At 43.7% G+C, this 72,089-nt stretch overlaps 4 protein-coding genes and 2 long non-coding RNA genes across 8 annotated transcripts in view; 3 read left to right on the forward strand and 3 right to left on the reverse strand.

Moving 5' to 3' along the window:
- Window positions 1-6,736: 6,736 nt before the first annotated feature.
- gpr176 (G protein-coupled receptor 176) lies at window positions 6,737-20,353 on the reverse strand. Its single transcript, XM_063222279.1, has 4 exons — window positions 20,282-20,353; window positions 19,310-19,887; window positions 12,991-13,255; window positions 6,737-10,385 (listed from the first exon to the last, which is right to left on the reverse strand). The coding sequence occupies exons 2-4, from the start codon at window positions 19,554-19,556 to the stop codon at window positions 8,930-8,932; spliced, it is 1,968 nt and encodes a 655-aa protein (XP_063078349.1). The 5' UTR covers window positions 19,557-19,887; window positions 20,282-20,353; the 3' UTR covers window positions 6,737-8,929.
- Window positions 20,354-23,214: 2,861 nt separating this feature from the next.
- LOC134468740 (acyl-coenzyme A thioesterase 1-like) lies at window positions 23,215-38,004 on the reverse strand. The gene is made up of 5 exons (XM_063222615.1): window positions 37,269-38,004; window positions 34,656-34,858; window positions 33,150-33,718; window positions 24,859-24,934; window positions 23,215-23,823 (listed from the first exon to the last, which is right to left on the reverse strand). The coding sequence occupies exons 1-5, from the start codon at window positions 37,780-37,782 to the stop codon at window positions 23,215-23,217; spliced, it is 1,971 nt and encodes a 656-aa protein (XP_063078685.1). The 5' UTR covers window positions 37,783-38,004.
- A 6,894-nt stretch (window positions 38,005-44,898) lies between these two features.
- LOC134468886 (uncharacterized) lies at window positions 44,899-46,212 on the forward strand. Its single transcript, XR_010038912.1, has 3 exons — window positions 44,899-45,200; window positions 45,636-45,819; window positions 46,199-46,212. It is a non-coding gene; the product is annotated as an uncharacterized LOC134468886 (long non-coding RNA).
- Window positions 46,213-46,258: 46 nt separating this feature from the next.
- LOC134468887 (uncharacterized) lies at window positions 46,259-46,750 on the forward strand. Its single transcript, XR_010038913.1, has 2 exons — window positions 46,259-46,293; window positions 46,632-46,750. It is a non-coding gene; the product is annotated as an uncharacterized LOC134468887 (long non-coding RNA).
- Window positions 46,751-48,538: 1,788 nt separating this feature from the next.
- Window positions 48,539-50,091, reverse strand: LOC134468742 (acyl-coenzyme A thioesterase 2, mitochondrial-like; the record flags this gene model as incomplete). The annotated part of the gene is made up of 2 exons (XM_063222616.1): window positions 48,539-48,994; window positions 49,804-50,091. Coding segments are annotated over 2 exons (744 nt in total), but the record flags the coding sequence as incomplete, so codon positions are not given.
- A 13,266-nt stretch (window positions 50,092-63,357) lies between these two features.
- The window catches only part of susd6 (sushi domain containing 6), a 42,754-nt gene continuing 34,022 nt past the window's right edge, over window positions 63,358-72,089 (forward strand). For all 3 annotated transcript variants that reach the window (XM_063222802.1, XM_063222803.1, XM_063222804.1), the window contains exons 1-2: window positions 63,358-63,641; window positions 69,780-70,020. In XM_063222802.1, the coding sequence (XP_063078872.1) occupies window positions 69,825-70,020 (196 nt within the window). In that variant the 5' untranslated portion in view covers window positions 63,358-63,641; window positions 69,780-69,824. The remainder of the gene's footprint in view (window positions 63,642-69,779; window positions 70,021-72,089) is intronic.

Here is a 72,089-nt window from a genome sequence, read left to right on the forward strand (position 1 = left end):
GTGTGTGTGTGTGTGTGTGTGTGTGTGTGTGTGTGCACGTGCGTGCGTGCGTGTATGCATGCGTGCGTGTATGCATGCGTGCATGCATGCATGCGTGCGTGCGTGATAGGTGTGTGCTAAGGATAGCTTGTTATCTAGCATCTAGAGTCTACAAAGACTCATTCATTTACCAGCGCCAATGCTTGAGCCCAGTGAAAAGCGCCTTCAATTAAGCAAACGATTATTCATGGCTTGGGCTTTGAAGCATCTGGGTTATCTGTTGCTAGGCAACGCCTTTAATTAAGTAACCTTCTGCTTCCAGATGTGATGATTAAAGTAACGCAACTGAGCACAGTATGGCAGCCTCAACCGTTTTAACACATTTGTGTAGTTGTTTTTTTAAGGGCCAGGGGTTCTTTTTAAACAGTATCTACATGAGTGTGTCTCCAGGTTTCTGCCTATGCAGCAGCACACACACACACACATACACACATACACACTAATGTGTACCAGAAGTGTCCTTCCACGATGGTGGAAAAGGATTTTGATTGAAAAACCTGCTTTCCGTTCCCTGCTGTGGAGGAATCGGAGAGTGAGCATGACGCATACATAGAACAAAGTCACTCAAGTGGTGTTTTTATGGACTGGTAGGTAAAAATAGCCATGGTAAAAGCAGTGCTGCCTGAACATTACTGTCAGCCTCTAAATAAATTCTGTCCAATCTCCCAAAATTTCACAATCTCACATCAATCTCAATCAATCTGCATGTATCTCATGTGCCTTTGTAGCTACAGTACGTTTGTACAACCAGACAGACCACATCTGCTCATTCAAACTCAAACTTCCTATCAGAGGTGGAATAAGTACAGAAAATCATACTGAAGAAAAACATATCTTTACTTTGTCCTACTCAAGTATTGGTGAATCTAAAAATCTATTTCAGTAAAAGTAAAAAATACTCCTCTTAAAATATAATTTTGGGTAAAAATGCTTCTTTGATTTTAATTAGCTTCTTTTTCTTGAATATTATCCTCAATGACATATTGCTCTTGATTGGAACTAAGTGAAATGGTTAAAATGGCATGCACAATCCTGCGTAAGTTCAGTTCTGGCAGATTGTTTTATTATTGGCATGTCATTTTGCCTCAACATGTAATTAATGTAATTAGTTTTCCATCCCTGGTTCCTGTTGACTATAGCCTGCTGCTGACTCATAACATTGCTCTACACCAAATGCTCGAGCATTGTCTACATGCTGTACATATCCGTCTTAATTGCATCAGAGTGAAAGAAAATGACTGGTCACCTTTCTCAGGGAGCACTGGGCACCGACCACAGAGAGTAGATGAGGCAAACCAAGTCATGAGTTGTAAACAACTATCACGTGTTCCCCAGCTCTTGAAGGAAACAATAAGGAAATAATAGCCTATGTATAACAATGTAAGGACACAATACCTTATGGTCCCTTGATTACACACAAAAAAATGTTGTGTCACCCGCTTCCCTAAATTCTACATGGTCCAGATCAAAACTAAAGTCCGCCCTTGAATATGAATCACCCCACAAAGGTCACAACCAGTGAAGTCGACAGAGGGGGAAAGAGGTCTGTTGTCCCCTGACCAGTGAAAATGGGGGCCCATTACATTGTATGACTTTGTCCAATGCCCGGCCAAAGCTGTCAGCGGCCCTGGTTATGACACACCAAATCCCCCCATAATTCTACAGCCGTCAGCCGGCCTATTTTTCTGTGTTGCTCTGCCTCTGTCTCCAATCCCTTTTTGATGACTTCATCAAATCTCACATAAAGCTTCCAGGGCAGCCAAGAATTGAACTCACAATCTGCTTTCAACATGATCCAGGTACACAACAAAACAAACACTCTTCCTCAAGTAGCAATCATGCTCTAGCCCAATTCCAAGAAAGCCCATTGTTGTTTCTTATTTGTCAGCAGTAAAGCTTAATCTAGTTCTTCAGAAATATAGGACTGATGTCTAGAGCAGTGGTTCTCAACTGGAACAGTCTTGGGACCCACCATTTTTCACTCTCATTCGGTCACGATCCAATTTTTTTAGCAATTCTCAAAATGTAACCAAGACTCGAATGACTGGTTGCACGCTATCTATCTCGCATAAATATTCAGATTGTATCTATGACAACAGATGACACGGAGTTCACTAGCCTATCAAAATAAAAGTTGTAAAAAATTTTTTAGAATTACGTTTTTTTTACACCAAGGCTCCGCGACCCACCCATGACCCCTCCACGACCCACTTTTGGGTCGCGACCCACCAGTTGAGAAACACTGGTCTAGAGCATGACGTATTTAAGGTAATGGTGTGATCAAGCATTGCAATGCAACATTGCTCCTGTAGTTGTTTATGTAAGGGTTAACGTTCGGCGAGAAGGTCGCTACCGTGGAATAGCAGCACGACAGAGAGAATCTTTAGACCCCGACGCGGAGCGGAGGGGTCTTGTTCTCTCTGAAGTGCTGCTATTCCACAAAGCGACCGACTCGCCGAACGTTAACCCGCTTATTATATGGATATACTTAAATGATTCACACATGGCGGGGACATTTCTTTAGGCCTATTTAATGTTAAGTTTATTACAGTTTTTCATGTCAAAAGATTGTTGCTGCGCAAAACAAAACAGTGCCGTTGTGGAACACCGCTAGCTAGGTAGCCAGGACAACAGGTGTTGCCTATCACAGCAGCTGATTAGAGTCTTGTTGAAAAGTCGCTTTAGCAGTGAAAAGTCTTGTTGCCATTGACAGCGGTCTGATATAGACCAACCCGTCCGTTATCGAAAAATAACAGACGTGCGAACGTTGGGGAGCCCCATTGAAATTAATGGAGCATTCGACCGATGACGTCACACCATATAATAAGAAAATATAATGTGATTTTCAATGTCTCACAGCACAACGACATTGAAAGTTTGATATTGGTAATTGTCAACAGTAATTATTGCATGCATGTTAACTCTGAGCACTAATAATGGAAGCCGTTCTATGATCACTTGACACAAGATCCAGGATATAGTGGGAGGTAAAATCAACAGAGTTTACCCACTTCTCCGACTTTAATAATAGCTATTTATGGAGACGCGAAGTCTCAGTGGGCTAAGGAACGCTGGTTTGACCCAAGGTCATTTCCTGACCCATCCCTGTCTCTCCCTCCAACTCCACATTTCTTGTCACCATCTTCAGCTGTCCTCAGTAAAGGCTTAAGAGCACCAGAAACAAATAATAAGAGAAAGTTATTTCAAGGGACACTGTGCAGGAAATGGTCAAAAAAGGTACTGCAACTATGCTGCTCATTGAAACTGGGCTGCCAATTGCCAAATTTGAACTTTACATGAAAGTTTACGAAGTAAGAAACAAATATTTTCTAGTATGGTCCAAGTACAGTCATTTTTGCAGCTAAAAATGGCTATTTTTGGAAATTCAAAATGGCGGACCATGGAGAAGATCCGCCTTTTCATGTATGAAAAGTGCAATTTTTCCAGTCATAATGAATACTTAGAATTTGCTGCCCATTGAAACTGTGCTGTCTACTTACAAATTAGATATTTTCATGAATATGTACTAAATAATGAACTAATATTTATATGACCAAAGTACAGTAAGTTTTTAAAAAATAGTGGACAATGGCGAAGATCCCCCTTCTCATGTATGAAAAGTGCACTTTTCGAAGTCATAATGAATACTTAGAATTTGATGGTGGTGGTAAGTATTCATGAAAAAGGTAACAGTTGTGAAGGGGCAGCACGCCACCATTCACTGATGTCTTTTATGCCTTCCTTTCCTTCATCCTTCTCTCAGCTCCTTCATGACAACACACATAGCGTAAGGAAGAATTTTCTATGCTAAATGTCACCACCAATTAGAGAGCATATGCACACATTGACGAATGGCTCTAGCTCACTCCTGTTGCCATGGGAAACATGGGCTATTACCGCTATTGTTGACATTCTCTAATGGCCAGGGAAGCCGACAGAAAAAAGGGGTCAGTTGTCCCGGGCCCAGAGAGAGAAGGGGCCCAGAATTGGGTCCCCATTACACTGTATGTACTGGGTGGGCGGCCCTTTCAGATGACTTTGTCCGGGGCCTGACCAAAGCTGTCTGCATCCCTGCTAATGGCCAACATGTAACATTCAGCCGCTCTAACAATGAATGGCTTATTATGCGGTTGGGGGGATCACATTGTTCAGCTTAGTGACCAAGTGTCCCACTAACCCTCACTAACCCTGCGGCGCACTCACAATCATGATGTGCAAGACAGGTTTTTTTTTTTTTTGCAAAGAGGTCAGTTGTTCTGGGCCCAGGAAGAAATGAGGGCCCAAAATTGGGCTTTCATGTGACATTGTCCTGGGCTGGGTCAAAACTCTCTGCAGCCCTGCTCTGAACCACTCAATCAATGGGAGCTAGTATGAAAGTTCTGTCACTAAGATTCAAAGGTTTCTACCAACACCTAACGTCCTCTAACCAATTCGTTTCCCCCTCTCCGTAAGATATAGTATCTCCCACATTAGCATCATCTCATGGTTACCTACCGCCCAATCACAGGATGCCGAGCTGAGAACCCCGTCTATGTCACTAACACATCATTTCTCCCTCAGCCAATAGACTGCCTATGCCTCTTCTAAAAAACATATCCGGTCTAACTTTCTTCTATGCTCCCTATACCGGCAGCTGATTTCGATGCCTCCTCCACCCTTCCAGCAACTGTCAGGAGTTGGTTCCCGACTGCTTGAACTAACTTCACATTCTATGTCAATGTTATTAAAAGTCACTAATTTTCATTTCTGCTTCATCAAGAATTTGTGGTAAGTAGGCTGTATGGTCACAGCGTAGAAAGGCACAGTAAAAGAAACCCTGACAACTGTCAGCAAAGTAGAAACACAGACAGTATATGAAGTGTTTGGTTTCAAAATTGTGCATCCACCATTTTTGACTTTTGCATTTTATTATTGGAAATGACAGTTCGGAAGTCCTATCATCTACTGTGTTTGAATTCTTGCCATTCAAATATTTTGAGAACATATTTTTTTAGACCATAAAATGCATTTTGCAATGCAATGCAATGCAAGGGAATGCCCAATACAAAAATGCCAATTTCCCAAAATGTTCCAAAATGGATATACATAGTTTTGACAAGAAACTCTTCATATGCAGTATTCCTCACTTGCAATGCTTTCATCCCCTACCCTCACCTGCCATGTTATCAGACAAAACCTCCCCCATGTCATTTGAGTGACCCAATCCTGGATCTGAACGTTCAGATACAGACATACTGTACGTAGACTGACAAATGGATGTCAGACATAGAGCACATAAAGCAAACCGCACATCCCAAAAAGTCTGTGTGGTGACGGATGAGGCGCACGTGCACACGCAGACACGCACACGCACGCACGCACACGCACATGCACTCACACACACTCCTGACAGCCCCAACCACCTTTGACAGTTACCTTATTGAGTGTTGTTAAACATGGTCATGACAGCACAGGGCTATTACAGTGAAAAAAAGATGATAAACTGATCAAATGTGCCAGATGGCCACTTGCAGAAACCATATGCAAACCTCCTGAAGCAGATTGTTCTTTCAGTGTTTTACTCTAATGATGTTCTGTGGACCCACAATGCATAGTAAATGTATGGGCATTCACGAGTGTTTTTGATTGGTCACAGCAGCCGTACCCATTTGGTGGCCCTAGGCAAAATATAGACTGGAGGCCCTTTTGAATTACTTTCCCTGGTATTTACCACGGTGGGGTGGAATGTTGGGTTCCCCCTACAATAGGCAAATTTGGTGGAGCCCTAGACCAGGGGTTCCCAAACTTTACTATGCCAAGGCCCCCATACACCGGTAGATTCCAGTCAAGGCCCCCCTGATATTGGCCGTGCCACACTATTTCTGTCTGTGCAACCGGCTTCACAACTCGATGAAATTGGTGCATTCCTAAAACCCATTCAAATACTATAGAAAGCAAAATACATATAAACATTGTAAAGAAGAAACTGATTCCATGTGGATTGTTTAGCTTATTTTTGGTTTATTTGAGATATTTAAGTTATTTAATGTATAAAATAATTGAGTTGATTTCACAATATTTTTCCTGGCAACAGCCCCCCTGGCATCACCTCGCGGCCCCCCAGGGGTCCCTGGCCCCCACTTTGGGGCCCTACTGCCCTAGACAACTACATAGTCTGACAATTGGCAACATCGGCTCTGATTGGTCATAGCTGTTCTTTGATATACTGCTGATGATAGTTTCAAAATGAAACCAGTGAAAAGGGTGGCATTGTACAAAGAAAGGTTTGTTTTTCTTTATTACTAGGCACCATCGCTGTAAAACAATGCATATTTGTATGTTGTTTATATCTAAATCGACATGTACAGCAGATGCATAAACCATGAGGATTGATTTATTTGACATGGAGATGAAGACAGGACAGCAGTCTCACAGCTAAACCAATATTTGAATTCAGATATGCAGCTCTTCACGCCTGTATGAACGCAAACATCAGCCTGCTAGCTCTGTAGACCGCACACCGTGTTTTACCCATTTGTAGTCCTAATATCAATTCAGGGTATGACTTATTGTAATAATATGGTGTCTTCAAAGTCTTGAACGGACAAAATGATACATTCTCTGTGACTTTTAATTAAGAATACGAATTCATTAATTAAAAATACACAGGACTTCATTAGCAAATTCCCCAAGGCACACGGATTAAGATTTACACGTACTGTAAGCACCCTGATGCCTCAATAGAAAATGCATATGCATCATGGGGGACTGGGATGTTGTCATCATTAGTACTCTTAACTGTCAGGATAGAGAGCTTGCAATATGTATGTTTGCTACTATGATGGGAATGGCATGTTGGTGTGGTGGAACATATTTAAAAACCCTCTGTGAATTGTGTGTGCGCGCGCGCGTGTGTGTGTGTGTGTGTGTGTGCATGTGCATGCGCCGTGCACATGTATATGTGTTTTTGTATGCGAGATAAAGAACTTAAAGAAATGATGACAATAGAAATATTTATTATCATATTCTTGGTCATGATCACAATGCTTAGGAAGGAAATAAAACTGAGCCATTGAAAAAAAAATACAAATATGGCATATGCTAACAGCCATTTGCTTGCATAGCCAGGTCTGCTTAAGGCTCGAGGTGCTAAACTGTACAATGTCAATAACAGTAGAGATAACATTTTATGGACATTTTCCTCCAGGAAACATTACTGAGAATATTGCACTGTACAATCCAGACATGACTCTGAAAAAACTGAAGATTACAGAATGGTTATGATGCTATTGACCTTTGAACGATAAACAACGACGAGTAGCAAACAACGAGAACTGACGAGTGGCAATCATTGCTTGTTTTGAGATGATAAAAAGTGCTATTGTGTGATTGTGTCCTAAAAAAAACTATTCAGTAAGAATTTGATTCAAAGAGCCACCTGCAACCACTCTCATGCACGTCTCAAGGGGCGGCAAAAACAGCATGTGATATGAACATGAGATGAAACATGTTTCTGTAAAACATCCTCACCGATGTACATTTCAAACTTTGATGATGTTGGCACACAAAACATGAGACTCACTCCACTTGGCTTGTGTCTTGTACAAAGTCTCAGGCAGTGATGTGGTCTTGTGTTTTTCCTTTCTGTGACCAGAGAAAGACATCCTGGGTTCCACAGCAAATGTTTGTTTCAGCCACTGAACTGGAGAAGCTGGTTGTTAATAATCAGAACTTTTCTTCAGTAATAATTAGTGAAATCACCTTAAGTGCAAGCAGAGGGGAAAGTACAGTGTATATACTGTACATGGCAGGTGTCTCATTGGTTTGTTTACCACTCTCTAGAACCCTGTCGGTGCCCGTGCCTTCATCACATCTTGAAGTTGCTGGTGTGTTCATACCGCAAGTCTGAGCTTTTGGGAACCAGAAAGTTGGTTCGCAATGAAAAAAACAAAAAATACCTTTTCTCTGCAAACTGGGGATCAGCAACTTCATCCAGGTAACAAATGATCACATACGGAAAAGGTCAGAGACCGGTAGGAACGTGGGTGGTTCGTAGCGTAGGTAAGCACTTAAGTTCCAAACGTAACTGGTGTGGGCACCGGCACTATTCTGGTTGGCCTGAAAACTGTCTGTCTCTGTATCTGTCTCTCTGGCCTCTTGACCCTCAAGTGTCAACAGAGGTGCTCTAGTGATTAGTACAATCACCCTTGTTATTTTCAGGACCTTGACCCTGTCAAGGGTCAACACAGTTTTTGTTTCGGTGTGTGTGTGTGTGTGTGTGTTGAGGGTGGGGTGGATTGGGGGTGTAGTGACCTTGTTGTTGCTGTTGCTTGGTCAGGGGTCCGTTTCTGGAAAGCGTCTTTGCTAACGACGTCCTTCGTAAGAGCGACTCATCTCTCTCTCGACAGCGACGCTCACCACTAAATCCAAGGGAATGGTGTTACGTCTTAAGACGGTCTTAAGACGGTTAGCAATGACAAGAATCGAGAAACGGACCCCTGGATTAGTTCTGCCAGTGTGTTTCCCAACAGAGCCAGCAGCAGCCTACGATTTAGCTGTTGTGGATGTATATCAAGCAATTCTTTGTGCATCGGTTCGAATAAACGTTTAGGACCACGAAGGACAACGCACAAGTTTTTACTTCCAAGTCTTGTGTGCCACGACTGAACTGTTCAGATATGTCTAATTGGGTAATTAGCAAATGCCTCACTCTGTTCCTTGTCTTTTTCGTGACCCTCGACCCAGTCTAGTGCAACGACTGGTCAAAAGTCTTGTCTCATTAATTCTTCATGTACCACCAAACGTGGCATAAGCATTCATCAGAACTCTTCAGAACAAGAACGTAATTGGGTAATTAGCAAAAGCCTCTCTCCGTTGTGTGTCTTTTGTCGCGACCTTGAACCCTGGGGGGTCAGGGGTCAACGGTGGGGGGGAAAGTGCTGACCTTGTTGTTGCGGCTGATGCGTCGCTCGGTTCGCGGCCGCGGCTGCTTGGTCTGGATCAGCTCCTCCGGGGTGTTGCCTAGCGGCGGCAGCAGCCTGCGCTTGCTGTGCCGCGTCTCCGGCAGCCACTGGGGCGGCAGCTCGAAGGGGCCGAACCCGAACTGGGACGACGCCTCCTCCGGGTCTGTGGGCGTGGCAGGGGCCACCTGGGAGGAGTGGGTGCAGGCCAGACTCGGGGAGGAGGATTTGGGCAGAGGCAGGCCCGATTCCCGTGTCCCTCCCTGGGCGGTGTGCTGATGCGGCTGGTGGTGTTGGTGGTGTGAATGCTGGCTCGACTCAGACCGGCTCACAGACCCCACAGTTCTCGCCGATCCGGCTACCACCGTCAACTCCTGCACCCTGTGGTGATGATGGGAACCCACCGAGCACACGGAGGGAATCTCCTGCCTCACATCCCCCTCCTCCTCCACCTCCTCCTCCTCCTCCTCCTCCTCATCCTCCTCTCTCTGGCTGAAGATCTGCTGTTGTCCAATGTTGAACATCTCCAGCAGCTGGCTGCCAGAGCGCGCAGCCGCCTCGCCTCCCATCCCGCCTCCTCCCCCGCCTCCCGCTCCCCCCACCCCACCGCCATCGGCGCCATCCCCGTCCCCCAGGCCCGCCGAGCCCACCGCATTCCTCCGGCTGCAGCGCCTGTGCGCCCGGGCCAGCAGGTCGACCAGGCAGTGCCGTGCAGAGCGGTTGACGGTGAGAAACAGCAGCGGGTTGGTGAGCAGGGACAGCTTGGGCACCCAGGCGGCCGTCAGCCACAGCACCAGTGGCGGCGCAGCCGACGTCACCGGTGTTAGCCCTGGAGAGCCGCCAAGGCTCCCTGCGGGTGCGATCAGCTGGTATACCACTAGCACAGCGTAGGGGGCGCTGCAGAGCGTGAAGAGCAGCACAGCGGCCAGCAGCGTGGCGTGCAGCTCGGCCTCGCGCTGCGACACGTACGGGATGGAGATGCAGTTCTGCGGTGTGCGCAGCGCCGCGATGATCACCTTCTTCTTCTGGCTGGCGCTCAGCGCTCTGCGGATCAGCACCATGGCCAGGAAGACAGCCGCCAGCGGCAGGATCACCGTGGTGACGTTGTAGACCACCACGTAAACCAGATGCCCCAGCGAAGGGCCTGGGCCTCCGGCTCCATCAGCCATGCCAGGGCCTGGCCCGGCCACCCCTGGTGCCGGTCCTGGGCCAGGACCGGGGCCGGGGGGGCCAGGGGAGCCGGGGGGGCCAGCGGAGCAGGAGGAGGTGGCGTAAATGTCGGTGACATTGGTGACCACCAGCACGGGGACGCTGGCCACTGTGGCATGCACCCAGATGTAGATGACCAGGTCTCGAGACTTGGTGTCCGATATCTTGCGCTCCAGTGGGTACAGGACAGAGTAGTATCTGGATGCAGAGAGAAAGAGAGAGAGAGAGAGAGAGAGAGAGAGAGAGAGAGAGAGAGAGAGAGAGAGAGAGAGAGAGAGAGAGAGAGAGAGAGAATGTAAATAAAAGTAAGATTATTAGAGTAGAGATGAGTTCCCTGTTACAATTATTAGGTAGCTACATTTTAACCAAGTATAACTGCATGTGCGTTTATGTACTTGCATTGTACTTTATGTTTAGGATTAGGACTAGGTATGTACAGTGTAAGTACATAATATTACATGCTGATAGTATGTAGATACGATACAAAGGTCACGCGTTTACACATGAAGAGCTCTTTTCCAAAACGCTATATCCACCATTTTTGACTTTTTGCATTTTAATATTGGAATTGACTGTTAAGAAGTCCTATAATCTATGTGTGAATGCCTGCCATTCAAATGTTTTCAGAACAATGCAATGCAATTCAATGGAAAGCCCAATACAAAAATGTCAATTTCCCAACATTCTATAAAATGGATATATCTCATTTTGGAAAAGAGCTCTTCACATACAGTACCGTAGTCTCTAATGCATACTGTAAATCTAAACGCATTCTCACTCAGCGTATGAGGAGCAGCACAATGGAAAAAGGAAGTAACAAAGGTACAAGGGAAAACCAGCAAAAAAACACCATTCAAAAATAGCAACTAAATTCCCAATGCATTGACTAGAAATAAAACTCTCTCTGTTCCTCTTGGAGAACAAAATGTTCTGGATCAACAAATAACTGCCTGGCTGACTGCAGTGCACTTTCCTGCATGTTCCTCACTGTGTGCAACTGTGCATTTATGTGTGTGTGTGTGTGTGTGTGTGTGTGTGTGTGTGTGTGTGTGTGTGTGTGTGCGTGTGCGTGTGCGTGTGTGTGTGTGTGTGTGATCCCATGAAAATCCTAGAGAATGGAAATTAGCTGAATTAACAAATAATGTACAGGAGCCGACCAACGTAATAAGATGTCAGAGACTTCCTCTGCTAGACAGAGAATAGCATTCGGCGATATCGACCCTTCTTCACAAGTGTGACAGATACAAAACACTTGTGCAAGTACACACACATACACGCACACACACACGCACACGCACACGCACACGCACACACACACACACACACACACACACACAAGTAAACAGATGGAGATGTGTGGAGTGTGGTAGAAGCGGAAATGTGTTTGAGGAAGGTGTGTGTGTGTATGGGGGGGAGGGGGGGAATCTCCTCAGATCCCCAACATAAAATAAATAATTCAAGGAACTGATGAAGGGGATGTAGCAGACACGGTTGCTATGGAAGCAGGGTCCTTCGAGCCGGATGCTGGGGTTGGAAAGGGATCCTGAGTTGAGAAATAGAAGCCAGAGGAAATAAAAGGGGAAGCTGGCAGGAGCTGCAAGTGCTTCGCTCCCAGCGGGCTGCCACTTGGCTGTGCACGGTAATGGAAGACTGGACATGGCTAACTCCACCGGCTGAATCGATCACTACTCACTTCACACCCTGTAGGGAGGGACCCACCGTGGTAGTACGGCATGATTAAAGAGGTGGGTTGGTGAAAGTGTGAGGATGGATATTGGAGATTGCCTCTTTCAAGCTGTTATTATTAAGTAAAGCACACTTTTTATTACTGGTTTTGCACCTGAAAGTGGATTGTTAGTCAATGTGCCTGAGTGGTGTGTTAAGGGGTTGGGGTGATTTCACAGGTATGAATATGGTCGTATGGAGTTTAGACTTTTTTCAGATGTAATGAATTTGTTAAAAAAAACAAATAGGCCTGTACTTGCTGACTGGCGCCGATCTAGCCGTTTTCACACAGCACAATGTGTTTTTTTCTGTCTTTCTTGATTTACTGTATACTGTATTACTAACTATGCAGTTATATTGCTATAGATAGAGTTCATTGGGTCTTTTGTTGCCTAATGTATCCTCTTTCATGCTGCTGTTATTTTTTGCTTTTATTAACTGGCCATGTTGTTTGCCTGTCTGTTTGTATGTCTGCCTGAAGTTTTGGGTTGCCTGAAGGTTGCGTCAAGCACACAACATCACATGCATCAGACATTCACATCACCGTCCCTCTCCACCAGTCCACACTCCACCTCTGTCCACACATTACCCTGGACCACATATGCCACTCACATATCCAGCACAATAGCAACATTGCTGCTGAGCAGAAAACCAACATGCACATACACCACCTAAATGTGTACACACATCATCATCTCTGTCCACACACTTCACCTTGGTCAAAACATTAACCACTTCCAGAGGTGGGCATAGTAAAAGTAGAAGTAAAAAACAAAACCTGCCATAGTTTCCTTCCGATTCAAGCTACTTCACACTGAATAGCTGGTCTACAATTACTATAGAGCGATGTAGCTGATTCTGCGCTGGTTGGATCAAATTTGGGGTTTTTCCTTTTAGGTTTTTACGTTGTTTTTTTTAACAACAACGAATAGCCACCTCATAGGGTACAATGGAGTAACTGGTGTAACGACTATATAATTTCATGTGCTGATGTTGTAATACACCATACATGTATTTATACTTGTACTTTGGCCCCCTCTGGCCACACACTCGACCTCTGTCCACACACTCCACCCACCTGTCCAGTGCGATGGCAGCAAAACTGAGCACGGTGGCAGAGCAGAAGACCTTGTGCAGGAACTTGATGGCCTTGCAGAAGAAGACGGCGCGGAGCCACGCGCAACACCGAGGACTGGCACCGCCGCCGCCACCCAGCGCCACGTCGTAGGGCACGCACACCAACGTGGCACAGATGCCCGCGCACGCCAGGTTCTGGATGAAGCGGCCCGTGGCCGACTTGAAGACATTGGTGTAGCAGGTGCACCAGAGTACCGCTGCGTTGGCTGGCGATGGGTATGGGTGGGGGGCGGGTGAGGTTGTAGAAAGAGGTGGAGAGAGTGGTGAGGGAAGGAATGATGAGGGGAAGAATGGAGCAGAGATGGACATACAAAAAAGGGAGAGGGAGGGGGAGGAGTGGGGAGGGAGAATGGAGGAGAGGGGAATATGCAGAAAGAGGGAGGGAGAAAAGGAGTTGAAAAAGAGAGAGAATGGGGGATGGAGGATGGATGCAGAGGGTGGAGGAAAAGGGAAATAAAGAAAGAGGAGGGAGGGAGATAAGCGAGGATGAAGGATGGAGAGAGGACGGAGGGAAATAAGGGGGAAATAAAGATGGATAGAAGGAGTTGCAAAGGGGAGGAGGGAGAGAGGGGGAAATAAGAGAAGAGAAGCAGGATGGACGGAGAGACATTAAAAACAGTTGTGATAGGGAGGAGAGAGAAGGACAAAAAGAAAGAGGGACAGAGGCAGGCAGATAGAGAGAGATACAGACAAATAATGACAGAGGGAGATATACGGAAAGGGAGATGCAGAGATGAATGAAGAGAAGGGCAAAAGAAAGAAATAAAGAGAGATACAAAGAATAAGACATAATAAGGAGACAGAGTGAGTGATAGACACAGAGAGACAAAGAAGAATGAAAAGAGGAGTTTGAGAGACACCGTTGGAAAAATGGGGAGAGGAAGAGAGGGAGATGATTAGCAAAATCATCAACATTGGACAAATGGTGAAGCTGTATGTATGCAAGGTATCCACTGGCATTGTTCTGTGTTGACAACACACCCAGGGAAATATACAGCAACCTACGCAACATCCTACACTGAAAAAAAAATTGTACAAACTAGAAGCAGAAGTACTGTTAGAGATGTATAGTGGCATGGTATTACATAAGTTCTACTTTGTAATATCATAATACTAGCATTGTAATTACATATTTAAGTACTTCTACTTCTACTTGATACATCTCTGGTTATGTTGACCAGTTTTATGAAACTGGGTTAATTTAGAGGCATTCAACACAGTTGTGTTGAAAGAATTCCACAGTTAGGATGTATTCGTTTTAAAAAGTTGCATTGAATGTATTAAACAAAACCTTGGGCTTAGCCAACACTGTTAGGATGGATTAATCCCACACTTAATTTAGAGGTATTCAACATCGCTGTGTTGAGATGTGGTGGATTCATTAAAGAGAGTTGAATTGAATGAATTAAACACAATCTTGTTGGATTTAGTTAACATGGTTAACAGGCTTGTAGCCTAAAGCTGATGATACACAGGGCAACTTTATGACCAACGTGCCCCGGCAACGACTTTGCAGAATGATGTTTAGATTGTTCATCACATAAATTTCTAAGAGAACTTGGATAAGCCATAGACAGCATTTTTCAACCCTTCCATCAGAAAATGAATAGCTTATCATGACGTTGCCGGGCAACATTGCTCAAAAAAGCTGCCATGTCTACCATCACCTTTTAGGGATTGAATTCCAACCTACCAGGTCGGTGGGAGGAGTAATTAACCCCTTTGTGCAGAGCCTTTGTTATAACCTTACTGTCACTGACACCAACATTATACTGGATGTGCCTTAATCTGTTACTTAAAGCTCTCGGTAATGTCATGGCAATGTGATGTAGTTGAGTATTTTCAGCAAATAGTGAATAGGCCCACCAGCAACCCCATCTGCACTAAGAGGCTACAGAGAGTAGCATCAAAACAAAACTTTGTTGCATTTAGTTAACATGGTTAACAGGCTTGTAGTCTAAGGGTTTGATTTCCAACCTACCAGATCGGTGAGAGGAGTAATTAATCCCTTTGTGCAGAGCCTATGTTATAACCTTACTGTCACCAAAATTGTAATGGCTATGTCTTAATCTGTTACTTAAGGCTCTCGGTAATGTCATAGCAATGTTGTTATCATGTAGTTGAGTATTTTCAACAGTGAATAGGCCCGCTGGCGACCCCATCTGCACTAAGAGGCTAGCTAGTGGGCTACTCTCCCCCCATTCTCCTCCATGACTGAGGTACCCTAAGCATATGGAGACCTACAGTACACAATATCCGACACAAGAACCTATATAGCAAGCAACACAAAAAACCTATAGAGTAACCCAGCGCTTCTTGAGATGACGCACACCTGGAAAAAGGGGCAGCGGAAGAGCAATATCCATTTGCCCTGATGTGAAGACCTACAGAAAAGGCTTTCACCGTATCAGCAGGACAGTGATGTCTGACATAAAACCATCTTTTTGAGCGCAAACAAGAGGCTTTTCAGGAAGGGAGGTCAAACCTATTTGTGTGAGACAGACATGCACACACAGACACACACACAACAGGTGCACTCAAATGTACACACACACACACACACACACACACACACACACACACACACACACACACACACACACACACACACACACACACACACACACACAAATGTACAGGATGTCCTTGCCTGAGTGCAACATAGCACACATATGCACATACACACGTAAGCCATGTCCTTGGAGACATCACACGTACAGACAGACAGACAGACAGACAGACAGACAGACAGACAGACAGACAGACACACACACACACACACACACACACAATATGAAATAAAAAAACAGTGTGTGGTTGTAAAAGAAGGTGGTTATGGTGTCCCCACTCCTAATGTCACGCTGACCGCTTCAACATCACCTTACTTAACTGAACCATTTTCCTCTTCCATGCCACCCGACAAGCACCGCACGAAGACATGTCATTATTTCCCATCTGCTGAAAGGGTTTTAAAATCCCGAGCTGCAGTAGAACCTCCCCAATACCTATTTTCACGAAGAGGGAAGGTCAGAGAATGTGTCAGGATGTTCTGTCCATCTCAAATTCTATTTATTTCACTCTCATTACTAGGAACTCAATCTCTCAGGTCTCTCTCAAGTCTCTCAAGTCTCTCTCTCTCTCTCTCTCTCTCTCTCTCCTCAGTGCTAATGTCTTCCTTGAATTGAGGAAGCTCTGTCGGGTGCAATTCTCTGAGTGGAGGTCAGAGTACAATTGAGGGGCTGAAACTCAATCAGTGGTGTGCAGATGAAGACAATAGATGACCACTCCAGGGAACACATTGTTTTGCAAAAAAGTGAATATCGATCGACTCCAGCATCACTTTGTATTTCTATTGCCCAGTATTAGGCTATTGAAAGTGAGCTTATTCAGTGCATGTTAACCAATCACAGAAAACGAATGAAGTATGACGGTTCATTGTGACTGGACCTCAAGACTCATATGTCTCGCAAAACGAAACTGAGAAAATTCAATGGAAACGCTTTGTCTTTTTTAAGTTATTTTTTAAAAAATGTACCAGAATGTGCGAGTTGAAGTCTCGAAGAAGCTATTCAATGCTTAAAAAAAATAGTATTTTTGTCAGAAACATTTTAGCCCATTTTTTAGAAAATAAATTTGGTTCGAGTCCATGACTTTGTCCTGGATTTTTTTATTTTGGTCCACTGTCAATTTGAGTTTGACACCCCACCAAGACATGGTGAGTTCAAAGAGGTGTCTTGGCAATCTGCACATACTGTAGCATCTGGTGGAAAGCAACAGCCAGTGCATCATCAAAAACCCCTTTTCCTCATCCGGTGTAAATGCTAATACGTCCTGATACATTGTGGAGTCTCTTCAGGGGGATCACACTTCAGAGGTTGAGTTGAATGCTGTTCTGGAAGGGCCTGTGTCCAACATGTAGTTGTCAGTTCTTATGGGTTTATTTTGGCTGTCCGAACAGTTTCAAACTGGAATTTAGGCACAACATACTCAGGCTCATCCTAATACTGAGAACTATGTGAATCTATAGGTGATCTAAATACTAAAAACAAATCAGTTTTAAGTTCACCAGATACTAACTCCTGTAAGTGTCATCAAAATCTGTCCATCATCCATCATCCACATTAGAGTGTTTTTAAATGATGAAACCAACCAAGTGAAGGTGAAAACGTACCCTCCTCCTTGATGCAGGTAATTGGAGGGCTTAGGTTAGAAGTCAGCATGGTGGTGCTGGTTTCCCAGGGGGAAAAGTGTCACATTTGATGGAGTCAAAGTTGATTTCGCACTTCTGTGAATTGCAGTGAAAAGATGTTATTCAGGATGCTTGGGGGGAAGTAAACACAACGTGTTTATGTGCATGTGCATGTGTATGCACTTGTGTGTGTATGCACGTGTGTGTGTGTGTGTGTGTGTGTGTGTGTGTGTGTGTGTGTGTGTGTGTGTGTGTGTGTGTGTGTGTGTGAGAGAGAGAGAGAGAGTGAGAGAGAGAGAGAGAGAGAGAGAGAGAGAGAGAGAGAGAGAGAGAGAGAGAGAGAGAGAGAGCTCAAGGCTTATGACTGACTTCCCCAGGTGGTTCCAAATGTGATTTTTGTTAGTCCACCATTCAACAGGCCAGCTTAATAGGCTGCTAACTTTGTTTTCCAATATTCCCACATCTGTGGCTAACCGGTGACGCAGGCCTCTCAAAAGAAGACTCTGTATGAGGCTGAGAGCTTCCTTGACAGAGCCAATAAAGGCATTTTTTTCTGCCATTTAAATGAGCACGTCATCCAAAGCTCAACAGAAATAACCCACAAACCCAGCGCTCTTATTTTCCCATTTCAAATGGGAGCCAAATATAGCCAACCTTCACTAAAAAAAGCTTTCTTGTAAATCACGACGTGACTGTTTATGGGAAATGTCGTCAGCACCTCATGACCCCGTTTACTGGTTAACTGTTGTGGCAAAATAGGGGCTCAGTGGCGTAATAGGCCGTACTATTTATGGGCACATTGTCTATGGGAACGCTGGTTGAAATTTGAGTCATTTCCCATCCCAACACTGTCTCTCTCCCAACAATTTCCAGTCTTCTCTCTACTGTCTTATCTAATGCAGGCACAAAAGTAGCAAACGGCAAAAGTGACTTGAGGCAAAGTGCAAAGGCCTACTCCAAAATCTAATTCTGTGATGAATGACACTTGGTAAAGCCAGGTGTTGAAATCAGAGTGCCTTAATTATAGCCCTCATAGAGTGCAGTTTTGACAAACCGTAGTAGTTGGACTATAAAGTTGACATTGGCGCAGGCTATTTCCAGAACAGATTTGAATGTTGCAGTAGGCTATCTTAGCAGTGGTAGGTGTGACTCTTGCTTTATTGCCATTGTGATACCAACTAGCAGAGTTCTGCATAGAATGTTGGTTAACTTTTTTCCCATAGCCTTGTATCGGTAGTGCTGAACTATCAGGTTGGACCTTTAGCTCAGCGGTACTGTGCTGTGCCTCCCATGCCCGAACTGGAGCGTTGGCTGACAGGTGGCAGGTTTGAGCCCCAAGTGGCGAACTAGAACAGGATCACCTCAGTTGCATAAACACCAGTTGAGTGTCAATATCACAAAGACAAAAACACAAGCTAAACTAATTGATTTTTGAGTTTTCATCTTTCAGTTGCAATAACCTGTGGCCTTTGATCATACAGGAGCATAATAAATATACATAGGCCTATTGCTATTTTGATGTTCATCTAGCAGAATATGCCGGGTCTTTACAAATTCATGGCGTTCTCCGAAAGACTTGAAAGGAAAATGAACACTTTGCCAAAATAAAAGGACATTACGTAAGCATCTACAGTAGGCTATAGCAAATCCTAATCCATAAATCTGTTGCAAACAATGGCATATTTGGATGTGAATGCCAATCCATGTCACTTTCAGTGGCATTAGTAGCAGTGGTATTACCAGGTGACCTGTTGAGATTTTGAGCAGGAGGATGATACCCCCCAAATGTAGGCCACTGTAATTAAACAATTTGTCCATTTAGTGTGAAAAGTGACACATATCTGAATCTGAACAACTGAACATATGTCGTGTACACACACACACACACACACACACACACACACACACACACACACACACACACACACACACACACACACACACTGGATGTAGTAGGCTACATAACATGACAGCATAGGTGCCCTCTGTCTTAGGCTACTCGTGAACCTGAGAACTGAATGATGAATTTAACACATGTATGTTGCAATTATGTAGCCGCTGTTCCCCTTACCCAGTAGTGACCCGATGAGGATGAGGATCTGGGCGGCGGTGGTAAAGTCTCTGTAGGTTTGCTCCTGGATGAAATAAACGTTTTCCAAACGCGTCACTTCAGTTGAGTGGTTCTCTTCCCACGGATCCACCAGAACCGTGCTGGTCTGATTTTTCAGCTGAATACTGGCAGCAGCGGTTAGGTTACCTGTCCCATTTCCAAAAAACGAGAGCCAACTCCCAAAGTTGTCCACATCCATCTTTCCCATCGGTTTGGATGATTGCTTCACATCCTAAAAATGTTCAGATGTGACTGCTGTTCTGAGTTTTCTGGTACCGGCTACTAACACCGCGCTGTGCCAAATATGGTTTATACACGTCCGCACTGGTTGTGATGCTCCTTTCAGAGGTCCAAGCATGGCTTGAATGCAATCTCGTGCTTGAGAAACGCCCTCAGCAGACTGGCGACACCTTCGGCGTCGACATGCTGTCACCGCCAATTGCTGCGCAAAACAAGATACGGGTGAATGAAACTGCCCGTTTTGACAGCTGATGCCAGAATGTAATGTCCATGATCCTTTACATCGGCGCCCAGCTTCCCTGTAAAACAACAACCATACACTAAATTAACAACAGGCGAGTAGAGACCCCCCCCCCCCCACACACACACACACACACACACGATATCCCAACTTAATCTTTTGATAGGTGCTTTGTGCCTATCGCCACCACATAACCCGGTTTCTCGAGCTGTAACAATGAGCACCAACTAGGCTTTCATTCGTTGAAACCATTCTTCTGAAAATACATAAGCCGTTTCAATATCCTTGTGGTAGTGGTAGGACATCCTATGCTAATACACAGTGTGATATCCATATGCCACAACTCACATCTCACTAGGCATCTACCTATCCCTCTCCATCATCGCAGAGTGGGCTAATAGTCATGCTATCACGACTGTTTTTATAAACAGTAAACGTTTAGGCTACCTCACCCAAAGCTTGTTCCTGGAGTGAGGAGTCCTGTTTTCCTCAAGGAAAAATAGCCAGAAATGCTGTTCCACGTCACAAAAAGGGCATAATGTCCAGTCAAGGCGTCTTTGACCGCGCGCAACTGCGTGTGAAAAAGTGGAAAGCGCTGAAGAAAGGACTGCTTTTGGAGATAACACTCTCTATTCGCATGTGTCCCTATAGCCTACAGATTCGTATGCAGCATTTTCATCCATTCATTTAATTACATCGAACCAGTTGTCGCGTTCTTAAGCTATCCTATGCATATCCAGACCGTCCATATTCTGCAAAATGTGACCGGCTAATTGGTCAGTAGGTATACATAGTCTGTCACTCTTGACGTGCCCCCAGTACACCTCAATGCACCTCACAGTAAGGGGGGAAATTCCTCTCGTCGTGACTGAGTCTTGCTTTGACCCTTGACAAAAACGCCAACAGACAACCTTACGGAGGAGTTTCCATTTAGATTTTCATATTAAGAATCTAACTAGCGTGGTCCTGACCTGCACACATCACAAGATGCGTGTGCGTGCGCGTGCGTAAGAATCACATACGGCGCATTAGTCCAATTTCTCGATTTCTGCGAATGACCAGCTCAGACCTTGGAATATTAGTCTGTTGTTAATAGATCGTATCGGTATCCTCTTCTTCTTTATAAAATTGCAATTAAATTCAAGCAGGGTCATTCAATAATACTTTGTGGAATTCTGATAAGCTACAAAAGCCACAGTGGCGGCCCTGCGTCTCTTACTCAGCTATAGCCTAGGCCTATCAGCCGCATGTCACAAAGTTGTTGACCATTTTCTCACTCCCCTGAAGAGTAGGGTAGGCCGATAGCAGCCTATGGGCTCATCTGCACCATAATCATCTATCTTGTGCTAGGTTATGTGGGCACAGGAGGGTCTTTGAAACATGTATTATAATGTACAATAGTAGAGAATATGGTCAAACTGATCAGCTGTGCCACAGTGATTTTTAGATAGCTCTCATCGTACCGTCCTTGAGCATTGCCCCCGTCAGGTGCCTGTTGAGCTACCACACATCAAGTGGCCCTTGCGCCGCAGGATCGTCCAACATTAATACGACCAGCAGAGGGCAGACAATGCCCAAGTTTACATGATGCTTTTAAATCAGAATGAATAATTCACAAGTAAACAGTTTTGTCGAGTTTACATTTAATTCAGAATTGTTAAATGTTTACATGATGTTTTCAAAGCAGAGTTGCATTTAATTCAGAATTACCGGTAAATTGAGTTAATCCTGAGATGAATGCCTCACCAAATCAATAAGGAGATGCCCTTTAAATGAGATGTATAGCTGACTGAACAGACAAAACAATTACATCAACTAGGAAAACAAGAAATTTGGTTCAAGCTTTCAGCGGTGCTAAAGGCCTGCATCGTGGGTTGCCTTTGTGTAAATAAGGGACTTTCCACCTTTTGGGACAGAGGCTTGAAGGACGAGATTTTATACATATACCTAGGGATATTCTACAGAACAATATTTCAAATAGTCTTTCGGCATTGTGACTGTATGATTATGATCACTCTCTTGTCAGTACTTATAATGCTAATTAATAAGTAGGCCTACAGGGGTTACACCAGGTGTTCCCAAACTTAACCATGACAAGGCCCCCCGTATACTGGTAGATTCCAGGCAAGGCTCCCCTGACATGAGCCGTGCACTTCTTTCATGCACACGCCGATAGAATGATAGAGTTGGTGCATATTGGTGCAACTAAAGGAAATATCGTTTACCTGATTTTTTTGTTAATATTTTAGTTATTTAGCCATTGAATAACTTAACCTATTGATCTGTGGTTATATAAATTCACTAGATTATTTATGTTTTGCTATAGCCTACTTTTCCTGCCGACCTGCTGCAGCCCCCTTAGCAACCCCTCGCGGCCCCCCAGGGGTCCCCAGCCCCCACTTTGAAAACCACTGGATAAGACAATGAAACAGATTAAAACACCTGGTTTTAGACGGGTTTAGCCGTAGCAGCCCAGCTGTATTGATCCTGTGTTGCTCCCGACAGACCGTTCTGGTGGAAACAGGAGAGTTGAGGAGCACATTTAATTCTGCTGTGATTTGGGCCGCTGTGGTTATATGTTTTTATATACAGTCCGGGTTAGCACCCGAACATCCCTTTCAGACAGCTTCCTCTTGCGTCCACAGTTAATCCGGTTGGGCGTGGTTCGTCCTTCTTGGTGGTATGCCGACACATGTCCCATGTAGTCTCACTTTTAAACATCCCTCACTGGGCCCCTCCTCACCTCCCCAATGAACACATGGATCTTACAGTCAACATGCTGCTGACCCTGCATGGTCTATACATGTAATTGCCTCCTTTAAAAAAACGTCTTTACGCTCCTCCGCAAATAGTACCCTGTGGCATTTTATGAGTCGTCCCATGTGTCACTTAAAGCAGTGGTTCCCAACCTTTTTCTTAAGGGACCCATGTTTTTACTATTGTAAGCTTTGGTGACCCAACCACGCGAGCGCCCGCACGAGACGGAGTCACAAGATGCCCTCCGTTTCCTGCGAAAACGTATTTTAGTTATTTTATTCCTCAATTCGTCTTTGGTCAAATATAGGCTAAATGTTTAATGTAGCACTTACAATTTGTTGCGTCTATGCATTTATTAGTTAAATGCTTTGTCTTTCATTCAACATGGGCTATACATATTTAAAACGAAGCCCCTTAAAATCAAGAGGGCTCCGCGACCCCCTGTGGATCTTTGGCGACCCATAAGGGGGGTCCGGACCCATAGGTTGGGAACCACTGACTTAAAGATATCACAGTAATGCTATAAACAAAGAGTTGCCATAACTGCTGCACACTCTCTAACGCAAATACGTAGTGCACAGCATATTCACCAAGTGACAATGTGTCATGTGTTCCTACCACTTGCCTATCACAGCTTTGATTTAAACGATGACTGTCCTCTGTCCAAATGCGTCCTGAAAAACTGCTGCACTCTCCCCCACAGGTCCACGTGGGCGTGGGCATTGACCTTGGCCCCGCCCCCAAACAGCACCACCTTGCCCACTCCCGCATGAACCCCAGAGGGGCAGAAGGGCATGAGGGGCACGTCCAGGAAGTGGCCTGCCTTAGGGTAGCGCACCACCTCAAAATTCTCCTTCCCATAATCCCTCAGCCTCTGGGCAGCCAGCTCTGCGTACAGAACGCTGTTCCAGTTCTTATCGTCCTCCGAGACCACAAACAGGAAGTGGCAGTCCGCGGCGCGCTCGATGGGAATGGCAGAGGCCAAGCTCTCTTTGGTGGAGGGATCCGGCATGACCTGGCTAACGTCTAGAACTCCTTGCTCTGTGATGATGATATTCTGTGGGTCAGGCAACATGGCAGGGATGACGGTGTTTTTGTAGGCGAGGGGAGACAGAGTGTTGAAACAACAGCCGTTGATGGTGATGGCGGCATGTACTGCTGGCAAATAGGCAGCCATGGACGGAGCCAGATCGCCACTCTTGGATATGGAAATGACTCCAACCCCGCCCTCTTTCACCTTCAAGAAAATCAAGAGGAAGCTGTCTGAATACTCTGTTTGGTTGCTAACCTGGAATCTATCCAAAAAACATAAAACCACAGCTGTCAAAATCAAGGTAGAAATAATTGTGCACCTCAACTCTCCTGTTTCCACAAGAACGGTCCATCGAGAGTTCCACAGGGTCAATACACAGGGCCGGTCACCCAAACATCCCTTTCAGACAGCTTCCTCTTGCGTCCACAGTTAATCCTGTTGGATGTGGTTCATCCTTCTTGGTTGTATGCAGACATTACCTTGGATACCGTGGCTCTTGATACATCACAAAGACTTGCTGTCTCGGTCAAAGATGCAACAGTTACACGCGCACCAAGAATTTCACATTTTTTAGCTCTTATACGTCACCCATAATGATGAGTGCATTGCAATATTTTGAGCAAAACTGTGCTCTTACACTACTAATCGAACCTTCACACTTCACTTTACTGGTGCAATGTGCAATTAATGAAGATTGGCCTAGAGGTTGGTCCACTTGAGCCATGAAACTTCCCATACTAAAATGACAGGTGTCTCAGATATTTTGTCCAACCCCTGTATATAGTGTATATAATACTGCAAGCCTGAATTATGGTAGGACTAATACAAAACAGCACGAAAGTTGGAGTGAATGACTGTATACTGCTTTCAAATTCCTGATAAAATCAGGCTTTGGCTCGTCAAAGTAAAATACACACACACATCATATATAGGCCTACTGTATATATATGGTCTTTTATGGCCTTATTATGACTACGGTAGGCCAAAATACACACTTTGAAAGTGGATTTCAGCCAGAACATTTTCATGATAATGTTCCTTAACAAATCTTTATGTGATCTACAGTATGTACAAGCCCCTGTGTTTCTGCACTGGGTTTCCTCCTGCACTTTATTGTTAAGGCAGCAAACACCTCCCAACTTGACAGAGGGCACGCACGATAGTGCCCTGTAGTGGGTCATCAAAACACCCAGCAGCTGGTAACACCTGCACTGACACACCACGCACAGAACTGTGTACCATAGCTCCGAGGGACGGACGGGGCAGTGCAGAGTTTGGACGCGGACAGGTGAAGAAGGATGTGTATTTTGGAAATCTGCTGAGGGATAGACACAATACGGTCAGAGGCGTATCTTGTCACCAGGCTAGCCAGGCAGCCGTTTGGGGCCCCAAAGCCCCTGGATGGTGAATAACAGTTTACACTGTGCTAAAGTAGTGGCACATTTCTTTCAAATGTTCACTCTTTTGACATTTTGCTTGGGGCCCAGCTGAACCTAGAGATGCCTCTGAATACAGTAAGCATGGTTCAGCATTCAGCCGAGACAGACTCACACCAACAACATGCATCTGAACATAATCACTTCACTAAGCAATGATCTATAAAACTCAATGATACAGTACTAAGTACTATATACAAGTCAGTGATATAACTGCATAACACATAACTGCCTGGTCCAATTTTAGAGCCTGGCTCTAGACAAGATATGTACAGTATGCGTATTGGAAAGCTGCTTACAAATTCCTGTGGCACGCAAACTGCAGTAGGCTGAACATTTCAGGTTGGCTGGGGCAAACAGCTTTGAGGTTACTGCCCGAGCAAACTTTTCCTACAGCGCATGGCACACCGACAAAAGTCAACTATTCCATGGGGAGGAAACTTTGTCCTGGTTGCATCAAACGTTATCTAACAATCAAATTAAACTTAACCATAAAAAACCTGATCCCACCCCTCACCCCCATGCCACCAGTGAGAAGTGGCTGGGTGTGTGCCTCAGAGGGCAGTGTGAATGTGTATGGAGGAAGTAGCCTAGGTGTATACCTGCGCGTGCGTGCGTGTGTGTGTGTGTCCTCCAACTCCTGGTTTGCACAGGTGATCTTTATGTCAATGTAGCATATAAGGATTTCAAGATCAGAAGACATGTAATTTTCATGCAGGAATATAATAACACACAAGATATGAATGTTGTCTGGTCCATCACATGTGATTGTAATTCAACAGAAAGGTACAGAAGACATTGTTCCATAACATGATCATCATTCAATGGTCCTAATTCAAAAGGATAGCAGTGCCCCTGGTTTAAAGAATAAAAAGATATACACTCACCATTCACTTTATTAGACACATGTGTCCCACTGCTCATTGACACACATTTCCAATCATGCAGCCTTAATCTCCAGTTTACCAAAAATGGGCCAAAAAAGAAGAAATATTCAGTGGCCGAAAATGCCTTGTTGAAAGCAGAGGTCTGAGGAGAATGACAAGATTCATTTGAGCTGATAGGAAGGCAACAGTAACTCAAATAATAACTCATTCGTAACAACCAAGGTATAGAGAAGAGCATCTCAGAACTCACTGCACGTCTAAGGCAAATGGGCTACAGCCACTGACCTGTATGGCTACAGCAGACTTATTGTTGCCTTTCTATCAGCCCGAACCAGTCTGGGCATCCTCTGCCATCAACAAGGCATGCTTTGCCCCTCGAAATGCTGCTCACTATATTATTATTCTTTTATGACCATTCTCTGTAAACCCGGGAGATGGTTGTGTGTGAATATCCAGTAGATCAGTATTTTCTGAAATACTTAAAGGGGTATGCCACTATTTTGGGGCTTAATACAGTTAAAATCGTTGGTCAGGGTTTATAAAGGTGGTAAAGTGTCTTATTTTTCATGTTAAGCATTGTCAAAAGAGGGAATATGTCGCTAAGCCAGTGAAAGTCAATGGATCCGTGTAGCATTGTAGCATGCTACACGGATCCATTGACTTTCACTCTCACTAGCTTAGCGACTTAAGCCGGGCATACACTGTGCGATATTTTCACTCATGGGTCTTAAGCTTCTGCTCACACCGCACGATGGAATTGCACTGTTTAAAAGTTCACAACTCACGACTCACGTCCTCACACTACACGAGCCGACAGTCGGATGCGAGCGAAATGCTTCCACCGTACGACGCGACAGGCATGTTTCCTCGGTCTGCAGAGGAGGGAACATGCGCACCTGAGGTGGAGATGAGGTCGCGCTCAAAAGCGAATCGCACGGCCCTATTCATGTGTGCATGTGAAGTGTCAAATCGGGTCGTAGCACTGCTTTAACTCTGCGATTTACGCACGGGCCACGACCAGAATTTCAAACCGTTTTGATTTTCTTGCGACCCTGCGATTGCACCATCGTGAGGCGAAATCGCTTGTCGTTACCCCATGTACACTGCACGATGCGAGACTCACGATTGACCTGCGATTGAGCAAGAAATCGGCCCGACTCTTAAAAAGTCGTGCGAGTGCCAAATCGGGGCAAAAGTCGCACAGTGTAAGCCCAGCTTTAGCTTAGTGCCCTTTTCGCACCAACAGCCACGCCATGGCCAAAGTCATTTAAACATCTTGTTTCCTCATTCTGATGCTCGGTTTGAACTGACTTTATGCCTAAATGCATTGAGTTGCCACCATGTGATTGGCTGATCAGAAATTTCCATCAAAGTGGCCGGTGAGTGTACGTAGTATATGAACTTAAATGCCATCCCTCCTAACCCGTAGGGTTTAATCATGGCCGTAGCCAGCATTGAGGTCAGGGAGGTCCGGACCTCCCTAACTTTTCAGGGGAAATTATTTATTTTTTAAAATCTCCACTTTTGCATAGACGTTTCAATTGACGTCGAAACGTTAGTCTTGGCGCTTGCCCAATAAAAGAAGTTATTTCCCACATCTGAAAATGCTCCGGTGATTCCTTTCTTTCCCTGCGTTTCAATTGACGTTTGTATTGACTCTGCTGTCGTGTATGGGTGAGTGTGTGGTACCATTGGAAAAGGCTTTCTGCCCTTTCCAATGGTATAGCACGCAGGTGAATGTCATATACTGAGAGCTTAGCTTGTGCCATTTCGAATTATATACATGTCAAGTCGGTGTCATGTACGTTTCATCAGTAAGGAAGCAGAGAAGCATCGGTGCGCTTTTGAAAGACAGCACCTAAATTGTTGTAGCCTAATTACAATACACACTTATGTAGGCTATCTTGACCTGGGTATGATGATTTGTCACATTCAAATTATGAAATCAATACAGCCCATATATTTTTTATTGGCTGTTTAGCAATAGCTATAGCCTATGTATGATTTCAAATTGCATTTATTATATTAGTTAGTTCACCCCTGCCTTTGCTTGTACCAAACACTTGCAAAGGCTACTATTCACCCTCATACCTATCAATATTAATATCAATTAATCAATATCAATATTAATTACAGGTAGAGTATGTTTTATTAGTAGCTTATTTCCAGAATGTATGCTGCCAATTCACAAGTGTTATCTTTTCCATTTATCATCACCATCAATTTCTGAGTATGCCTACTCAAAATGTTTTGGAAATCTACATTTTCCATGCTTCCATTCTTTTCTCTACTTGGTCAGACCAGTAGATGTTACTTTATTCCAGTAAATATTAATGAAAACATCACATTTGTGAAGGGGTATGCATTTTGAAAATAAATGACAAAAATGACATATTATACCTTTAATAGTAAAACATTTTCGGCGTGCTGCGCGTGCACATCATGGACCTCCCTAATATATCAATTCAAAACCCTGGCTACGGCCTTGGGTTTAATATGATATTGGCTCCCCTTTTGCACCTATTAACGCTTCGACTCATCTGAGAAGTCTGTCCACAAGGTTGAGGAGTGTATTTATAGGATTTTTGACCATTCTTCCAAAGCGGATGTTGGTCGAGAAGGCCTGGCTCTCAGTCTGGTGCACAGTCATGTTGGAAGAGGAAGGGGCAAACGAAGAAAGGAGTCGCACACAACAGCTGAATGCAAAATCAAAAATGTATTAAGCAGAAAAGAGTAAATAAAACTGACAGACAAGGGACAAACGTTTCGACTCTAGCCCATCATCAGTGTTCCCACTTTTCGCCATACTGTTTTTGGAATTACGGACCGAACGAAACACTCAGAAAAAGACATTGGCACGGATGCCACCCCCACCATTGCTATACGCATGAACGACCATCCGGGTACTTTGCTCCTAAATGTGCTTTACGCCCCTTTATGGTTGAAAACAAACCGAATGTCTCATCAACTTACATGCTACATCGGCTACCCTAAATGAACACAGTACATGCTTCAGGCACGGCTGTTTGGCAATATTATTTGAACAGCCGGCAACACAACACGTTTTCGGCATGTTGCGCGTGAACAATGCTTGTCTACAGGTCCTTATCTTTCGTTTATTAAACCCCAATAACACCAATTAACTTGCATTGCCTGTTTTCCCCCACAAATGGGCGTAACGCACATGGAAAACGGGGAAGGGGGCAAAATGTATAAGGATACCGAAACATTTTGGACTATCTGAACAGTTTGGCGCAAGCCCCTTTCTCTTCCAACAGGACTGTGAACCTGGTAGAACGAAGGTGGAAATGTAGAACTTGTATGATGCATGCAACCCCAACCAACAGCAAGCTATCAATAAAACCAAGGTATAGAACATACTACAGGAGAGCTAGAACAGTGGTGTCGAAGTGAAATTTCTTTAATGCTGTCCTACGAAAATATATACTTACCAATCTGCAAACATGTGAGGGGTGTACTCATTTCTGTGACATACTGTACTGACAGTGGCTAATGGACACTCTCACATTCATTATGTCTGTCTTGAACAAACAGTGACGGTTTGTTATGTACACTATTAGTTACTAATAATGTGTCAACTTAATATTGATGATATGAGATCCAAATACTTGATAACTGAAACCACAAAAAAATACAGCCCATTCCCGTCAGTGTTAATCGGAAATAAAGACAATGGCTGTGATACAGACAAACTACATTAAAACACTGTATTAGAAAATAGATCATAACATTTTCATTCTTTTTCAGATTTTTTACAGTCCCATTTCATTGATGCCAAAATATGGCAAATATTCAATTTACAAACTTCGCATTGATTCAACTTGAACAACGTGAAAATACATAAATCTGTCTCTAAGCATTGTTCCTATGACCTATCTGAAGGAGGCGCATAAAGACGGATCCCAAATCATCCCAAACAAAATCAAACGCATATTCCACTGAATAAATAAGCAATAGCAAACATCTTTGATATCAACCTGGAAATCCATATTTCTGTGTAGCAAGTAAGAGTCATGAATGAATCTTTTTCGCAACATACAGTCCCAGGAAAAAGTTTGTACACCCTTTGAAATTTCTTACCTTTCTGTCAAAATTGGTCATAAAACATGGTCTGATCTTCCCGGAAATCACAAGAAGGAACAACCAGAGTCTGCTTTAACTAATTCAACCCAAACATTTACAGATTTTCATATTTTCATTGGCCATAAGATGTAAACATTCACAGGACAGCAAAGCATAAGTAAGTACACCCTTGCATTCAATAGGTTTTAACACTAAGTTAGTCGCAATAACCTCAACCAGATGTTTCCTGTAGTTGCAGATGAGATTAACAAAACAATCTGGATGTATCTGGTCTCCCACTTCTTTAGAAAACTGCCTCTCGTCAGCAAGGTTTGTGGGATGTCTGGAGTGCATAGCTTTCTTGACTTCGTGCCATACACTCGCCTCCAAAAGAGTTGTCGCCTACCCATCTGTTTGGAATAACAGCTAATAACCTGACTTTCAATTAATCACTTGGCTTCAGAAGTCACTCATATGAAAGCTACAACCCTCTCGAATGAAAATGAATGTACAAAAATAATTTTCATGCACCAAAGAAAGATTGATCCTTTAATGAACACAGACAGGGCAGATTTTGACAAGACAAAAGTTTTGTCGCCTATCGAACATAATGTGAAAATGAGCAGATAAGTCACTTCAAAACACTTCAAATACGCAGATCGGGTGTCATACTTAATCACTGATTCACTTACACCTCTCCAGAAAATCAACTTTGGCCTTAGGTGTATGTTTAGGGTCATTGTAATCATGGAAAGCAACACAATGAAAATCAATGGAGTTCAATGAGAGATGGTGACAAATTTGCTATTCGTAGAGCAATACATTTTTAACTTAATGATGTAATCAATGATAAAAGCCCTCACACACCAGCAGCATGCATGCAGCTCCACATAAGAGCTGTATCCCTCCCATGTTTGACTTTAGGCACCATGTATTTTTTCCAAATTCTTCACCTTTAACACCAAAGAAGTCTCTCCCACTGTCCTGTCTCAAAAAAGCCAGCCAAGAGTATGTCAGGCCTAATTCTGACAAAAATGAAGGCTAATGGGACTCATACTCTGAAGTCAAGATCCCAAGATCAGCCATTTCAGAACTGATAGCATCAAAACTATATGGTGTTGGAGATGAAGAATATGAAAAAAGAGAAATGGTGCATAAAGTGAAACATGGTACAGATACAGCTCTTATGAGGAGCTGCATGCATGCTGCAGGTGTTTGAGGGCTTTTATCATTGATTAAATCATGAAGTTAAACATGTATTACTCTATGAATAGCGAATATGTCACCATCTCTCATTGAACTCCATTGATTTTCATTGTGTTGCTTTGCATGATTACAATGACCCTAAACATACACCTAAGGCCAAAGTTGATTTTCTGGAGAGGTGTAAGTGAATCAGTGATTAAGTATGACACCCAATCTACGTTTTTGAAGTGTTTTGAAGTGACTTATCTGCTCATTTTCACATTATGTTCGATAGGCGACAAAACTTTTGTCTTGTGAAAATCTGCCCTGTCTGTGTTCAATAAAGGGTCAATCTTTCGTTGGTGAATGAAATTTATTTTTGTACATACATTTTCATTCGGGAGGGTTGTAGCTTTCATATGAGTGACTTTTGAAGCCAAGTGATTAATTGAAAGTCAGGTTATTAGCTGTTATTCCAAACAGATGGATAGGCGACAACTCTTTTGGAGGCGAGTGTATAATCTCAATTGTTTTTTGTCAGGGCTTTGACTGGGCTTTTCCAGAATGTGTATTTCATTATTATGAAGCCATTCTTAAGTCGATTTGCTTCTAAAGTATGGGTTGTTGTCACATTTCAGCACCCATCCTCTTGTGTGCTTCAACTGTGTGACAGACGACCTCACTTTTTTTCTGTAAAATATCTCAATAAACTTCTGAGTTCATTGTTCCACTGATAATAGCAAACTGAAAAGGACCTGTGGCAGCAAGGTAGCCGCATATAATGATGCGCCCGCCACAATACTCAAAGGTGGAGATGATGTTTTGGTGAAGGTGTGGTTCTCCAGTTCTCCTCCAAACATGACATTGTGTGTCCCCCTGACAAATCAACTTTGGTTTCAACGTTGGTCTACAGAATATTTTGCAGTAATTGTATGAAGCATATAAATGCTTTTTCGCAAACCTCAAAGGTGCAGCAATATTTTTTTGGACAGAAACCCCATTAATTTTACATTGGCAGAATGAATCCCATTTTTAGCTATTCTTGGTTACATCTCCTCTTCTAAGTAGGGTGGCGGGAGCATCATTATATACCGCTACCTTGTTGCCTCAACCCCTTGATAGTTTGCTATTACCAGTGGAACAATGAACTCAAGTTTATTGGGATATTTTACAGAAAAAACGTGAGGAAGACTGTCACACAGTTGAAGCACACAAGAGTATGGGTCCTGAAATGTGACAACAACCCATACTTTAGAAGCAAAACGACTTTAGAATGGCTTCATAATAATGAAATACACATTCTGAAATAGCCCAGTCAAAGCCCTGACAAAAAACATTTGAGATTATATGGCATGAAGTCAAGAAAGCTATGCACTCCAGACATCCCACAAATGGAACTGACGAGAGGCAGTTCTCTAAAGAAGAGGGAGACATGATACAAACAGATTGTTTTGTTAATCTGATCTGCAACTACAGGACAAGTCTGGTTGATGATATTGCAACTAACTGAGGGTTAAAACCTACTTAATGCAAGGGTGTACTTACTTTTGCCCTGCTCTCCTGTGAATGTTATGACCTTATGACCAATAAAAATATGATAACATGTAAATGTTTGAGTGGAATTAATTAAAGCAGATTCTGATTGTTCCTTCTTGAGATTTCCGGGAAGATCAGACCATGTTTTATGATCAATTTTGACAGAAATGTAAGAAATTTCAAAGGGTGTACAAACTTTTTCCTGGGACTGTATATCAGCCCTGATTTAAAACAGCAACTTATGTATGCTGAACTTCAACATGCCTTTTGGGCACTGCTAGACCATCTGGGAAGCCCTGGAAGAAAATAAGGCTGAGGCCGCAACCATGTCCTCCTAGACCCATCGTAGTCATCAGTGGGTCCCTGTGAATTTCTAGATAACCCTGAGTGCACTAAACACTACAGATGTTGGTTAAAAAACACCTGGATCCTCTTCCACAGGTCAACCTGGGCCTGGCAGTGAGCTTCCTGCTCTCCTCCCAGCACCACCACTGTGCCCACAGCTGGGTGGAAACTGGTTGGGCAGTGCGGCATGAAGGGCACATCCAGGAAGTGGCCTGCCTTAGGGTAGTGCACCACCTCAAAATTCTCCTTCCCATGATCCCTCAGCCGCTGCGCTGCCTGTTGACTGAACAACAGACTGTTCCAGTTCCTGTCATCTTCAGCAGCCGCAAACAAGAAACGGCAACTTGCACGTTCGATGGGAATCACTGAGTCACGGTTTACTTCTAACGTGGGATCTAGCAGTCCGTCTCTTATATCCAGGAGTCCATCCTCCCTGAAGATGATGTCGCTGGTATCGACGTGGAGAGGAGGGAACACATGGCCTTTGTAGTGGAGAGGAAAGACGGTAGTGCCGTTGCAGCCATTGATGGAGACAGTGGCTGAGATTCCAGGCAGGAGCGCCGACGCTGCAAGGGCCAGATCGCCACTCTTGGAGATGGAGAGGATCCCTATGCCCGGGCCTCTTACCTTGAAAAAACATGAAGCATTTGACAAAAATTGTCTTCTTCGCAATTCAGCTACAAGCAATTTTGTTTATCTTGGTCTCAAGAGAGATGAACAGACCAAGGATATGGATCACTGGAACCATGTCGTGTGATCTGAAGAGACCAAGATAAACAAATTTGCTTTAGATGGTGTCAAGCAAGTGTGGTGGTAAACAAGTGAGTTTTACAAACAAGTTTATTCTCTCAATAACCAAGCATGGTAGTGGGACTGACATGGTTTGGGGATGCATGAATGCTGTCAACATTGGCAACCTGAAATACACCTAAAAGAAACATGCATGTCAACATGCACTGTGACTACAGAAGCAGATCATGATATTCTCCATAGGATTGCATTCAAATCTCACATCAGTCTATTTAAGCCAGGTGCACACTCACAATGTAAAAGTTCAAAGCTAAGAAAAGTTGAAACACACACCGATGACCTCCCTTTTAATCCCTTTTCATTTCGTGACGATTCGAGCCAACACGGCCCCTTCTCTACCGTATTTTAATCTTGAGTGTACTCACAAACATTAATGGTGGTGTGAACAAGACATTTAAGCGGATAAATATGTTGTTAAAAGGTCACTAATCATTGTGTCAAAGTGAAATTTCTGCAATGCTTTCTATGAAAAGATATACTTACAAATCTGCAAAACTGTGAGTGTACTCACAAATCTGCAAAACTGTGAGTGTACTCACTTTTGTGACATACTGTATGTGGCTATTTTTAAACGCAGATATTTCTATGTGTTTATTTTTAAAACTGCAGTTTTTAAATAAGCATTCTAAAACTCTGTTTATGTGTAAACGAGAGATCAAAACCAATTCGGACATATGGTGAAGAAAAAAAAAATTAACTACCGAGGGATACTGCCTTCAGATTGAGTGGCCTCTGCTTGCCTTCCATCACTGACCTTGGGGTGAGAGCGCAAGAATCCCACAGCCTCCTCAAAGTACTCAAGGTGAAGTTTGTCCAAGGCTTTTGGCAAATCCTGATAACCATGATAAGCCAAAGCCATGACCACATATCCTTTATTCGCCAGCAGGCTTGCCCGTACTTCTGTCAAACCACCACCCAAGTGAGGCACGTCTAGAATGGCGGGGAATGGGCCAGGTCCTGTTAAAAAAAAAAAGTTAGAGTACAGGTTTTGAAACACTGTTAAAACTGTAGTAGTCGTTTTGTAGGTCTATGCTGCACTTTGCTGCTAGAGCTACGCTATATTACCAAAATGATTTGCGCACCTGTCTTGACACTATGCGTACACTCACCGGCCACCTTATTAGGTAGGTACACCTCTAGTGCTGGGTCCCTGGGCCCTTTTGTCTTCAGAGCTGCCTTAACTGCCTGCAACAATACTCGGGTAGGCTGTGGCATCCCAACAAAGATAAGTTCAAACTAAGGGGCCCAAATTGCATCCTGTTCCTATCTTAGCAAGTGAAGAATTCTTGCACACCTCCTTGTTCAGGTGCATAGGAGTGGAACCCCTAGGTCACCAACGTTAAAGCAAAGAAAGCTCCTGCACAGTTCACATTTGCATGGTTTACTGCAACGTTTCGGTCTACTGACCTTCAGTATCCTGTTCCTATCTGACAGTAGTGGCACCCGATGTGGTTTCCTGCTGCTGTAGCCGTTCTGCCTTGAGATTTGATGTGCCGTGTGATCAGAGATTCTCTTGTGCTTACCTTGGTTGTAACGAGTGGTTATTATTCAGTCTGGGAATTCTCCTCTGCCCTCTGCCATCAACAAGGCATTGTTACCGAATGCTCTGTAAACCCTAGAGATGGCTGTGTCTGAATATCCCAGTAGATCAGTATTTTCTGAAATACTTAAACCAAGCCCATTTGGCACCAACAGCCATGCCATGTTCAAAGTCATTTAAATAATCTTTTTTCCCCCCTCATTCTGATGCTCGGTTTCAACTGCATTAGATCATCTCGTCGATGTCTATATGCCTAAATGCATTGAGTTGCCACCATGTGATTGGCTGAAGAGAAATTTGCGTCAACAGTTGGAAAGGTGAGTGAAAAGTGGCCGGTGAGTGTACAGTATGAACTTTACTGCCATCCCATTCCTAACCCGTAGGATTCAATATGATATTGGTGCCCCCTACTACAGCTTCAACTCATCTGTGAAGTCTGTCCACAAGGTTGAGGAGTATATTCATAGGAATTTTTTGACCATTCTTGCAAAAGCGCATGTTGATTGAGAAGGACTGGCTCTCAGTCTTGTGCACAGTCATGCTGGAAGAGGGAGGGGGCCGGAATGTATCAGGATACCAAAACATTTTGGACAATTCCGTGCTCCCAACGTTGTGGGAACAGTTTGGAGCGAGCCCCTTTCTCTTCCAACATGACTGTGAACCAGGTAGAACCAAGGTAGAAATGTAGAACGTGCATGCAACCAAATGGAAGCTATCAATAAAATCAAGGTATAACACATATTATTACTACAGGAGAGCTAGAGCAGAAACATAGCCCATTGTGATATTAGGCTGTGAGATGAGCTTATGGTGCACCAGCAACACCCCACCGCAATCCGTCCCCTCCTACCCACAAAACTTTTTTTGAAAAGCCTGGCTATGCTGAATGGAAATTTAATGTTGACAATGAAAATGTTGGGATGCACCATCTACTGGTATTCATGAATAGCTGAGCTTCGACCTAGGGCCATTATCTACAGCAGTGTTTTCCAACCTTTTTTGTCTTGCGTACCCCCTAAGCATCTTAGTTGTGCCATGAGTACCCCCTAATCAATTTTCTATATAATTTTCTCAGTCCTGATGTGGCTGCTCCATACATTTGCTATAATAATAACACTTTTCCAAGTACCCCTGCAATGTGCTCGCGTACCCCTAGTGGTACACGTACCCCTGGTTGGGAAACACTGATCTACAGTACAAGTCTGCAGGTACACATTTCTGAAACAAATGTATTCATGCCAAGATTTTCTGTGATTTCCTTCTCATGTGCCAGAATGACTACATTTTTCTTCCTTGAATTCAGCATTGTTTGGCGTAGTGGCATGAGGATGGAGTTCAAAGTGGAGAAAGATCTTTCACATGCAGGCAGCTGAGCTGAAGACACGTGACGCCAGTGCTGGGATATTGAATACAACATGGGCAAGGCGTCTTTTTTTTTTTTTTTTTTTTACTGTTAGAGAGGTTATCATCAGGTGGTATTTTATTAAGCATCATTGCTTTCACCACATTTTTTTTGCCTTTGGATGGGCATTTCTCAGGGGGGCAGGGTTGTTCCTCCCCCAGAGCCCTCCCTAAAGAGTTGAAGTTGTAGCCTTATAGTTGCAAAAAGTGAGCCAATATCATATTGAACCATATGGGTTAGGAATGCAATGGCAACTAAGTTATATGTGAGTCAAGACTGGCATACTTTTGGATATTGTGTAAATGGATATGGAATTATTTTCTTGCACAATCTTTAATGGCTGTGTACGGTATTTCCACATAAACCTTTCAATAACTTTGTCTTTGGGGTCGGGAACAGTGGACTGAGTTATTCAACAAACTGACCAGGTGGCAGGAATAGGGAGCCTCTTATGTTTCCACCTTCCAACGGAACTCTTTGCACGCCATCTGCCATGAAGCGCCTGTAGACAGTCTGGTGAGCAAGGACCTGCCCATCACTCAGTACTTCAATGTCAATTGATAATGGTTTGGACACGTCCCTAATGGTGAACCTGCTGTGCGGAACCAGGGGTCGCAGTGAAGAAAAGAGTCCCATCGGCTGAACTCCACTGTATGTGCCACCCAGCGACGGACACCTGTTCAAGTCGATCAATCCGCATTTGTCCGCACAGTAGGTGCCCTTCCCTTCGAATGAAACTCCTCTACTATCTGCAAGTTTGCACCGTACCTCCACCGACCGGTCAGGGCCGAGTCCGTTGACTTTCACGTGAATGGCTTCATCAAAAAAACTGTTCTGTCCTCCGGGTGAAAGTTGTAAAGTCACTTTTGAGTCTGTACAGAGTTTAGCGAGTGCATATTTCCTATTAACGAAGCGAAAATTCTGGTTGAGAAAACCCATTTTTTGGATCTGTAACGTTAGGCTACCGGTATTGTTTTTTCACCTTTTTTTTCTTTCTCTTCTTTGTTTAGTGTGGTATCATGCTAACAAGGTTTGCGCCACCCAGTGGTTCGGGTTCGAATTGCAGTAAAACCATGTTGATCACTGTAGTGTCAAAGTTCTCTGGTAGTGTTGACCAGATAGACTGGATTGGATGGAATAAGTCTATAATAAACACCTGCATTACAGAATTAGAGCATTACAGTATTGTTGTTGTTTTTTTTAACTCTGCATGTACAATTTTCCCAGTCACAATGAATACTTAGAATTTGATGGTGGTGGTAAGCAGGGCTCTAAATTAACTTTTTTCACCACCAGCCAAAATGGCTGGTAGATGTTAATTTTACTAGCCAAACACACACTCACTAATGGGTCAAAGTGGCTCGCAAGTTGGCCTTTTCTACCAGCCAAACTGACATTTCACCAGCATTTGGCCAGTTGGCTGGTGTTAATTTAGAGCCCTGGTGGTAAGCATTCGTGAAAAAGGTAACCTTTGTGAGTGGGCTGCATGAATTCTGAAAAGAAACTGCTAAAAATATTTCACAGTGCACATTTAAATAATTAGAACCATTTTATTGTGGCTGCATAAGCAATCATTTTTCACTTTGGCCCAGAATAATGTATGGATACTCGTTTCAGCGTTTTGTCAACTTCTAACAAGGTAAAGGCCAGGGATTAAAGTTTTCCGTCGCTACGACGGATTTCCGTCAACTGGATTTTCGTTTGGACGGATTTCCGTCCGTATAATTTATGTCAATTAATTTACAATTTTTACTTTCCAACTGAACACAAATCGAGAGCACTCCTGGTCATGAGAAGGTGACAGAGGTGTGTTTGGTGTACGGATTTAGTTATACACTCCACCACTGGTGTGATAGGCCTACAACAGATTCACTCATCAATAGTTTTGAGCCATCCCCGTTCTTCAAAAAAAAAAAAGAAGTACAGCACAAGCGGTCAACAATTCGGTGGCGATGCAGCGCGAACATTGTTGCTGATGGCAGAAAAGAAAACAAGTGTAATACTATGTCTTTAAAGTGCAATGACAATCGTTAAACGAGTTGGACTGAGATTCCAATATGGGCTAATAATGCGCATGGAATGCATAGCTGGAAGGGGGGGCAATCGCTATTCCGACATACCGCTATTCCGACATACCGCTATTCCGACAGCCGACATACCGTAAGGTTATGGTTAGGGTTAGGGTCAGGGTCAGGGTTAGGGTTAGGGTTAGGGTAACTGTATGCACTCTCCCTAAACTTAGTAAAAGCTGAGCAACGTAGCACAAACCAAAGAAATTGCATAACTCGCGCCGGTATTCCGACAATAGACATCAATGTCGGAATAGCGACATGTCGGAATAGCGCCACGTAACCAGCTGGAAGAAGGTAGGACACGTTTCCATTATCGTTGCACCTGCCGGGGCAGATTGTTAGAAAAAAAAAGAATAGTTTACTTCGACTGCGCATGATGTCTTTTTCATGAAGGGTTTGCCTTTTAAGCATTGTGGCTTTTACTAACATTATTCATAGCCCAATGGGACGGCTATCATTGGCAGCTAGCTAGGATACCACGCGTTTCATCCTCAAAGTTTAGCGCGTTTGACTGGCTGCGTTAAAGGGCTATGATGGTTAGCTCTAGTTGTCTTTCTGACAACGGATACTTTACTGTCTCATCTGTAATCATAGCAGATTAACTTTGTTGTTGCCGATATACATTCAAGAAATAAGTTAAAAATGGGTTGCATTTTACAGGAGTCACTGTTGCTATCCCAGGCAGAGTCAATATTTTATGCCACGTCTTGTTCTGGGAAGAAGTGTTCTGATGGGTGGACGCATATGGTCGATAAATGCCGTTTCGATGTTTGTTTCACTTTCAAGGGTTGTTGTAGGCTATTGTGTGATGCTATTTTTGCTAACTGGAATAGTGTGCTTGTTTTTGAGTGGCTCAACGTCTGTGCCCATCTTCTCGGATTATGCGTTTCGTTTGAGTTCAGTTATGTGCGCACTGCGCACTCAGGGCTGATGGGTGGGCGATTTGCCTTGATTCGAGTTAAGTTAAGTTAAGTTAAGTTGCGCGACAAGCTTTTGTTACTTTGGGACGTCTGACTGTGCCTGTGTCGTGTCTGCGTGCGTCGTGTCAGCTTGTATGAGAGAACACGAGTGCGTGCAGGAATCGGGGACGTTTTTTATATCAATGGTAAGCGTGTGCCTGGCACCGCACATCGAGAGGCAAAAAAGTAAGTTAGCCATTAAGTTTTCAAAACGGTAGAACACAGAGGCAGACTACCGCACCCTGTTTGTAAAAGTCAACAAGTTGTTTGTAACAGGATGAATAGTGAAAAAGGGTGAAAAACATACAAATAACCAACAACTAGTTTTCTCCCTCTGATTGCTATGACCAGACAGTGCATTGTTTTTTAAATGTCAGAAATACAACTGCAAGCAATGCGCACCAGTGCTTTCACCAGAACAGTGTTTGCCCATTCTGATAGCCTGCTACTACTACAATAACAACAAAAACCATAATGGGATCACTGTATCAACGCATTGCAATTCCAAGTCAATAATTCTGTGAGATCAGCTACCATTTTGAAGCAATACTCATTGTAAATCCATTCTGCATAATGTTGTGAACAATTCATAAATAATGGGTAGAAATAAGAGGAAATAACCAAAACATGCCCCAAATTGCAGTTCAGTGTTTGCAGTCTGATACAGTATCCATCATTCCTCCATTCTTGGCCAGTTATAGTCAATCTGGTGGCCTAGGCCTGTCCCCTTTCCCTCTTTCCCTTTTTTTGTATTTAGAAATTGGCATCTGTAAACATAGCATTGTAGGCCTACATCTGATTGAGCACATCTGATCTAGTACCTACAGGTACATTCATATTGAGTGTATACAGACCTACTTAGTGTATAATGAATATTCATTGTTAATGTGAACTGTAAAGTTTTATGTTGGTTGAAGTTCTGATTTTGTGGCAGTTTTTGGTATTACTGGCACCCTCAAGACATAGGCCTATTCTGCTCTAGGCGACTGCCCTGTCTGCCTATGTCTAGCGCTGGCTCTGACACCATTCCTTGCGTAAAACCAGTGTATGTTTCGTTACGAGGGCAGAGCCTGGCTACATTGGTTTTCGTAGGGTTACGGAGTGATACTCGATCGGGTACCTAACCGGTAAAAAAAGTTCAGTCAGATGACTTTTTTTTGCTTTAATCCCTGGGTAAAAGCACTTATGAATGGAATGCTTTGTCTCGAACCATGGAGTGTGCTAAGAAGGTTTGGACAGTGTAGTTTCTGGATTGGCTGCCCCTGTTGAAAATGAATCTTACATGTAGTAAACATCAACAGGCCTTCTGTGTTGATTAGTTACTTTTGTTACCTACTTTTGATCTACCCAACATCCAGGATCTCTACAATCAGCGGTGTCTGAGGAGGGCCAAACGAATTATAGCTGATCCGCACCACCCCAGCTACACACACTTCACCCTTCTACCATCTGCCCGGAGATACAGGTGCTAATACGTGCTCACACCAGCCGACTCAGGGACAGCTTCTTCCCTCAGTGTATCAGACTGTTGAATTCAAAAACACAAACATAGGAAGGAATTCACTCATCACATCTCCCCTTTCTCCAACCAGCCATTTTTTTATTTATTTTTTGCAGCTTTCAACTTTTTAAATATTTTTTTTTCCTACTTTTTTTTTGCCTTTTTAACATTCTTTTTTGACCTTTTTTGGGACTCCCAGAGCAGGGAAGCTTTTCATTGTATATATATGTTTCATATATATACACATGACAATAAAATATCTTGTATCTTGTATCTTGTACCTTTGGCCAGCATTAAGTCTGGAAATAAACAACTAAAAATCTCACACAGTGTCCTTTAAGATGGCTTAGGCTGAAACCTCTCTGTGAAACCTGTCTCATGGTCCTACTAAATAAATACAAATGACTTTCCTGTAACAAAAGTTACTTTTTCACTACCAAACTTCTGTTTTGAAGGCACATACTAAAAGTCAACAGTTAATGAGGTGACCGAACATCTCATGCACACATTGCAAACACATTAAGCCCTACTGTGTCTCCCCCCACACAACATCTAATTGTTTTTTTACATTTAAAATAGCATACTATGCACATATGTTGATTCTAGGGAGAAAAAGAAAAAATAACCATTGGTGGAGAAAAAATAACCATTGGTGGGAGTGAAACATACAGTACATTTTAGATTTACATTCATTATTAAAATAACAAGACACAAGACAAGACAAAATGAGCCCTTATTGTCTCTAAAAGAGAAATTTGTTCTGGACCCTGAGACTGTGTGATGACAACGGACATACAACAACACAAGATAAGGCATAAGGAACGTATACAGAAGCAACAACACATGTGTACATAGGTGTAGTAGACTGATCAAGACACGTCATATTGAGTGCAAGTCAAGTCATTTTGCATTGTGCAAGGCACAGGCTCATTCTTAAAGCATTTTGCAGTGCAGGCACACTGCAAAATTACAATGCACTCTGGTTATTAGAAATTGTGTCCATGATGCCGTGTTTTTTGCTTGGCATTCATGTCACAACATGGTGTCAAGTCATCATGGGAAATGCTTTTCTGTTGAGCTGCCATGTAGTAGCTTGTACCTCGCTGCACTGGCATGGGCCCTCCTCCAAGTTGTTAGCTATCTGCCCTGATTGGCACTCATCGAGCTGACATGGATTGCAGGGTTTTTTTAGTCTTTGGAAGTCACCTTAGATATTTCTGTCCACGTTGGTTGCAGAGCATTTACACTTGCCTTTCTAAGACCAAGCAATGCCCCTAATGGAATGAAATCTGACAATAAAGTGCTATCGTATCATATCGTAACGTTGTTCCAAGTTGTTTTCTCCAGCATCTTGCCTGGATGTCGGCCCTCCTCCATGGAGAAAACAAAAGGTTTTCCCCATAGTCAAGCAAGTGCGGCTCTTTAAGGGTCTTTTTCCCCAATCATGGTCCTGACTGCAAACTAGAGCACAACTTATGAATTATGTTTCTGCAACATACTGAATAAAAACTTGTAACTTGAACTTCTAAAGCTTGTACATTGTACATTGATGAGCATCGTGTCACAAGGATTGGAGGAGCAACATCGGGACCCGTTTGTGATGCCACATGCTGTGCAAATCTGCGCAGCACACATACGCACTACACAATCACCTGCATTCTGGTTAGAAACTTCGTTCTAACCAGAATGCATTTTAATTTCACAGTGCGTAGAATAGAGTAGAGTAGAGTAGAGTAACATTTATTAATCCTGAAGGAAATTTAGGTGTCTAGTAGCGTACATACAAAAAAAAGAAAAAAAAGATTATTTCACATTAAACATTCAGATATAAAAAGTCTCTCATTGCAATAGTTGTTACTGCGTATGCGCACTGCACAGATTTGCACAGCCTGCACCATCACGAACGAGCCCGTTCACATGCACTCATAAGGTATTTCTCAAAGTGAAGCGTTCTAGCCTTGCTAGATCGAGTAAAGCCCTTTCTTCGCGGATGCAATATCTAGCTCTAAGTTTAATTACTAATGGGATACTCCTTGGTGAAATCCGGAAAAATGGGCATTACTCGTCCTCGCAAGAGTAGGACATCTCACTTTGAGAAATGTCCATAGCCTTGCTCACATCCATCCTGTGTACAGTGATGACCTTTTGACCTGTGTTATTGTGGGCAATATATTGAAATTAAATACAAACATTAACTGGTAGTGTAAAATATCAATATTCCCTCCATTGCAGCATTCTAAAAAGTGTGCCTGCACACAAACACACACACACACACAGTAAATTCACTGAGAGGCCATTCACTGAGAGTCATATACAATTTTTGAGATATTATTATGCTAACACCTATACCATGAATAGGCTACTCGAGCCCGTCCTGGGCCATATCCCAATCTAGTCCCCTCTCTCTTCCTGTCAAAATCTTCGCACTGCCAATCTTCACACATACACGCGCACACACATACACAAACTCACAACATCGATTTAAAACTGCCAGTGCCATTATCTAAATGCTTGTTAAAAAACACCTGGATCCTCTTCCACAGGTCAACCTGGGCCTGGCAGTGAGCTTCCTGCTCTCCTCCCAGCACCACCACTGTGCCCACAGCTGGGTGGAAACTGGTTGGGCCACTGACGTATATAGTATAACTGGACTGCGGATGTTCGATGTGTTGTGAAGCAACGGCTGGGGGCGGGACATGGGACGATTTTTGGGCGGAAGAAGGAAGTAGAGCGCCTTTTTCCATTGATCTCTATGGTGGACTTGAAGCCATATAGTTCCTAGGCAATTCTTGCCGAGTCGGCCCTGTTTCGTTAAAACGGGTAGACTCCCCTCCCTCCCAAACAACCCAGATATTTTTTTCGGGGCTGACCCTTTATATAAGAAAAGCTATTAAAATAGTTTAAATGACCAATGAGCATGGCTATTTGGGTTGATTGGCAGTTGCCATTCTTTAGAATTATTGTTTTGATTGACAGGCAGGCCGTTGTCAAGGAGAAGGGCGAGTCTCGCGGCGTCTCCAGGGGAAGCCCCCTCCCTCCCTGCTGCATTACTTTCAACCAGCTCTGCTTTCAACAGCTTCATTACTGCGATGGGTTATTTAATTTTGGTACACTTTCCCCACAAATATGCGTTGTTGTACTTTTGGATGTACTTCTCCATACTCTGTAAGGACCTCTGCAGTTTTGGTAAGTAAAATAAAAACATGTATATACGTGGCTGATTGACCAAAATGACTGCGCTTTGTTAAACAAAACACGTACGACAATGCTAGCTTGTTATTAGCCCAAGACAGCATGCTGATCTTTCAGTGTTTGATGATCTGTCGGCTTGTCAAGTAACTTAATATTAATTTGAATGCCATTGCTTTTGAAAGCAAAATGTGTCTGTTTGGCGTGCGTCAGATGTAATTCCCTCCTTCCATACCGTAGCCAAGTCCTTACATCAAGATGAGTAAACATTTCACTACCATTCTGGCACTATGCTGACCAGTGGCCACATCGGAAAAAGCAACGTAGTCTGGCTGTGTTCCTCCGTCAACTGTTAAATATTGTTTGTTTCTGTGTTGCCAAATTGCTAGTTGGTGATGAAATGATGGTCATTGGTACGTTCGTTTTCAGTATGCAAATTGCGTCATTAATGTTGACTGTACTGAGTGACGAGTGCATAGTGTAATGCAAATTGTGTCATTAATGTTTAATTGTAGGCCTACTGACGAGTGCATTGTGTAGTAAACATTTCCCCATCCTCATGTGACATGGTTTCATTCTGTAGGCAAACAACAAACCACACTTCACCTGGAAAACAGAGCCAGGACTCACTGTCAGGTAAGTAAAGTTTCAAATCCTTAAAGTATGCTCCTGAGTTAAGACCAGAGACCTTCCAATGTAAAGCTAACACCATCATCTGCTTACTCTGCATGTGTTTATATATTAGTAATAAAATAGTAATGAAATATAGTCCAGGAAGACAGATGCTGAGGCACTCAAGGTTGCAATTTTTTTACTTTTTTATTTGGCTTCAAGAAGGCCATAAGGGCCGAAACGCGTAGGCATTGTAGCCAAATAAAAAAGTTTTTTTTAAAAGAATTGCAACCTTGAGTGCCTCAACATCTGTCCTCCTGGACCAAGTTTGAGAGCCTCTACACTGATGAGCACCAAGGAAAAAAGGTGAAGACCCAGAAGCACTCCAATTACCTGCTTGTGAGTAATGAAATATATGTTGTTCTCATCACCCTTCGTTTGTCATCATTTTCTTTACAGATGTCTGAAAATGTACAGTAGGCTACACGCCAGCAGGTCTCACCATAGTCAACATCATCAAGGATTGTCACTCCGACCTGAGAAGAGGCCCCATAGAGACACGGACAAGGACCAGCCACTGTTGCCAGTGCACAACTGAGGACCCGACCAGCCTGCTGCCATCTATGATGCTATATAGTACCCGGTATGTAACATTACACTACACTCAGCCAATGCTTTCATCCAAAGCTTATCACTTATTTTTACATGTGCCTCCCAATTTGAAGGGACAAAAAGTAATTGGACTGGATTTAAAAGTATACATCAAGCGTAGAAAACTCTTACCATTTTCTCAGTACCCACTATCTTCAATAATTACAAGCCTACCAATTCTATTGACACATATGCATCCCCACACCATCAAACTACCACCCCATCATTTTCACTGATTAGGCAGCATGCTTTGAAACATGAGCAGCCCATCTCCTTATCTATTGTGTTTTGTTCCCATGAACCTAAGTTGTTGGTGTATCAAACGGTGACGTATTCTCATCACACTTCATATGCCATTATTTTATTTACAGCGGAGCGGTCTGAACGTGGAGTACACTGCAGCAGGTATCACATGACCAAGGACTTGGACAAACGTCTCTGTTTACATCTATAGTGTATTACACAAGTGAGTGTACACCCCCATATTTCTGCAGATGTAATGGGACAATAAAGACATTTGAAAACTGAAAATGAAGTCTGCACTTCAAGCTCATCACATTAAATAAGTAAAACAGGAGCTTGGTGAGCAGACTTAATTTTCAGTTGTCATTTGACTTTGTTAGTCCTGCACCCAAAACTTTTTTGAGAAGGATGTTCATGGGTTTTTCCTTTTTAAACAAAAAACTGTAGACATTTGTAGACACTGAAATGTTATAGTTACTCTATATATACAGTGATATGCTTCAATTATGTTAATGTTACATTTATTATTTTTTAAAAATAGATTTGTATTTATCGTTACAGCTGAAGATGTGCACAGTACGCTACTGCCTGCATCCTACCACCACAGAGGATCCGATATGCAGAACCAGCTTCAAAAACCATTGCAATTATGAAACACAGTTAATAAATGCTTATATACAGCAGCCCGCACATTTTGTTTAATTTGTAATATTGGTTAACACACTATTGTTACAACTGTTTAGATCGGTGTTTCCCAACCAGGGGTACGTGAACACAATGCAGGTGGTACATGCATTGGCAGGTATCAAAAAAAGAAATGTATGGAGCATAATCATATTGGGATAGAGCAGTGGTTCCTAACCTATGGGTCGGGACCCAACTTATGGGTCGCCAAAGATCCACAGTGGGTCGCGAAGCCCTCTTGATTTTAAGGGGTTTCGTTTTAATACCATATAGCCCATGTTGAATATATGACAAAGTAAAGCTTTTAAACTGATATATGCATAGAGGCAACAAAATGTAAGCGGCACATTAAACAGTCATTCTATATTTGACTGAAGGACAAATTGAGGAATACAATTTTCTAATGAGTTTCCGCATGACTCCCTCTCGCCTGGGATCCTCTCGCGTGGGCGCTGGCATGATTGGGTCACCAAAGCTTACAATGGTAAAAATATGGGTCCCTGAAGAAAAAGGTTGGGAACCACTGGGATAGAGGAAGATATACAGTAGACTGAGCATGAGGGAGGGGGGGTACTCATGGTATGACAAAAATGCTTAGGGGGTACATGAGACAAAAAAGAAGTTGGGAGACACTGTGTGATTGAAGTAATGCATTTCTTACAAGCTTGGGGAAGAATGTCCACTCCATGATTTGCAAGTTTAAAAAGCTGAACATAAGGGTGAATATTTCATTTTAATCTTGATGTCAAGCATACAAAACACCCAGATGTTTAGTCATAGCCTACTGTAGGCCAGCTATGTTTTACTAACTGAAAGGTGTTAACTTTGGTTTGTTTACCATACCGTCTACTTCTAAGAGTGATTTTGTATTCTGAATCTTTTCAAAAACTGGGGGGATCAGCAAAAAAAAATGGTCATGATGACTGCTCGACACGGCAATCTTCATCTTCAATCTTCCGGATGACAGCTCAGCGTCCATGGTTTGTCTGTCAAACGGAAAGGTTTTGCATGTCATTTGATGCCCAAACATTCAAAGTTATTTACAAATGTCCGTAGAGGATTAACTTGGTGTGGCAGACACAAACCAAACAATATTTTACGCAGATGTACAACATGAAAATTGGAGCATTCTGAGCTCTCATACAAAAGCAATGTTGATACCGAGTATTGCTGACATGGATTATGTTTTGCCAAACGGTACGCCGACCCCAAAGACACATCTGCATTTTCTGTGTACAGCTCTGTTTGTAGCCTAACTTCCCATTTATCTTTAATTGCTGCTACATTACAACGTGGTGAAGTAACTTATAGTAAGCTAGGTCTTTCGCCACTCGGCTGGCTCACGTTAGATGCTAAGCTAAAGTTATTATGGTCATCATAACAAGCTCTTCAAGGTTTCGTTAACCCAAAGTATCATTTTATTAATAGCATGGTATATTTGCCATACTTACCGATCACCAGTTCCATTTGAACTTGTGTTGCTGTTTTTATGACAATCAAGGGTTTCTGTGTCGACCAGTTCCACAGCTGAAAAGTGGGTTCAATATTTCTGCTGGGGACGCCATGTCATATTCGGGTGGGAGGGGCGGGACATGTCTTGAAGTGTCTGTTTGTGGATTGGCCGGCGATGTCGACCTATCAGCAATGTAGCTCAACGTTGTCAAGGTGATTATTATATTTCCGCATTTTTGGGGCGGAAGTAAATCAGCCGCGGTTGCTTCAAAACCGTTGAATGGAGTTCTATCGAACTCCGCAGTCCAGTTATACTATACACGTCAGTGGGTTGGGCAGTGCGGCATGAAGGGCACATCCAGGAAGTGGCCTGCCTTAGGGTAGTGCACCACCTCAAAGTTGTCCTTCCCATGATCCCTCAGCCGCTGCGCTGCCTGTTGACTGAACAATAGACTGTTCCAGTTCCTGTCGTCTTCAGCGGCAGCAAACAAGAAGCGGCAACTTGCACGTTCGATGGGTATGACGGAAGCCTCGTTCCCCTGGATGAAAGGGTCCAGAATTGAATCCCTCACATCCATGAGGCCGTCGTCCTCCCTGACGGTGATTTTTGCCAGGTCCACTTTGGTCGGAGGGATGACCTTGTCTTTGTAGTGAAGTGGGTACTGTACGTTGGCGTTGCACCCGTTGATGGTAACAACTGCTGCAACTCCGGGAAGGAATGCGGACATCGCCAGTGCCAGATCGCCACTCTTGGAGATGGACAATATGCCTATGCCTGGTCCCTTCACCTGAAATGATTGGATTATTAGCAAAGATTAGCACAGGCATTACACTGGCGTATAAAAACAAAACGAATGAATGGAAAAATACTGGCATCTACATCATAATCATGATTAAAGCAGAACATTTTGCAAAAGGGGTCAATGATGGGTGGTGGGGTGGGGGGGTATTAAATATTAAATAGCTCTGTTGAGTTTACATTGCACTTTCATTTCATTCCGAATTGTGAAGTGTTTACATTATGTTTTCAAAAGCGGAATTAAGTTTTATTCAGAATGAAATTGAGTTTATTCTGAATAAAATGTCTCATGTAAACGAGGCCATGGATCCATTAACATCATCTGTGTACATTGTGCATTTTTGTTGAAGTAACTTTATTGTCCGCCCTGGGAGAAATATCTTTACAGTAAATGGAGCGTGACAGATGAATGAAAACAAACTCAATACAATCAGATCCCCAAGCACTTTGTTAAACATTCACCCCAAGACAACCAATTTAAAGGCAGTACCACATAGATTTTTCAAGTGAAAGGGTGTTTCAGTGGTTCATTAATTACATAGTAACAGGGGGATGTGGACTTTTGAGTCCACTTTGCCCCTCACCAAGGTTACATCCATACTAAACTGTTTTGGAGGAAAAGAGCGTCTCTCTGTGGTTCTGTATGAGAGAAAAATCCACTTCCAAACTGTAGGAGGACCACCTTAGACAAAAAAGCAACAACTCACTGTACTTGGTATGGCTTCAATGTAATTCACCAACTGTACTGCTGTGTCACTCCATCAGTCAATAAACTCAGCGGTCAACATAATCACTGACCTTGGGGTGAGAGCGTAAGAATGCCACAGCCTCCTCAAAGTACTCAAGACGAAGTTTGTCCAAGACTTTTGGCAAATCCTGATAACCATGATAAGCCAAAGCCATGACCACGTATCCTTTATTCGCCAACAGGCTTGCCCGTACTTCTGTCAAACCAGCACCCAAGTGAGGCACGTCTAGAATGGCAGGGAATGGACCAGGTCCTGTCAAATCAAAGTGTGTGGTTGGTTTCAATGAAACGCAGCAGAGATAACAGAAAATATCAGTTAGCTGCCTAAATGTGGATCTTTAGAACCTATCATACATGTAGGCTTCCTCAACCAACATCACCAACAACAAAGACCATCGAGTGACTCACCAGGTGGCAAAAACAGTGAACCCCGAATAGAGCCACCCTCCAAAGGTACTCTCTGCACCCCTTCTGCCATAAACCGCCTCTGAAGGGTCTCTTGGGCAAGCATATGTCCATCCCTAATCACTGCGATATCAACCGACAGCGGTGTTGTGACGTCTCTCCTGAGCAGCTTGCTGTGTGGAACCAGGGGCAGCATGGAAGAAAACAGTCCCATCGGCTTAATGCCGCTGTAGCTGCCGCCCATTGAGGGGGATTTGTCCAAATCAATGAGCCCATTTTTGTCAGAACGGTACGTGGCTGAAGCTTCGAAGACCACTCCTCGGCTATCTGTCAGTCTGGATCTTAGCACAACTGGCTGTTCTTCGGGAAGTCCACTGACTTTCACACGAACAAGGTCGTCAAAATAACTTACTGTGGGAGAAAGTTGTAAGGCGACTTTGGAGTGTAAACTCATTTTTGCAACTGTAGGCCTACACTTACACAAAATCCCTAGGCCTACTCTAAAACCCCTACTCAAATGCATGCCTAGCTACACATTTCACATGTCCTCTATCTGCAACTGAAGGCATCAAATCGGGTGGCTTGGAGATTTTCCAAAAACTCGAGGATATTATTTAATGATGCTGCAACAGGCAGGCTAACGTGCGTGAAGCCAGCAGCAGAAACATTAGCATCATTCTTCTTCTGTTGAGTTTTACAGCAGCCTGCATCGAAAATGTTGCGTTGCTGCCACCTACAGGATTAAAACGATACTGGGCTATTACTACAGCTACTACTATTGTCAAATAAAACTTGAAAAGGGTGACGCTTTCCTTTGCACTCGTCTCCACATCTAACACTCTTTTCAGAACATACCACATTAGGTGCCTTAGCAATGTTTGTCTATGGGAGTCAGTTCCTACAAGATAACAAAACATGCAGCTATTAAGAGCATGTAATCTATCCTGATGTTTCATTAAGATAAATAATGTGCTATTAGAAATGTACAGTAAGGCCTGTTCTCAATCTAGTAACAGCTTCCTTGCTTATGTTGACCACTTGTGCAAATATTAACTGAGTCACAGACAGGACTGATGGAGAAGGCGTATGGGTGGTTGACGTTTAAGGGCGTAACGCAAAAAAAAAAAAACTTTTTCAAATTCCTGAAAAAAATGATGATGGATAAAAATTGGGAAAAAAAATAGAAAAAAACAAAGCACTTAGTGGTCTGTGGAATTTCACCTTATTTTTGCCATTTTTGGGAAAATGTGTCCTGCATCAACACATAGCATAGGCATGTCACACCGCAGGAAAATGGAGTCACACCACAGGGAATTCACTGCATTATGGACATTTTAATCCTTTTGTATACATGACTGACATCTGAGCTCATGCTAACTTGATAATGACATTGTGTTTAATCTTAATATGTGTTTTCATTAATAAAAAATACTTTTTTTTCCTCCTATAAGAGCAGTCACACCACAGGACACCATAAAATGAACCTAAGCATTGCGTGACAGAAAGATTGCAATATGAAGACATATTAAGAGGTTAAGAGTCACCTTAAACTTCCACAGCACTCTCCAATAACTGAGGTACTGACTGGTTAGGAGCCAGTCTTTAAGACCCTTGTAGTTGACCTTGCAGCTGCCCATTCACAAACATTGACATACATGTCACCCCACAGGACGCAATTTGTGTTACGAAATTGAACTTGTAGTTAATATTACTGTCATGAGTTTTTTTCACATTCACATATCTATTTATGCAATCATGCCAAATGCTTCATACATAATTCAAAATGTTGTTGGTTAATTTATATATATGTAACGGAGGCTAACTAGCGCAGAGTTGGCGTGGAACGTTGGTAAACCTCCCTCCGATAGCCTCATACAGTCTCGTGCCGTTGGGCCGAGAGACTAGTCTCTTGGCCCAGCGGTATCGTACTGTGTCTCCCATTGCCGAACCGTTGTAGTTGACGAGGTCGCACGTTCGATCCCCGAGGGGGGTGAACAGGTGCAAGATGACCTCCGTCACAGTGGTGCCGTGACCCGGATGGGAGTGAGGTTTAAGGGGGAGAGTGTAACGGAGGCTAACTAGCACAGAGTTTGCGTGGAACGTTGGTAAACCTCCCTCCGATAGCCTCATACAGTCTCGTGCCGTTGGGCCGAGAGACTAGTCTCTTGGCCCAGCGGTATCGTACTGTGTCTCCCATTACCGAACCGTTGTAGTTGACGAGGTCGCACGTTCGATCCCCGAGGGGGGTGAACAGGTGCAAGATGACCTCCGTCACATATATATTATATTCCAGGTTTCATTAATGTTACAGTCACACCGCAGGATATTTGACATATAAACCTTTACATAAATCTTAACAAAAATGTTTCTTCTCATCTAAGACTAATATGAAACATAATGTACCACATCTTCTTTCATTGACATTTGTTTTTAAAGGAAAAACAACAGTTTTGTAGGTTTTTAACCAATGTTACGAAAAAACAAGGCGTCACGTCTCCCACCCGTATGCCTGCCCTATGCTCCCAAAGCTGTTGCCATTTTAAAATAGATTCCTGCCACACAACACTTTTGCCTTCTGAATCTGATACACTAAAATTAACATCTATGGCTTTACTTTCAATCACCACCTTAGCGAGCATATTCACCTTCTCATTCTTTCCCACAGGGGTAATTCCCACATGACACTTTCACTCCTCATCCTCCCACATCTAACTGCCAGGATGTGCAACATCTTGTCACCACTTGGATATTCCCAAGACTTTTGATAGCAGACAGAGTCACTGCATATTTACATCATATCCTGCAGTTGGTCAGCCCACTGCACAGCCATCAGGATGGCATATAAGCCTGATTATCGTCGACTTTCAAATCTCTTCGAGACGTGGTCTGACCTAGAGCATAACGTTTAACGTTTCTCAAACAGCATGGTTGACCCAGCACCCTTGGTTTGCTACTGGTTGAGGCCAGAAAAGGCTGTGCTCAGCATTTTCTTTGTCCCAATAGAAAGTCTCTGATTAAACCATGTCACTGCTTTGAACATGCATCTACCCAGGGCAGTTGGAGTTGCTCAAAGTTGTTTGCTTCCCGACAAAGTGGGTGGAGTTCTTGAGTTCTCCGGAGCTCAGAAAGTACTTGCATTGCTCTTGACCTGGCAACGCCGAAAGTGTTGTGTCAGGAGGGCGCGGCCTGGCTAATAGGCTAAAAATCCAATATAAACACATTTAACATCAGAAGTTATCTTCAAGGCCTGCACATTCATTCCCTGAACAACATTCCTTGAACAACAAAAGCTGTTACCCCAGTACCTCTATCCTGGTCCTTTGACCCAGCAGTAAATAGTAGCCTCTTAGTGCAGATGGGTCGGCAGCAGGATTCACTGTTTGTTGAAAATACTCAACTACATTATAACAACATTGCTATGACATTACTGAGAGCCTTCAGGATTGTACAGGAAGATTCCTGCTTGGCATTGCTGCCTGTCGCACCTCCTCCGGTGCCCATGGGTCAGCTGCAGGGTCGTCAGTCAGGAACCACCGCTTCATCAACGTTTCGCTCTTAATCCTGAAACGTGTGGCGGAGCAGCGACAGGGACGTCTCCCTGTCACCCCCTGCAGCTGATAGGTGTTGTTCCCTGCAACTGTTGTCTGGAGGTTAGGTGTTATTCCCCCAGGTTCTGTCCTTCCTCCGCAGCCAGAGCAAAAAGCTCCCTTTCTCCGCCTCCTCTGCCAGTTCCTTTGTTGCCTTCCTTAGCCTTCCTCCGTTGACTCCCACGTCCTTCAGGAGGCGTATGGTTGACAACCCCATGAAGCCTCGGCATCCGACCTCCACTGGGTAGATGGTAGTCTTCCAGCCTGCCTCCCGGCACTCAGCAGCCAGCTCGGAGTACTTGGCCTTCTTTCACTCAAAGACAGCCTCAATCCCTTCCTCCATTGGCACAGTGAGCTCTATGAGGGATACCGCTCTAATATTTACAGACCACGCCACTATGTCTGGTCGGAGAGATGTGGTGGTAATCTCTGTGGGAAACTGAAGCTTCTTGCCCAGGTCAACCTTCATGCTCCACTCCTGGCCAGGTGTGAAGGGCCTTGCGGTTTCTCTTTGCCTGATGCTTCTGATCCCTCCTTCCTTGACAAAGGTAGTGGGTTGCTGTGCCAGCGATGGTGTTCTGCTTCCCTGTCTGCACTCCTCCAGCACTTCGGCTAGCTTTCTCAAGACCTGGTCATGGCGCCATCTATAATGGCCCTGAGAGAGGGCGACTTTGTAGCCTGACAAGATGTGCTGGAGGGTTACGTTTGGGGCATTGCAGAGTGCACAATATTCCTCATTTCCAAACCACTGGTGGAGGTTCCGGGGACAGGGAAGCGTCTCGTAGGTTGAGCGAATAAGGAAGCTGAGTCTTGCCTGTGGGATCTTCCACACGTCTGACCAACTGATGTTCCTGTTTGAGATTCCCTCCCAAGTTGTCCAGCTTCCTTGCCGTCCCTGAGACACGGCCTTGATCTTATAGCGGTCTTCCTCCGTCCTCGTCACCTCCGCCACCATCATCTCCTTTCTTTCCTTGTGGTGGGCCTTGGCAGAAGCGTGGTGCTTCTCCCCATCCTAGGCCTGCTCTTCCTACTTGCACTCTGCCCACGATCTCCTTGTGCTGCAGCCGGCTCACAGCCGACACACTTAAGTAACAGAAGATGTAGCCATTACAATTTTGGTGACAGTAAGTTGTAAGAATTGTGTTCACAGGTGGAAGATAGACACAGAGGCAGAGATTTGCCAATCATGTTCAGAGTTTACTGAGGATACTCAGGTCATTACAACGATATAGTTTAAACAGTCATATCATCGGAGAAAGGCGCATTTCTGTCCTCCAAGTGTCTGTAAGGTATTTTTATTGAACTTGTCTTGTCAGTTTTGATTGGCTGTCCTGATCGGGTGATCCTGACAGAAGCTACAGAGTACCTTCAGAGACTTTCATGATACATTTGTAACATACCTTAACAATGGCTTAGTGTGTCTGAACGTACTCTGCAGCCTCTGTGTTCTGTTTGTATCAAAAGAGGAATGTTCTTAGGTCTCCCGATAAGGGCACACAAGCTAATGGTCTTGCTAGTATATATTCTATATTCCTACATCTCCCCCTGTTTAACCCGTGAAGCGGGTTAATTAATGCTAGCAAAGCACAGCCAATGAGCAGAGCACCATGGACCGTGACCCCCCATGGGTGGCCGGCCCCCCTCCGGACTACAATGCCAGTCAGCTCTGAGGCAAAACACCATAGGCAAGGGTCACCCAGATAACAATCCATCACACCCACAAACCTTTATCAGTGTGGAAGATTATGTGTATGGAATTAACCAGTCCATATCATCAGTGTGTCTGTGTATGCAGAGAGATAGACAGACAGAGATGGAGAGACAGTAGGCCAGAGTGAGAGAGAGAGAGAGAGAGAGAGAGAGAGAGAGAGAGAGAGAGAGATGGATAGATAGAGAGAGAGAGAGAGAGAGAAATTGTAATCTAAATGAAAAATAAAATCACAGCAAAGCAGCCATGAGCCTGTCCCTACACATTTCTACAACCTACAAACTTTGCTCGATTGGTCACATGTCATTGATTACAGTCATGGTTACAAATCGCCAAACAAAAAGTAAATATGCTTCTTTTTCTTTTTCAGTCAGTCCACACAAAAAGTCTTTGCGCGGGTATGTGTATGTGTGTGTCATCCAGATTCTGGCTTGCACTGGTGGCCTTGGTGTCAATGTAGCATTTTCTTCAATGGGCCAGATCCCAGTCCATCACTGCCTGTTGAGAGAATTGTGTGTGTGTGTGTGTGTGTGTGTGTGTGTGTGTGTGTGTGTGTGTGTGTGTGTGTGTGTGTGTGTGTGTGTGTGTGTGTGTGTGTGTGTGTGTGTGTGTGTGTGTGTGTGTGTGTGGTGTGTGGTGAGTGTGTGCGTATGCGTGTTTGCTCAAGGGTCATGGGATGTGTGCCAAGGGCTGTGTGCGTGTGTGTCTGTGTGTGTCTGTGTGTGCGAGGGCCATTGGGAGTGTGTGTGCTAAGGACTGTGTGTGTGTTTTTGTGTGTGTATGTGTGTGTTAGGGCCGTGTGTGTGTGTGTGTGTGTGTGTGTGTGTGTGTGTGTGTGTGTGTGTGTGTGTGTGTGTGTGTGTGTGTGTGTGTGTGTGTGTGTGTGTGTGTGTGTGTGTGTGTGTGTGTGTGTGTGTGTGTGTGTCTTCCAACTCCTGGTTTGCGTAGGTGATCTTTGTGTCAATTTAGCATTTAATCTATTATTGCCTGTTGAGAAACATAAGTCAGAACACACAACACAGTACATTCTTGTCCATTTAACTATGTGTATTTTCCATCAGCAGCGAGTGTGGTCCTAATTCAAAAGGATAGCAAGTATGATTATTTCATTAGTAACATGTTCGTTGTTCAACTGCCTGTGCACTCCTGATTTGAAGGACAAAAGACATGCAATTATTTGGTTATTAATAACATGATAACAGAAGATCATTTAGCGAACTATCAGAAGATCAATCAATTTTTAACTGCTGTAATAGCAACAATACTTATTATCCAAAAAACAACATGTGTACAGTTTATCTTATTTCAACACTTCCCTTCTTTGGTCTAATGCGACATTAGATCATACTCAACACTTCCGACTCCACCGTGGCCAAAAGAGCCACCACCTGTCCAGTCCGTAAGTTAATAGTTTGGTGTGTGTGTGTATGCTAACCACAGGTGTGTGCCAGGGCTTTATTATCTCTCTCACACACACAGACACAGAGTTCACCGACCTGCTTCCAAATAGTGGACCCTCCTGGTAAGGAAGGTTCACAGAATCAGTGGATTTAAATAATAATAATAATAATAATAAAAAATGAGCATGCACATTTTTCAGACAAATGCCACTGTTTGATCATACCCCATCGATGACACTCTGGCCTTGGAGACCCATCAGCCTGCCTCTAAGCCATGGCACACAGCTGCCCCTGATCAAGATAAAAGAAACCCCTGATTACACCAAATTCAGGGATAAACATAGCGGCATACATTAAAAAGGATATCAGTGTAACTGTATGATGAAAGATGTTCATGGAACTCTGCATCTGATTGCACTATAGTCAAGTCAAGTCAAGTCAGCTTTTATTCGTTTTTTTCCCCCATATGCACAGTTTTGCTTTTTTGCTATTTCTAGGCCATCACACACATTTTTCAAACAAATGGCATCATATAACCAGATGTTAATCAAAACAAATTAATTAAGCACAATAAACAAGTAATTTAATGACAATAGCAATGATGGTGTCACACAGAACACATCGAAATGTGTTCTAACTGTCAGATCACGTCCAATTCGATTCTACTTACAGTTCCTGTTGGTCGCCAAATCGAAACATTATATGAATACATTATCGTGACCTCTCCATGTTATTATTAGGTCTCTGCATTCTGAAAGAAAAGGATTAAGATTCAAGGACAAACATCAATGAACAAACAAAATTAACTCTGAACCAAACTCTGAACCAAACCACAACAGAGAAATGAATAGTTAAACGAGCCAAGAGAGGCAATGAAAGTTATCTTGGATACAGGTATGATATGAACAGTGTCAATATTAATGTAACCTCACCTAAAACAATGGTAAGCTAATCTTTGAATCTCACAGTAAAACAAGGGCAAAAGAAAAAGAAGATAAGGGAAAAATCATGACAAGAGCCTGGAAAGGGTTTTGTTGTTGTTGTTGTTGTTGTTGTTGTTGTTGTTGTTGTTGTTGTTGTTGTTGTTGTTGTTGTTAGTTTGGTTAGGTTTCGCTTGTGCACTCCAGAGCAATCACACAACATGCACAAAAACACCAGCTGGGACACAACCTCACTTTCATGTTCAAATCAAGTCACCACTCCTCTCATTCTCCCACTCCCACACAGAGACCACTTTGGGAATGGACATTACTCCCCAGGACACTGGCACATTCATTCACAAGTCTTTTACATCGGGTCCAAAGATACCTATATGAGGGTATTATAAGGGACAGAGAAGTTTTCTGTATATTACCGTATTCTGCGGCACTGAAGATATGCCCAAACAGAATGAATGTTTGTCCAATCAGTATCTGGATTGAAATGGTTCCACCTAGAACAACATGCACACATACACACACTCACATCTGGCCAGCATTCACACATCTTACAAACAGTTTTTCCACATTAACATAACACAAAGACATATGAAATAGATCAAACATTGTTAAGAGACATAAAGTTGTCTTAGTTACTATTTAAGCTCGTTGCCTGTTCATTAATCAATCAGAATAGACATAATTTAATTTTTGTTTTTCGCCTATGTTAGGCCTATTAACTCATCACGTTTTGATCCACACCCTATCTTTTCACACACTTCTCCCACTGTTCACATACTTTTTTCTGCTCCTCGTTCATCCTTATGTGGTAATAACTCATCCAGTTTTGATCCACGTCACATCTTTTCACATACTTTTCCCACTGTTCACATACTTTTCCATACTTCCACTTCTGACACCAATTCCATACTTCCATAGATAAAACACACACTTCACTTGTCATCTGATGTCACTTGATATCAGCCTTTCAACACCTCGATCTACAGATCCTCCTCCACGCTCCACCTTAATCAATGCACACATTCTGTTGTCAACAAATTAGTCACACCAATTTCCCTATAAAATTGTACGTACTTCACACAAACTTCACACAAAACAAACTGCTTCTTATTAGTGCTACTGCTTATACACATATTAAGGGGGGGGGGCTAAAAGTGCCCGCACCAACTTTGATGTCGTATAATTCCTTAACGACTTAAGCTATGACTACGAAACTTTGTGACTTTTCCTAACATTTAGTTGGCTACAGTTAGGTACCGAAAGATTAGGTTTATCATTTTTTTCTGTTGCCATGGCAACGGTTTTCTGACAGGTATGTCTGACCAAAAATCACTTAACCATATCTATGATGCCATATATTTTCACATTTTTTGTTATTTCCATTAGCATCAGACAACTTTGTGAGCATTTAAGTGGTTTGAAGCATAAAATCATTAAAATTTAAGTGCATTACCTAAATTTGTTGGAAAATCCATTATGGCGAGATTTTGGACATAATAACATAATGATGTCATAATGACGTCATAATAATAGATAATTACACAAAAATTATGTAATTCATAGATGTCCATATGTAGATCATCTCCCCCAAGTTTCGTAGTCATACTGTATTCCGTTCATGAGTTATGAGGGGGGGGGTCAAAAGGAATGGCAAAAAAGCCCAGTCTGAATAGGGTTAATACTGGTCAGGAAGAACTTATCCGAAGGGAAAATTATCATACAGATTTCAGTTCGCAAGTACATCCATTCTCACAATCAATCATTCGTACAGGACACACAGTCAGCCATATCAACGGACTCACAATAATCACATTCCCACTCATTCCCGCTCTCCCACCTTACTGTCCCACCACAGCCTGCCATCCACACAAATATTGGTCAGCCGCCAACCCTTCTTGGTAGCCACTGACAGTAGGCCCATTCCATGTACCACTTGTCCCAACATAGCCAATACCTGCCACACCAATACTTGACCAACAGCCAAATCCACCTGGTAGCCACTGACACTAGGCCTGCATATACCACCTTAGCCTACTTGTCCCAACGTAGCTAATACCTGCCACACCAATACAGTATTTGACCAACAGTCAAATCCACCTGGTAGCCACTGACACTAGGCCTATTCCATATAGGCTACCACCTTAGCCTATTTGTCCCAACGTAGCCAATACCTGCCACACCAATACTTGACCAACAGCCAAATCCACCTGGTAGCCACTGACACTAGGCCTATTCCATATACCACCTTAGCCTACTTGTTCCAACGTAGCCAATACCTGCCACACCAATATTGGCATAGGCCTACCGCCAACCCTTCTGGCAGCCACTATGACAGAATTCCAAACAGACAGATTTCAAGGACAGACAACACACGACACACAGAGAAACATGTAATGGGCACACAAAGCTATATACATGACCGGTCTGCCACACGCACTAAGATGGTGGCAATGTCACTGCTAAGTATTCAGATCACACAGCAAAACACGTCAGCAGGCCCCTAGTAATCCACCATGAATCACTATGCAGAACAAAGACCATAGCCTATCACACATTTATTCCTCACCGTGTGGAGGCCTACGTATTAACATAGGCCTATACACAGTGGGCTCTAGAGTCTTTAGTTAAATGGCCAGGTATCCTCAGTCAATTTATTCTTTAAAAAAGGCTGTCCTATAGGTAGACCGACAGACTTAAATTAATGATACACTAACTATGGAGAATTTTGTCAAAACGGTTTCTCCTCACCATGTTTAAGCCGGCTTTCTGTCAGTCCCCCATCCGAAACGCCCTCCTCTGCTCCCGCAAAAACGCTGCACTATCTGGGACACGTTCGGGGTCACCAAGTTGTAAGAATTGTGTTCACAGGTGGAAGATAGGCACAGAGGCAGAGATTTGCCAATCATGTTCAGAGTTTACTGAGGATACGCAGGTCATTACAACAATACAGCTTAAACAGTCATATCATCGTAGAAAGGCGCATTTCTGCCCTCCAAGTGTCTGTAAGGTAGTTTTATTGAACTTCTCTTGTCAGTTTTGATTGGCTGTCCTGATCGGGTGATCCTGACAGAAGTTACAGAGTAGCTTCAGAGACTTTCATGATACATTTGTAGCATACCTTAACAATGGCTTAGTGTGTCTGAACGTACTCTGTAGCCTCTGTGTTCTGTTTGTATCAAAAGAGGAATGTTCTTAGGTCTCCCGATAAGAGCACACAAGCTAATGGTCTTGCTAGTATTCTACATTCCTACAAAGGCTATAACATAGGCTGCTAAGGGGTTAAGACTCCGTTTCGATACTTATCTTCTATGGCAATGAAAACTATGCCTCAGGATCTTTCTCCTTAATGTTAAGCAACAATCTCAGGAATCAATGGCCACAGTACTTCTGGGCAAAAGGTTTGATGGAAAATATTCAGGTCTGGCGCCACAGATTTTGGAGTCCACTAAAAACTCAACAGATTTGCCACCTGTTTCTCCCAGCTTGACTCAAGTATTCTAACAGGATGATCAGGCTTTTGTCCCATCACATTTACCCATAGATTATGAATAGCTGTTTATACATTTACATTATTTGCATGTACATTTGCATCCTCCTCCATGACTGAGATATCCTGAGCATTACCGTCCCACTGCACTGCTTCCTTGGGGCGCCATTGAAGGCAGCCCCTTGCACAGGTGAGGCATAAATGCAATTTCGCTGTGTGCAGTGTTCACTTGTGTGCTGTGGAGTGCTGTGTCACAATGACAATGGGAGTTGGAGTTTCCCAATGGGCTTACACTTTTCACTTTCATATGTAATACTCATACTAAGCACCAGGTGGCGACATTACTCCTTTCCCCACACACATACCTCAAGATAAGGCCCAACTTCTTTTTGCCCCCTTTAAGTATTTCCATAATTCTTTAAGGTGATGTACATGCCACCCTCTACATCATGCATAAAAAATGACCTTCATGAATCTGTTATGCTGAAAGTGCACGGTTCATATGCATGTAAGCTAGTCTTTTTGGAGTTAACCACCTAACACAAAAGGCTTCTTCGTTTTCACTTCAACCTGATGGGAGGGAGGATGAATTGGTTGCAAGAGAATTCCTGCTAATTTCAACATACATGCAGTTGTATTGCTCACACTACCCTTCATGTGTTACACAGAATTTTTTGTTCAGCCCTTTTTTAGATCCTGGTAATTCTAATGGATGCATGGTTTGTTTACATTTAACAGTGGCTTAGTGGTTAAGGAGGTATCCCCCTTAGCGCAGAGCCTCTGTTATAACCATATTGTCACCAAAATGGTAACGACCAAGTCTTAATTGGTTACTTAAGACTTCTTGCATGCATTGTCATAACAATGTTGTTATGATGTAGTTGAGTGATTTAAGCAAAGAGTGAATAGGCCCGTCGACGGGTCCATCTCCAGTAAGAGGCTACGTCTTTAAATCAAAGGGTTGCAGGTTAGAATTCCACGCTTCCACTCCGTATCTCATTACATGGCAAGGAACCCATCCACACACTGCTTCAGGGACTGTAGCCAATATTATGTAGCCTACTGCATGTTAAAATCGGCAAGGGTGTGGCAGGGTCAGTTAGATCCTGTATTCATTGACATACAGTCTAAAATGATCAACTGTATGGGGAGCAGTGGGGAGTGGGGAGCACCTCTTCATGGGACAAGAACTTTGTCGTAGAGCAGCAATGTGACAGTTATTCGCCCATTCTTCCTGTTTCCTTCTCAATGGTGCTGACATCAGCAGAGATAACAGGCTAGGTTGTGATGTGAGTGACACACACACCACATCTAAAATAATAATAATAATAATAATAGTAATAATAATAATAATAATAATAAAAAATAAACCTCCAAACTTGAGGGATCACTTTTGGATCTTAAGTGTAGACACAAGAGGTTCCATTCTGAACAGACTAGCACAAAACCGAACTGAATAGAATAGAATAGAATAGAATAGAATAGAATAGAATAGAATAGAATAGAATAGAATAGAATAGCATAGAAAATCTATGCACCAAGAGTAGACCTACAATTTCCTGCTCTTCCCTGGCAATGATTAAAAGGGGGGAGGGAAAAATCTTCCATAAGGTCAACTGCCATCAGTTTTTTTTCTTCCAGCCTTTTCGATTTATAGCCTATTTTTAGGCTAGACTAGTTTATCAATGCAATACCAGTGGGTTATTTTTCCTCCTCCTGGGTTATTCTACGTCTACGCTGTTAGATCTAGTCTGCCTACCCTATCCAAGATTATTAGACCTGCCATAGTATGCTTCTTGACATGGTTGAGAAAATTTAAGTGCTAGGCCTGGGCTGTGTTTCTTAAGGCCCTCCATCACCCTGAAGAGGCACAGCAGCAGGGAGGATAACTTGTATTCTTTCTATAATGTAATATTCCTATCCCAAGCTTTCAGACAACAACATATTTTATGCTTTTCTTTGTCCACCCAGACATTGTCAAAGGCCTTTTCTAGCTCCTTTTTTCTATTGTGAGGGGTTTGTCATAACAAAGACCACGGGCTCGTCCTCCCCCAACCTCACCCTCGCCTACCACAGTTCCCATGGAAACGATATCAGAGCGAGGCAGCTGGTGGAGTTCCCTGTACTCCCTCATCAACGTAGCTTGAATCTAGCAGCCTTGCTAACAAGCTCAGCAAATAATCCTGTTCGAGCCGGGGAGAGGGTAAAGGACGCTGGCTACCCAGAGGAACTAGCACCAGGAATATCACTTTAACAACACGGGATTTAAACACATTTCAATTTCTAATCACACCTTTGGACAACTGGCTACATGTTCCACAAGTGAAAGAAGAGAACAGGGCTTTTACCTAGCCTTTAAAGTGGTATGTATCAAAAATCATAGCTGGTTAGCTGAGGAGCTAGCATTTGTTGTCCTTCGCTTGGTTTTTGCTAGCCCGACTACACTGCGAGCAGGAAAATAATTAACAGTGTGATCAGAAGCCATTTATCTCGCCATGAAATACAAGACACATTATCATAAAAATCACTAGAAACATTGAAATGATTGATAAGTTGTAACGAGTATAATTTCGAAGCGTCGGGGTGGGAATGTAGCTATTGTGTGTAGGGGGAAAGAGAAGGCACAGACCCCATACGGTAACGTTTAATTGTATCAAACTGACAAAGGAAAATTCACTGTGCTGGCCCCAGTATAAGATACAAGTTATATATTTTCCAATTTAGCTATAGGCAATAAAACACGAGATCCCAAGAAATTGCTATGTTTGGATTGGTACCTTTCGTAATAAGCTTTTGTTTAGGACATGTCCTTTCTCCTATTCCAGGAAGTAAAGTAAACCACATTATTTCCAAGCATTTATTTATATAAGACATTGATAACACCGTTACTAGCTTCGTATAGTAATAACCATGCCAGATCATATTCCAAAAGTGAAATATGAAATGAAATGACATTGGGTGTTGTTCTGTTTTATTCACAAACTGTTAAATCCACACAATGGTTTCTTTTCACGTACGGATGTGAAACACTATCTTCGTACCTAATCTACTGTTGAAATTAAGTTCATTTATGACAGGGGGTTATGAAGTATGATACTATTGACAACTGTTGTGCTTCATTGCAAATGTCTTTGTTCATTGTGATAAGAGACAGCTGACAATGTTGTTGACAAAGTTTTCTGCTGTTTAAATCTAGCCTTAAAAGTGTTATCTATCGAAAACACTATGGTTCTTATGGTACTTTTATGAATGCTGTTTTAGGTGACGTTGGCCCTTTTCTACTACTTGTGTATTATTATGTAGTTGTTCTGTATGCTGACAGGATGTATAGGGCGAGAACGCACACGCCGTTCTCTTTGTTTTGTAGCTATGCTCTCTGTACATTTTGCACGTGTCTGAGCGTGTGACTAGGTCCGCTTGGACTCCAGAAAAGCTAGCAGGATCCCCCCTCGCACTTTAATGCTGTTACTCCAGCCATTCCTGATCTCTGAGAAAGTGTGTTATATCGCAATTTAATTGGTAGATAGGCCCATGCATTTCCTGGTGGATACTGTAGGGAAAACTCAAGTTTGGCATACCCTCAACACTTCAGAATTCTGTTATGGCTTAATCAAGTAAATTATTCATGTAGCACATTGAGACAAACGACTTTGCTCATGAATTGCAAACTAGGTGCTTGTTTAAAGATGTCAGAAAGACATGGAAAGGCTATGGAAAGTTGCATCTTCAGGTCTGTGGCAAGTTCATGAACTTCACTATCCATCACAGGTCTTCTGTATTGCACCATTCTTTACCACTATTACTTTAAAGTCCAATGCCCTTTGAAGACGGACTAGAATACATTGACATTGCCCTTTGAAAATCTCATACAAGACCACCTACCTTAGCTATACATTATTCAATGACTTTATAGCCCTAGGCCTATGGATTCAGACTCTTCAAGATTTTCAAGCAAGCGTCACGATAACCTCCTGCATTAGTTATTCAGCAAACCACCAGTAAAATCAGCCGGTTCCGGTTCTGTCCTTTTCCGATTGTGCAAACCTAGAGATGGTACTAAGATCAGACACCATTGAGGCAAATTGCTTCTGTTCCTCAGATGTGAAAGTCCTCCCAGCCTCGTCCCTCCACTGTAAAAATGGAAAAAGAAACACACCCCGGGCGAGCCATGTGGGATTGTGGATTTGGACTGTGACTTGGAAAGGACGTTACCCACCATTTTCTTGCCGTGTGTGTGTGTGTGTGTGTGTGTGTGTGTGTGTGTGTGTGTGTGTGTGTGTGTGTGTGTGTGTGTGTGTGTGTGTGTGTGTGCGCGCGTGTGCGCGCGCGCGTGTGTGTGTTTAGGAGGCCTGTGGTTTTGACATGGCCACATTCTCTTCAACATCACAACTGTTTTCAACTACACACAGTCTCTTAAATTTGTAACTTGAAGTCTCTCTCGTCCATGCATGGCTAGTCCTAATGCCCCATATAGGCTAGCCATACAGTGTGGAGGCCAGGGATGGATGGAGGATAGGGCTGAGGAGTTTGAGGAGCCAAGCAGTGCCACATGGACGCTACATTTCTCACTGTTGTAGTCAGTGGAACACGAATTACGTTCCCACTAAAGCCTAGCACTGATCTGCTTGTTGAGTTCGCTGTGTCGTCGCATCTTTGTTGAGCTCATTCTCAAAGTCGACGTTTGGGAAGCATGGGGCAAGTTCTCCACATTCAAGGGCGTAAAACAAAATGTTTTGCCAAAAAAAAACAATCACTCAATCGAGAAGCCCTATAAAACTTACTTCAACAGCATAAAATAGACTCTGATAGGGCCATAATTCAGAATAAGAAAAGCCCAAAACCCAGAGCAAAGCCTGGCATGCATCGCAACTAGCTATAAATGGACAAGAAGAGGGGCTACGGATATGCATTGCATTGACATATTGGAGCGGTTCGACGTTAAGGTCCATCATTCAGCCATTTCAGCATTCTGCCAAAGTCCATATTGCGCAGGCTAATTCTTCTGCAGTGAAATGTTAATGGGCATCTGAGCGCAGAAGGTCATTGACTCCTGTCTGTCACGGCATGGCGAACAGAGCCTACTTTAGGAGGCTGAAGCAGTGACGCAGGGTTTCCGAGGAAATGGGAATAACAGCACAGTACAGCACAGCACAACACAACACAACACAGCATACATCCTCCCATAGCTGGCTTTGGTCTGATACAGTGCGATACCAGAATAGCCAGTGCTATGTTGCTCCTTCCTTATTTATTCACCACCACCAGGGCTTGCGTGGGCCAAGTTCCTGTCATCGGCCACAAGTTAATGGTCAAGGGTGAGACGTCATAATCGGAAAGAACCATGAATAGCGTCTCCATTAGGTTAAATATGTCAACGTATGGTTTGTGAAGACTCGAAAACCTTTACACATTATTTAGCTCTTCTAATGAAATGGGTGTAACAGACTAGTTGGTGTTTTCTCAGTGTAATTACTAAATGGCAGCCTGTTCGATATTGTGTCTTACAAGAGCTTTTTTTATTGTCATTGTGAGAGCCCCTGCATTGCATTGATGCTTTGGTCCCACTCTTCAGGTAAATGCCATGTTTATAATCCATTACCTTCCGAGTCGACCCATAGACAGTCAAGGGTCATAATTTTCCATCCTAGCCTCTTAGTGCAGATGAGTCAACGGCGTTGACAGGCCTACTCACTCTTTTAGGGAAAACGCTCGATTCCTTCGTAACAACATTTACAAGTCTTTACAAGACCATTTACATTGGTCATTGCCGTTTTGGTCACACGAAGTTTATGACAGACGCTCTGTGCTAACTAGTGGGGGTTAGAAGTCGCCCTATCTGGTTAATATCTCAGAGTTATTAAACAAGTCACGCTTCATGAAGCCCCGTGAAGTCAGCTGCTCTGTGTCCTGAGAGCAGAAAAAGTGCAGATTCTTGCTTTTCTTTCTTCCGTGTCCCTTGTTCCACCCGCTCTGCTGCGGAGGTGAATATTCACTAGGCTGTAATGAGGTGTGGCATGGTATGGCATTGCATGGCCTTGCTGTGTTTCTATCGTCCTCCTCACAACAGGAAGCCTGGCTGCTCACTCATACAAGCTTCCTGTGCCACCACATGCACAAACACACACAAAATCAAACCAACACACAACGCAAACATACACACAAGTGCAAACATACAGTACACACTCTCACACACACACACACTCTCTCTCTCTCTCTCTCTCTCTCTCTCTCTCTCTCTCTCTCTCTCTCTCTCTCTCTCTCTCTCTCTCTCTCTCTCTCTCTCTCTCTCTCACACTCACACACACACACACACACACACACACACACCAACCACGCACAGCAAGGGAGGGAGATTTGGCAGCCGGAATGCCATCTCGGCCTGCTGTGCGGAGAGGGAAAGGTGTGACACCAGCACATTAAGCTTGTGCCACCACACGCAGAGCAGAGCAGAGCAGATCCTCAGTGTTCTGCTGCTATTGGCGATGTGTGTGTGTGTGTGTGTGTGTGTGTGTGTGTGTGTGTGTGTGTGTGTGTGTGTGTGTGTGTGTGTGTGTGTGTGTGTGTGTGTGTGTGTGTGTGTGTGTGTGTGTGTGTGTGTGTGTACATGCCATGTGACCTCAGTGAGAATTAATGCTCAGTGTGTCCATGTCATCCATGCAATGTGCTTTAGTAGTGCAAGGCGACGGTTTGTTTTTGCAATCCAATTAATATCTTGTGACGCTCAGGCACGCAATCTCACACTTACCTAAACATAATATCATTAATTGTTACAACCTGCTTTGTGCTGTAGAGGCACAGTGTACAGTACCTTCTATTCATCGAGACGGACAAAAGTTTCACATAAAAACAAATGTGCATGCACCTGTAACTGAGCTGTACCAATAATTGGCTTGATATGAAATGAACAGGCAACCATGATCCTCCTTTGCATAACGACAACATCTCAAAAGACATTAGTTGTAAGCAACTGGACTTCTGTTTCAGCTTGTGTTTTTATCCCCCCCCCCCCTGCAATACAGTACTCTTCTCTACGATGAGCTCTTGAGTAGTACCCCAGTAACACCTTTTCTATTAGCTGCACTGCTCGGGGGCGTAGCTGGCATGGAGAGGTGAATGAGAGGAGCTCAGTGCCTGCAGCATGCTGCTCCTAGATTAGAGCGGCTCTCCTCAAGTGGGGTGCTGCTGCTGCTGCTGCTGCTGCTCAGCCTGTCTCTGAACCCCTCTGAACTCTGGTCTGTCAATCTCAATCTAGCTGGCCATTTGTTTATCTTTTGTCTTGTCTGTCTGTCTTTTTGTCTGTTTGTCTGTCTGTCTGCCTCTCTCCCTCTCTCCTCTCCTCTCCTCTTTTCTTCCGTTGTCCTGCCTGTGTGTGTGTGTGTGTGTGTGTGTGTGTGTGTGTGTGTGTGTGTGTGTGTGTGTGTGTGTGTGTGTGTGTGTGTGTGTGTGTGTGTGTGTGTGTGTGTGTGTCTTGCCTGAACATGTCTCATCATAACCCTCACCAGGCCCCCGTGTCCCGACCCCTCCCAGCCCCAGTCTGCTCTGCTCTTGGCAGCAGCGCAATTCATTTCCCTCTGAAGCAACACACACACACACACACACACACACACACACACACACACACACACACACACACACACACACACACACACACACACACACACACACACACACATACACACACACAGCAAGTCATCTGGTGTTGAGGAAACCTCACCCTAGAAATAGCAGTACTCTCCAAATGGCCATATCAGGCATGGACAGGACACGGAGGCAATTTGCTGTTTTATTGAGTTTTAAGTGATCTGGTGGAAAGGAAAGCGGCCTGCTTCGGTCATGCACTCTGCGGTAAATTATGGCTAGTTACAGTTACAGTATTTCTCCTTGTATGATGCAAATAAAATTGTGTTTTTACAGTGTGAAAGTGCGTAGCTTAATCTTTTTAAAATTATTATTATTTTTGGCAAACCCTGAAAGCATGAGGAGTGTATTATCCAGTCTGAATGTCAATAACTCACCATTTACCAAGCAGACTCTCTCCCTCTGACAGGTCGAGCCTGTTTTTTTGTTTTGTTTTTTTTTACAGATATGTAATTGCTTGTGTCATCATCATAGCTTCTGTGTTTGTCATCTTTGTATCTGTATATAGCGCTTGGAATAAGTTACAAGTGTAAAACCATGAATGCATTTGTGATGAGAAAAAAATAGGCTGTCTTTATACATTAACTGTATCCTGTAACTGTAACTGTATCTGTTATATTATAAAACAGTATTTTCACCAAGTAATTGTATTTATAATATAAAGAATTCGCAGATTTTGTTAAGTGTTTGGACTGAGGGTTCTTTGCGTCTAACTCTTCAAGTGTATATATCTGTCAGCAAGAATGATTTGTCCATAAATGTCACGTAAATGGACACAACTTGTCCCTAAATGTCCATAGTCCAGTGATTGACCAGGTGGCGTACCCCTCTCCTCTCCCCCCCTCCCCTCTCCCCTGTGGCAGGTTGAGGCTGAGCGGACCCCCCTCCACAGCTTGGCAGGCGGTGGGATGAGGAGCGGCGGGATGGCGGCGGCGGTGGCAGCAGCAGAGGTAGTGGAGCCTGGCTCTGTGGCCCCTGGCTGGGACACGCACAAGCACAGGCCCACGTCCAGACACACGCACTGGCACAGGCACAGACACACGCTGGCCCTGCCCCTCATGCTGCTGCTCGCCTGTCTCACCACAGCCAACGCAGGCTACACAGGTAAGAGATACAGAGATCCAGCACATTGCTCTCCTCTCCTCTCCTCTCCTCTACCTGTGCTCTCCTGCCTCCATGTCTATCCTGCCTTGTTGGATATGGACGCTGATGCATGTTTGGAGTTTTGCGTTTACTCTCCTCTTCTCTTCAGTTCTCCTCTTTCTTGTCCTCTCCTGTTCTGGCGGATCATGGACAATAAAGTGCACAACAGCATAGGCACAAACACTTGGGCAGGCACATCTCGGACATAGATCACAATCACACATGCATCCAACGTGCCTGCGCTAGGACAGACACTCACACACAGACATGCATGCTGATACACAGACGTACAGTGCGTTTTCACTCCCACGGCCTTTTCTATCTCGCAGGAAATCCGCCTCAGTTTCAGTAACAGCTGCTAACACACGATTCATAAACACATGCAAACCTCAAAGTGTCTCATATACACACACACACACACACACACACACACACACACACACACACACACACACACACACACACACACACACACACACACACACACACAGATGATCACAGCAGGCCTACTCATAAGGTGCCGGTAAGGGTCACATACAAACACTGTAGGCGGGGAAGTGTCGTCATCCTGGTTAGGGAGAATTGTGTTTTGGACTGGGGCAGGCAGGAGTGGCCCTACTGAGTAGGAACTGGACGTTTGATCTGCTTCAGGGAAATAAAGAGGTTGTTTGCATGCGGTTGAGTGTGTGTGTTTGTGTGTGTGTGCGTGTATGAGATAGAGGGCATGAGTGTGTGTGGTTGCATCTGCGATAAAGACTTGAAATGAGTCTCATTGCTGTTTAAACTGTCTGAGGGTGAAGAATGGCTGGAGGCAGCAGCAGAGGAGACTGCCTCAGATGCGTGTGCGTGTGTGTGGTTATGCACAGCACGCTCAATCTTCCCCTGTGTCATCCCACCCCTCCCCCATCCTGCCCCCTCTATCAGTGTGTGTGTGTGTGTGTGTATGTGTATGTGTGTGTGTGTGTGTGTGTGTGTGTGTGTGTGTGTGTGTGTGTGTGTGTGTGTGTGTGTGTGTGTATGTGTATGTGTGTGTGTGTGTGTGTGTGTGCAGTCATGTGGCGAGGACGAGAGCATTGGTAATGTCCTTGGTAGGGCACTGTGTGAGTGTGATGATGTGATGTGGTATTTCTCTGCGTGTGGCAAGATAGCTTCCAGCACCTCCTCTCTGAGGTGAGGTGAGGCCCGCCCCGCACTCTAATACCTGTAACTAATTCCCGTCCTTATTTAAAGCCTGCTTCATGTTTTATCAGCTATTTTTAGATGACCGGCTGGTCCAGTCACCCTCTGCTTAAACATAGAAGCACACTATGCTTTCTACCGCCTTTTTAAAAAATCTCTACCCTAAATTGTAAAACGACAAAAACAACAAAACAAAAACAAAAAGAAACAGAACACGCTTCACAGTTGTTGCTCACTCACGTGCAACGGCCGCGCTGTCCGTTTGCGTAGGGATACGCCAGGGGCCCGTCAGAGAAACAGAGAGAGAGGGAGGGGAGGGGGAGGGGATGGGGTTGGGGAAGAGAGAGTATGCAAGGACAGTGAGAGAGAGAGAGACGACGACGACGACGACGACGATGATGATGACGGGGGGCTGGGTATGAATGGAGAATCAGCAAGATGGACAGAGAAAGGGGTAGATGAGCAGAGGGAAGGGGAGGAAGAGACAGTCAGGGAGCAAGTGAACAAGGGCAGAGAGAGAGAGAGAGAGAGAGAGAGAGAGCAGCACCTATCCCCTTACGCAATGCAGACCAGACCACCATCGCATTACGTACACGTGCACGCACAGGCACAGAACAGACAGGCGCAGAGATGGATGGATGGATGGATGGGTTGGGGGAGGAGGGCAGATGGAAGAGAGAGAGAGAGAGCAAGAGATCCCACTACACATTAGCAGCCGTTCCTTCCTTGATGTGCAGTGATGGAATATTTGAATGAACTGAACTGGGGGTGTCCAAAGCGTGCACATGGAGATGGTGCGTGTGTAAAGCATTTCATCTGGATGTACGTGTATGTGTGCACCGTTCCCTGCC

This window comes from Engraulis encrasicolus, chromosome 18 (genome assembly GCF_034702125.1).
Source record: "Engraulis encrasicolus isolate BLACKSEA-1 chromosome 18, IST_EnEncr_1.0, whole genome shotgun sequence".
In the NCBI taxonomy this organism is placed as follows: domain Eukaryota; kingdom Metazoa; phylum Chordata; class Actinopteri; order Clupeiformes; family Engraulidae; genus Engraulis; species Engraulis encrasicolus.

Excerpts from the sequence above, each read along its gene's own strand:
- gpr176 (XM_063222279.1), bottom strand. The coding sequence starts at position 19,556 with ATGGGAAAGATGGATGTGGACAACTTTGGGAGTTGGCTCTCGTTTTTT. Across the intron at positions 13,256-19,309 it reads CCTCATCGGGTCACTACTGG|CCAACGCAGCGGTACTCTGG; the intron begins GTAAGGGGAACA and ends ACCCATCGCCAG. Across the intron at positions 10,386-12,990 it reads GCTGCCATCGCACTGGACAG|ATACTACTCTGTCCTGTACC; the intron begins GTGGGTGGAGTG and ends CTCTGCATCCAG.
- LOC134468740 (XM_063222615.1), bottom strand. The coding sequence starts at position 37,782 with ATGGGTTTTCTCAACCAGAATTTTCGCTTCGTTAATAGGAAATATGCA. Across the intron at positions 34,859-37,268 it reads CTCCCTATTCCTGCCACCTG|GACCTGGCCCATTCCCCGCC; the intron begins GTCAGTTTGTTG and ends TTTTTTTAACAG. Across the intron at positions 23,824-24,858 it reads GTCCGTCCCTCGGAGCTATG|GTGAAAGAGGGCGGGGTTGG; the intron begins GTACACAGTTCT and ends ATTTTCTTGAAG.